The 72089-nt window shown below is 36.9% G+C and overlaps 3 protein-coding genes and 1 pseudogene across 4 annotated transcripts; 3 read left to right on the top strand and 1 right to left on the bottom strand.

Annotated features, from left to right (window-relative positions):
* The first annotated feature begins 2343 nt into the window (after positions 1–2343).
* Positions 2344–3087, top strand: STN1 (Nucleic acid-binding, OB-fold-like protein). Its single transcript, XM_086669700.1, has one exon. It carries the CDS (start codon positions 2387–2389, stop codon positions 2876–2878), a length of 492 nt encoding a protein of 163 aa, XP_086525826.1. The 5' UTR covers positions 2344–2386; the 3' UTR covers positions 2879–3087.
* Positions 3088–28373: 25286 nt separating this feature from the next.
* LOC147548945 (LOB domain-containing protein 2-like) lies at positions 28374–32665 on the bottom strand. 2 transcript variants are annotated; one of them, XM_086671706.1, is made up of 3 exons: positions 31995–32665; positions 30769–31446; positions 28374–28679 (listed from the first exon to the last, which is right to left on the bottom strand). In XM_086671706.1, the coding sequence occupies exons 2-3, from the start codon at positions 31415–31417 to the stop codon at positions 28621–28623; spliced, it is 708 nt and encodes a 235-aa protein (XP_086527832.1). In that variant the 5' UTR covers positions 31418–31446; positions 31995–32665; the 3' UTR covers positions 28374–28620. The 2 variants fall into 2 exon arrangements, with proteins under 2 accessions (XP_086527832.1, XP_086527830.1); XM_086671704.1 differs by lacking the exon at positions 31995–32665 and having other exon boundaries at positions 30769–31525.
* Positions 32666–41407: 8742 nt separating this feature from the next.
* LOC147548944 (uncharacterized) lies at positions 41408–44890 on the top strand (annotated as a pseudogene).
* Positions 44891–46859: 1969 nt separating this feature from the next.
* EMB2785 (elongation factor family protein) lies at positions 46860–61547 on the top strand. Its single transcript, XM_086664862.1, has 20 exons — positions 46860–47401; positions 48687–48761; positions 48915–49065; positions 51515–51583; positions 51687–51859; positions 52341–52478; positions 52618–52743; positions 54616–54714; positions 55434–55554; positions 55712–55775; positions 57491–57545; positions 57635–57759; positions 58313–58386; positions 59273–59322; positions 59923–60009; positions 60564–60614; positions 60700–60783; positions 60962–61012; positions 61137–61251; positions 61346–61547. The coding sequence occupies exons 1-19, from the start codon at positions 47048–47050 to the stop codon at positions 61218–61220; spliced, it is 2031 nt and encodes a 676-aa protein (XP_086520988.1). The 5' UTR covers positions 46860–47047; the 3' UTR covers positions 61221–61251; positions 61346–61547.
* Positions 61548–72089: the final 10542 nt, after the last annotated feature.

Raw genomic sequence — 72089 nt, 5'->3', positions numbered from 1 at the left:
CACAAAAATTCAGAAAACAGTAGCAAAAGAAGAAAAAAGAAAGATGATATATAAAAACTCTTAATTGTAACTTCTCAATCACTAAACAACCACTCTGTCTCTCTCTCTCTCTATTAATCTCTTTTTCCCTCTGTGAATCACTCAATTTCTCACTTTCTGTCCTCTATTAATCTCTCTTTTCTCTCACAAAAAGAAGAGATTACAAAAGTTAAAGCAATAAAAGATAATTCTCCACTCTGTTCTTAGCCGTCTGGAGATGATCCCCTCTCTGTTTTGTTCTCTGCTCTGTTATATAGAAAGGAAGAAAAGAAATTCGAAATCTTCCTTTTTTTTTCAAAAATCCTCCTGAAATCTCTCTCTGGTTTTGATTTAGGAAACAATCACAGTGCTCTTCTTTCCTTCTCGTTTTGTTTCCAAATCCAAAAGAGAGGAGGAGAATAGGCCCCCTAAATCAATCAATCTCTCTTCATATTCTCTGTTTTACCAGAGAAAGAGATATATAAAGTATTTCTCACAACTTCTAGCCGAGCTCCCTCTCTTTAGATTCAAATTTTCTAAAAATAACTCTCTCAAAATCCATCTCTATCCAACTCGATTTCTTTCTAAATTTGCTGATATTTTCTCTGTTGTTGGTTTAGAGAGGATAGAGATGAGATCAAGAGGAAAGAAAGAATCAGATTTCTTTTCTCTAAAACATTTGCACAATCTTTTTGAAAATCATTCCATAAGCTTTCTCAATCTTTCCATTTCTAAAAAGAAAGCAATTTTTTTCTTTCTCTCTCTATTACTACTGTAAAAATGGACATTTCCCTTTAAACGGAATTTTGATGGGAGAAGACGCGGGCAATTTACCAAACCTGGCGTTAGCTGTAAAGGAGGAGATTAGGTGCATCGCGGAGCATGTAAGGAAAAGGCTACAACGCACTTCAGTGGTGATGTTACGTACACAGAGAAACTCATCCGTTAGATCTGGTAACGTGCGAAGGGGACGCCGTGTTATCTTGCGACCCAGTACACGGGATCAAAGCCTGAAGAGGATACTGAAAATGTCCCGCTAATGCCCACAATTGTACCGAAAATCTCCCTTGAGCTGCTCGTTTTCTGCCATGTGTCCTTCTTTAACTTTGACTACAACTTTGACGTTGTCTATTTTCGCATCCAGACTCCGATTTGACCTCTGTTTTCGCCTACGGGTTCGTCTTGGGCTCCACTTCTCATCCGACCATAACATTAGCCAAAATTACCAGGCTACCCTTATCACTGAAACGCCTTCTGTGTGTCTTTCTCCCGTTTTTATCCGTTTTTCGCGTTCAATTTTGTAGAATGCACCTGGACGAGAGAAACAAACAAATCTTCAAAGTAACTGCTCTAAATGGACTAACTAGCCCAAGTTAAGAGATTCAGATGAGACATTTTCATGACTCATCAGCGGTGGTGGTAGTGTGAAGAAATGGTAGTGGTATTATGTTTGCGGCTTTACCATGGATGATCAATCTACTACAACAATGGAAGTCGAGAGGGATGTAAATTGGTATTTTCTTTATTATTAGTATTATCAGTTATTTTGTTGACCTTTAGGGTATTTTCTTTGAGTCTGTGTCTAGTTAATTTCTCTCCTTTCATGAGGCACTTTACATTCGAAGTTCTGAGAATTTACTCATGTAACTCTCTTGTAGCTTGCAGAAGAATAACAATTATCATCCATGTAACTTTGTGATTGTATCACTTATGAATGAAATATGGTTTCGCGTGGTTTCAAAAAAAATAATAATAATAATAGCAAACCACAAAGTTCACAACTCCAAGTAGTAGTGTCGCTCTTTCAACAAAAATAAAATAAAAAATAGTGTCACTAGGGCCGAACGGCCTAGCAGGGCTCCTATATACCACAAGACAAGCCCCCCTCCCCCCACCCCCACCGTATCTAGTTTGAATAACCCGACCAGTTGACACCACTAAAACAAAATTATGAAGCGACTGAAGGCGTCTGCAATAATTACTCCTCACACCCCACAGAGTTTATTGACTGAAGTCAATATCCCTTGACTCCAGAGAGTTATAGGCGCCCTCTCTCGGTCTGAGACACCCTAGGTTTCTTCAAGCTCGAAAACCCTAGGTCGAAAGCAAGCTCAGAAATACCTCAAAAGCCCTAGTCTGAGGTATCATACCCTAAGTCGACAAACTCGAAAGCCCTAGTCTGAGGTATCATACCCTAGGTCGACAACAAACTCGAAAGCCCAGGAGACCAAACCCTAGGGGGCGCGAATAGCAATTATTGAGGGCGCCTTGTTGGCAAGATCTCAATTTCGGAGTACACAGCGGATGGGCTACAACCCTGTACGCAAATACTTACGAAAGGGGTTTAGGGTTTCAGATTAATCTGAATATGGATCCGACAAAAATAGCTCATGTGAAACTCCTCGCTTTCGATTTTCTCTCTCTAAATCAGACACCTTCATCAGTTGATGTTCTTGTTCATAGAAAATCAAGAGCAATTAGCAGAGCAGAAACCCTAGGAGTGGTAGTGAGTAGAGAATACAAGCCCAATAAATTCTTGAGATTCGTAATAGATGATGGAACTGGTTGTATACCTTGTATTCTATGGCTTAATCAACTTACTTCTTCTTACTTTTCAAGGAGGAGAAACCCTAATGATGTTCAGTTATTGGCGGATATGGCTAACCATCACGCTTCTCTGATACAAATTGGGGTTCTTTCTAGAATTCGAGGTCGTGTGACAAGTTACAGAGGAAGTTTGCAGATTACAGTGTTGGATATTTTGATTGAGAGAGATCCAAATGCTGAGATTCTTCACTGGTTGGATTGTATTAACCTAGCTCGGAATTGGAGAAAGAGCAGGGCACTGAATTCAAATTAAAGATTTGGTTTGCTGGTTGAGAAGATTAAAGAGGAGAGGAAAAGGGCGGATGAAGATGGGTAAAATGTAATTTGGTAAAAGTTGTGATGTTAGTTATTTACCTATGATGCAATTTTAGGATTGTTCTCTAACACAAACTTGATTCCTAGGGTTTTCTACTTTTCTCGAATGACTTACAATTGTTTTCACAGTGAGTTTTTTTGTTCAAAGAATTGTTTTCCCCATTGGTTATACATTTGTTCCAAACTCCAGAAGTTAGAGGGAGGGCCGGCCCGAAGCGAGTTTTAAGAATGTGGAGTACACAAGTTTCAGATAAAAGAAAAAATTTATATATCCGAACTTTCTACATTTTCCTTATACATAATGTGAGGTAAAACCATGAAACTTGTGTTCATAACTTGAAGATTGAATTGTCAACACTTGGTAGCCCAAGTGGTTCCAAGGTGTTGACATAAACTCCAGAAATCCCTGGAGGTCTCAGGTTCGAATCCCAGAGATGGTGGAATCTTTGGTTATTTGATTTGGGATTATTAGGGTGTAAATAATGTAGTTGGGCTTTAGGCCATTGTCATGTTGGGCTTTAGGCCCGGTCTTGTTTCAGTTTGAGTGGGCAGTTATTGAGCGTATCACATCTTTGATGTATTAATGCCAAATGTAACGACATACGTAGATCGTAGTCGAATTCCAAAAAAAAAAACAAAAAAGAAAAAAAAACTTGAAGATTGAATTGAAAGAGTTACTTGGAAATTGATTCGGGGTTGGAAAAGCCTTGTCGGACCTTAGTCGATCTCCAGGTCAAGTAGCTAAGCGAGTTTAAAACTCGTCGACTAAGTAGCTTTTTCGGTTTCTTTTTCTATTTTAAAACCGAGAAAAAATATTAGAAAATGATTATCTGAGAAAAGAATCCAAAATTTTGTAGCCTTTTTATTTACTTACAGTGACAGTGTTGGTTGTGGTTTGATGGTGGTTGTGTGGTGGAGGTTTAGTAATGGTGGTGGTCGTGGTGATGATGGTGGTGGTCGTGGTGATGATGGTGGTGGCAGAGGAGGTATAATGGTAAATGTTTAGCAATTGTAGTGGTAGTGGAAAGTACCATGGTGGATGTTTAGTAGTGGTGGTGGTGGTAGAAGTGTAATTACAAAAAACTGTTTAATGGTGGTGGTTGTAGTCATGGACGGACCAATGTGAGGGCAGGAAGGGGTAATTGCCCCTGGTCATTTTTGTAAAATTTATCAACAAAGCTGGGTATTTTAGTTATTTTACTTTTCCAAGAAAGTCTGTTTTAGACAAATTAGAGAGGCATGATGGTTTTGAGAAACCCCACCCGAGACAAAGCTTTACTGAGTGTTTGGAGGGAGGAAGGGATTAAATCTTTTTTATTCATCTTATCTCCCTAAAATTCTTCAATATTTCAGTTTTCTTGCTCTGATTCATTCATTCATCTTTAGTTGAAATTGTATTAGACTCTTAGTTTCTTCTTTGTAGATTATTTTAGGGTTTAACTGTTTTGCTCTTGTAATTGTTATTGATTAGTTTAATCTTTGGAGGATTGAACTTATGTAAATTATCTGTAATGAAATTTCTAAATTGTTTTAGGGTTTCTCTCTAAATTGTTCAATGATGAAATTTGATAAAGAAAACTTATTGGAAAATGAAAATTCATAATTGTTTCTCTTAAAATTATTTTAGGATTTTGTGGCTTCTTTCCCTAAATGATTATATCTTGATCTTTCAATTAAAAAAACTAATGTAAAACCTAGATAGTTCATAGTATAATAGTAGAATTTGACTCAAGACTAGGTTTCGTTTAAATTAGTCTCTTAAAACCTTAAACCTAGATACGATATTACTGTTTAGGTCCAATTAATAATTTGATTCCTTATTCGACGAATACGTGACTATTGAACAGAAACGGCTAGAATGTGATTCAAAAGTTGAATTTCACATTCAAAATCATAAACCTAGATATTATATTTACTGTGTAGTCAAATAAACAACTTGATTTGTAAAATTGATATGATGAATGGGTGATTATTATTTAGTGAACTTAATTTGGTGGGTATCTTTTACTTTCTATCTAGTATCCACGCAAATGGGTTTAGCTTGATGAGTTGTTTCTACAGATGTGTCTAGTAAGTTTTTATTTTTAGACATTACATGCTCGTCAGTAGAAGCTTATGAAAAAATTTGTTAAGCTCAAGTTAAGGGTTCGCCTCCCATGTTTGAAATCCTGGTTCCGCCTCTGGTTGTAGTGTTGAAGTTTAGTAATAATGGTGATAGTGGAAGTATGGTAGAGATTAGTAATCGTGGTCGTAAATACAATTTTTAATATGAAGGAAAAAATGCTTATATTTGAAATGGAACTTCGGTTGTTTGGACTCCGTAACATGTTTTCTACCAATTGAGCTAAAGTAAACTACTATCTATTTTCGGTAATTTTTCTTATTAAGATAAAATAAATAAGGGCCCCTTAGTTACTTTTTCTTTAGTTTTCTGGCGGCCCTCTGGCCCTGGGGGGCGGTCCTGGTTAGAGGGTAGGGAATCCGTCCTTTATTATCTCGTGTTAAAAAGTATTATAAATAAAGATAACGATAAATTTTTCATGCTCCAGAGATAGTCTTTAGGACCCAAGAAATATCTTATGATGGCAGTTATAGAATTTATACAATTCCATCAATGTCATATTGAATGTAATGCCTCCCACACTTAATGTCAATTTTCTTTCTCGAAAGTTTCAACCAGTCGTTATTCTAAAAGGATTTTTTTAATGAAACGTTAAAGACGGAGCATTGTGATTGATCATTTTGTCCCGATGTAAATAGAAAGGCCCTTCTCAATTTTGAAGAACTAATTACAAAATCATAGATACTCCAGGATAGAAGGATTGTGGGGCAAAAATCATAAGTTGATGGGTCAAAAGTCCAAAGATAATTTGAAATAAGACTTATGTCCTACAGGAATATTTTACTTTCGTAATCCTCTTCCTATATCCTAATACGATCTCTAGATAAAAGTACCACACAGACCTCATTATCTTATTATCCCTCTTTCTCTAAAATGCTCAAACCACTCTCTTTTTCTCTTTAAACTAAGACTGTTTATCTGATCATCCCTATTTTCCAAACATTCGTACTGCAAAATCCTTTATCTTTCATCAACCCATCATCGTGATCTCTCTCTGTTGGGAAAAACGGGCACTTAGGCGCAGCGGAAACAAGAGTTTTTCCCTTTGTGTTAGTTACGAGGATAATATAGAAGAATATGTGGGAGCAATAAACAAAGAACTGAAAGTAAATAAGACAACGATTTTTAACGTGGAAAACCTCCTCAACGTGAGAAGTAAAAACCACGGGACTCGTAGTCCAACCAAATCAACTATAATAAGCAAAGTAGTTACAGACTACGTCCACCCGAGACTCAGACCCTTCCCAAAAGAATCAATCTCAAACACGAAGAAACACGGAGAAACCCTCACAAGAAAGAACAAAACAGTCCAGAAATCTGCAGCCCAAAACGACCCTAAATTCACTAGGATTCCGGCGACCAATCAACGATCCCTCCGTACAAATACTAGATCAATATGTCAAGAACAGTTCTGCCAAATTTCAGCTCAATCGGAGAAGAAATCACCGTCGGATTTTCCGAACAACGAAGACTGTGCGTGCTGAAAAAGTTCTGCCCCGCTCTTCTCGGTAACCTCCTTCTCTCCCTTCTTCTCTTGTGCGTTTCTAATTGTGTTCTCCCTTTGGTGCTCCTCACACACATCTAAATTAGGTTAAGGTAGTATTTATAGACTCCCCCTTAATCCTAATTCCACCGTCATAAGTAACCGACCCAAAGAAACTCGACTCAGGTCCGGGTTTGGTTTCCTAATCCAAACCCAACTAGGTTTCCCCACTAGGAGGAAAACCCAACAAACTCCCCCTCCGACTAGGTGGGAGAAACAGCCAGCCCTGTTGTCCCCTTGACAGCCCTGGAAACAGCCAGCTCCGCTTTTCCTCGACAGCCCTGAACAACTAGCCCCGCTATCCCTAACAATTTTTTCATCGTATACATCTTATTGTTTCTTGTCTTCCAAGCAAATAACTGCTCCAACTTCAACCACAACGAACGAGCATCAGTCTCATTGTCAATATGATGCAGCACATTGTCATCTATCCATTGTCTCATCAAACAACACGCTTGGCGATGTAGCAATGCCCACTGATCTTCAGTCGCCCGCTGATCTTCAGTCTTCTCATCAGGTTTCTTCTCATGAAACACCGGAGCGTGAAATTCCTTCACAAAGAGCAAGTCTTCCATCTTACTCTTCTATAGATGATAATTAGCACCATTCAAACTTATCATTCTACCCATATTTTCCATCACTAACACAAACAAACCAATAACCGAAGTTATCACAATCCAAAGAACTCTCTAACCTGGAGCTCTGATACCACTTGTTGGGAAAAACAGGCACTTAGGCGCAGCGGAAACAAGAGTTTTTCCCTTTGTGTTAGTTACGAGGATAATATAGAAGAATATGTGGGAGCAATAAACAAAGAACTGAAAGTAAATAAGACAACGATTTTTAACGTGGAAAACCTCCTCAACGTGAGAAGTAAAAACCACGGGACTCGTAGTCCAACCAAATCAACTATAATAAGCAAAGTAGTTACAGACTACGTCCACCCGAGACTCAGACCCTTCCCAAAAGAATCAATCTCAAACACGAAGAAACACGGAGAAACCCTCACAAGAAAGAACAAAACAGTCCAGAAATCTGCAGCCCAAAACGACCCTAAATTCACTAGGATTCCGGCGACCAATCAACGATCCCTCCGTACAAATACTAGATCAATATGTCAAGAACAGTTCTGCCAAATTTCAGCTCAATCGGAAAAGAAATCACCGTCGGATTTTCCGAACAACGAAGACTGCGCGTGCTGAAAAAGTTCTGCCCCGCTCTTCTCGGCAACCTCCTTCTCTCCCTTCTTCTCTTGTGCGTTTCTAATTGTGTTCTCCCTTTGGTGCTCCTCACACACATCTAAATTAGGTTAAGGTAGTATTTATAGACTCCCCCTTAATCCTAATTCCACCGTCATAAGTAACCGACCCATAGAAACTCGACTCAGGTCCGGGTTTGGTTTCCTAATCCAAACCCAACTAGGTTTCCCCACTAGGAGGAAAACCCAACACATTCTTCAAGAAGTTATTTCTCCAAAATCCATTTTCTCATCGATCGTTTTCCATAAAGAAAAACTAAGTTCACAAATTTTCTTTAACCATTTCTCTCTAGAATCTCGGTTTTTCTAGGAAAGGTAGCATATAAAGTAATTTATTATTGCAAAAAGAAGTTATATTCTTTTTTTCTAGTATTTTTTTATACTAAGACATATTTACGCTTTGTATTTTTCTAACTTAAAAAATCATTTACGTGTTTGTAATTCTTAATAAACAAGTTTGTTTAGCAGTCGACAACACCCTCGAGGTTTTTGTAGCGTTTCTTTGACTTTGCATAAAGTTTGACAACACTACAAACATTTTCAAGCTCTGAAAAATCAGTCATATTTTACAAACATAAATATATTGCTCACATAATGACTTTAGCGATAATAGAAGTGTACAGATTTTTCATAAAGTTTTATATTTCTATTATTTTACATTGACGTTTTCTTATCATTTTATGTCTATTTGTTACGTAATTGCATATATTACCCAATCATCAAATGGGTTTTTACCGAGGAAAATTCAACTGCCTCTTCCCTGAAATGGGAAATAACTATAAAAGAGTCATGGGGGCTATCTTGACCCATATGCACCAAGTATTAGAAGTAAGGATGTGTTTAAAGCATCACTAAATAGTTTCAGCATTTTATACCTAGCCTAGCATTTCGCTAACTGGCACTCAACATTTTAGTTATTTGTATGAATTATTGTTATCTACTTCATCTTTTATGTATTTCTTTTTGCATATTTTTAGTCTTCTTTTAATCTCTTGTGTATGTACAGAGGTACTTAAAGATATTCCAATAAGGGTTTGTACCTTAGGATCTAGGGTTATGTGGTTGTACGTTATAGTTTAGAGTTCGAAAAGTTTTGTCAACATCTTTTGGTGTTTCTAGCATTTCGGTTCAACCCTGTAACATTAACTTGATTTTTTCTGCCCTTCTTTATAGATGTACTAAAAGATATTTTCCTAAGGGTTTGTGGGTTACGGTTATGTATATGATTATATGTTATAATGGACCTTGGTGATTTAATGTAGATACTTGAAAATGTTGCTTGAATTCGAAATTGTTGGATGCATCTTTTGGTGTTTCCAACATTTTTGTCCAACCCTGTAGCAAAAAACTTGAATTTTCTTCTCACTATTGTATAAATGAAGGCATTTATAGTTATTCTACTCAAGGTTTTTGTAGGGTCTAAGATTTATGTATATTGTTTTAGGTTATAGTTTACCTTGGTGATTTTCGGTAAAAACTCAAGAAATGTCGCTAGAATTTAAAAGGTTATGTCGACATCGTGGCGATGTTTCTAGCATTTCTGTGATCTCTTATGACATTTTTCATTAGCTTTCAACATTTTAAACATACTTCACGACATCTATGCGGAAACTTTTGGTAATTAAATTTAAGAGATGCCCATTACAACATAATTAATCCATTACAACCACAAATCACTTAAATGTTTTTTTGCCATTTTTCCTCCCATTCATCCATGTAACCATCAAGTTAATCCATCCATCTCTTCTGCTCTTGTATTGTTTAATCTTCTGCTGACATTCTATGTGGAAGATGTCATGGTTAGATTCGACCACAAGTTCCTCACTGTGCAAAATCACATACAACCAACAATTATATGTAAATTTGTAAAATAGTTGAGCTCTCAAGCAAGTATTTGCAATTCATAGAATTATACAAAACAACAACCTAAAGTAATGAAAATGTAAAATTTTACAAAAATATGTACAATTCTACTATCATTAAACCCATTCTTGAGTAATGTATTTATGTTTGTAAAAATGTATCTTTTGGTTTATTTAGAGAAAATGTTGATATTGCACCTTTAAGAAGAAGGTTTAGCTTAATCAAAAAGTAAAAAATAAATAAAGAACGTCACTTACAAAGAGTTAAGATGAATCAAAGCCATTGGTGGAGAAGATAAGAAAATCCAAGGCATTGTTAACACCAAAAAACAAATTGTATAGACCAAAACCCGTTATCAAGAGCGCCCCTAAAATTCCACGATTAATGGGTCTACAAGCTAACAAAGCCCATAAAATAAATAACGAAGGGCCTGGACCACTCATCTTCTGACACCTAAAGTAATGAGAAAAAACGCACATATTGGGTAAGTAAGTCGACAAGGGAGAAGACCGTCAATAATAAAGCTCTTGCATGATGACAATTGCACAATCCTCTCGACCTCTCCCGCCAATATATCTGTTGAAAGCATTACCATTATTCAAGGCAACAACTGGCCATGGGATATCACTAAGATATTCGGTATAACGGCGTTATCGCTATCTAAGGTAATAACTTACAAAAGTACACTAAAATGACGAGGAAGAGATATACAATCCATCGAATTATCAGCTAACCAACTGACGTCTACTTTACTTTCTCAAGACAATTATATTTTCATTCTCATTCATACCAGAAAGCAGAACGACCTTACTTTGTCAAGGAGGAGGACCTTACTTTCTCTCTAATATTTATACCAAAAAGGATGACAACCTTACTTTATCAATGAAGACGACCTTATTTTCTCTCACATACTACATATGATCTATGCTGGAAAAATCAAAAATCGGGATTAGGCGGCCAACCGGGGCCTAGCGACCAGTCAGATTTCATCAGAACCAGTCGGATTTAATCAGATAATAAAATTATACATTATATTAAATATAAATAATATATAATATGCATAACATTCACTTTTAGTGCTAAAACATGTAACATTCATTTTTAGTGCTAAAAATAATAAATTGGAGAGGATATTTAAAAGGGTTATTTCCCTAATGGCCCCCAACTTTGTGACCAGCTTCCCGCCTAGCCCCTTACTTTACGAGAAATACCCATATGGCCCCCTTCCGTTATAACACCGTTACTCTCTCTCTTCCATTTCTTTTCTCTCTCCTCCAACATGTTTTCTCTCTCTGCCACCTCGTTAAAACCAGCCAACTCATCATCCTCCCCGGGAAGGTCGCCGGCCGACCAATTTTCTGGCCGGCGACCTTCAAACCTAAATTTTTTTTTTATTATTTCATCTCTCCTCTCTCTCTCTCTCTAAAAAAAAAAAAAAAATTTCACCTCCCTCTCTCTCTCTCTCTAAACTCCGGCGAAGGGGGTTACCCTTCGCCGGAGGACCTTAAAGGTCTGCCCGGGCAGACCTTGATCTGCTCGAGCAGATCTGGAAGGTCTGCTCGAGCAGATCTGGAAGGTCTGCTCGGGCAGACCTTCAAGGTCCTCTCGCCGGAGTTTAGAGAGAGAGAGAGAGAGGGAGGTGAAAAAAAAAAAAAATTTTTGAGAGAGAGAGGAGAGATGAAATAAAAAAATAAATTTTTTTTTTTAGGTTTGAAGGTCGCCGGCCGGAAAATTGGTCGGCCGGCGACCTTCCCGGAGAAGATGATGAGTTGGCTGGTTTTAACGAGGTGGCAGAGAGAGAAAACATGTTGGAGGAGAGAGAAAAGAAATGGAAGAGAGAGAGTAACGGTGTTATAACAGAAGGGGGCCATATGGGTATTTCTCGTAAAGTAGGGGGCCAGGCGGGAAGCTGGTCACAAAGTTGGGGGCCATTAGGGAAATAACCCTATTTAAAATTCAATCATAAATCATAATGTTTGTTGTGAAAAATAAAAGAGGGAAGAAGAAATATAATGGAAATATAGACCAAGTAATAGAGACAAGAAGAACTAGATTGTATTGTATGTTTGTAGAGAATTTTCTAGTTTAATACTTTGATAGCTTAATACATTGGTACTTTGATTGGTACATTGATAAATACTCTTCATTAGCAAGAAACCTCTTTATATAGGCATTTAGCTAGATGAGTTACATAACCAATAGTCACATAATAATGGTGTTTGAATACAAAGTAACATAGAGAACTTATGGTGGTGAGAATTACAAAGTGTGGTGGTCGTCCACCATAAATCAAATATTTATAACATTGCCCTCGGATATCCGCCACATCGGAAATTGTCTCATTAAAACCTTACTAGGAGAAGCCAATGGGACAAAACTGTAGTGAAAGAAAAAGAGTACAAATTCTTTCTATTTGCTCATCTTTGATGGGCACATAATCTACCTCATTAAAATTTTGTCAGGAAAAACCTGTGGGAAAAAATCTTAACGAAGGAAAAAGAGTACAGTATGAAAGTGTTGTATACCATGTCTTCATAAACTTGCTCCCTCTCATGAAGGTTGAGGGCATTGTTCCACTTTTTATCGTCAACTTCCTTTTGGTATATATACAGAAAAATAGAATAAGTAACATTTGACATTTGAAGTTCCATTCATATGATGTTTTAAAGTTTATGCATACTTTGGATTGAAGTTTGTTAAATCCTTCAGGGATTTCAGTTGAATTCACTTTCTTGTGATTCATATTTGTGTATCATATACATCGATAAGATAACTCTAATATCTTGTGAAACCGATGTACAAATCACATTTCAATGTGCGTTACAATTTTATGCACAATCCACCTTACACATATAATAGGTGTTAAACTCATCATTTAATGACTAGTTGTCTCGCCAAAACCTTGTCAGGAAAATCCAACGGGACAAAACCTGAACGAAGGAAAAAGATTACAACTTTTATAAAAATAAAAGAATTTTCATGTACTAGTTGCCTCATTAAAACCTCGACAATGAAAATCTTATGAGACAAAATCTTGACAGAGGAAAAGGAGTACGGCGCGATTGACATTTTATATCATATTTTATCTGATGAAATATAATCAGGAATTCTACCTTTTGCCGACATATATGAATGACGGTTGTTTTCTGAGACCACATTACAACTTACGTAATGTATTGTTTGTACTATGTTGGGTACTTCAGGACCTATATTTCCATGACAGATGATAACACACAATATGAGATATATGAAGCTTGAATCTTTTATTTCCTGACTATATTATTTTTAGACTTACGTTCTCGAATAATCTTTTCCGAGACTCTACTTTGAGGCTCGGATAAACTCTTCAGGAGTCACAATAAAATTTATCAGTACTTCATTATTTAACTCGAGGATTTTTAACTCATATTAAAATTTACAAATGGAACGTTAATCCCTTTATAGACTAAATGACTTTTCATTTCTTACATATATCTACTTTAGTACCTTCAGGGTAAATCTCGCTTGGTGCTTCAACTTCAAGTCTGAAGACTTAGTTACTTTGTGAGCAAAAGTCATATACAATGAATTATTTTGTCAAAATTTGTCCAATTACTTAGAGTAATTTAGGACCAATATGTTCTCAGTAGCTACTATTTTTAGAAATACATCGTCCAAAATGATTTATTTGATTTCTCAAATTTTCACAATGTGCATATATTTCAATGAGTTTTCTCATTCAGGTACCCGTTCCTCGTTAAGGGTCATTTTCTCTATTAAGACGTATCCTCTTTAGGGGATTTTATTTAGGAAAATGAATCAAATTATTTGAAAGCCTCTTGAGGACGATTTTTATATAAACTTGTTTCTTCAGTGTCTAAGAGTATATAAGGGTGAGCAGAAACCAAACCAATCGGCCGAACCAAACCAAGTCAAACTAGACCGATCGGTTTTTGGGCCGAACCGATCACTATTTGACTCGGTTCGGTCGAAAAATCAAACAACTTAAATAGATTTGGTTCGGCTTCGGCTTGGGTTTCTAGAAACCTCCCAAGTCGAACCGACTGAACCCTGAGGTATTTAACATACTAAAATATTATATATAGAAGTAGAGAGTAAGAAATTGTAAACTTTAGTAAGAAGTTCCGAACTATCTTTATTATCGTGAGTTAATAATAGTTTAATAAAGTTAAGAAGTGTTAAACCAAAAAGAAAAGAAATTAAAAGAACTCTAACCAAGAATAAGAAATTTATTTTTTATGCAATGAAATTGTGTTCAGTTAAACCGATTAACCGAACTCAACCGAGCCGAACCAAACCAGGCCGAACCATGTCGGTCGGCCGAATAATCGACTTGACTTCGGCCGACGATTTAGTGAAACAACCACTTATTGATTCGACTTCGGTTCAAGCTAAAACCGAAAAAAATCGACCGTTGCTCACCCCTAATAAGGCGCAGATTAGACCCGACCGAAGGATGCCTTAACGACCGACTAATAGTCGGGCCCATGATAGCAAATATCCGAGCTAGTGTAACATCCCAAGATTTTAAGTTAGATGCGGGACCATTCTGAATTTAGACTAAGTCAAAATGGGAGCTAAATCAACCAACCGCGTAAATTTGGGGGGCATTCTATAATCTTGCCAAATCCAGGGACTAAAGTTAAACTTCTCCTGTTTAGGGATGAAATTAGATGGGATTGAGTTGCTCGATAGTTTTAGTTTAGGGTTAGGGTTTAAACGAACTAAATAAAAAACAAAGAGTATTTTTTTGTAGAATTTCAAGTGGGAATGCTTATTTTGTCGATTTAAAGCTTGCACATGTGATTTAAGCTAGGTTTTATGGAAGTTTTGGGACTTGTGAATTAAGGAGGAAGTTAGAGGACAAGAAAAGGGAAATCAAAGTTTTCATGAAGTAATTTAAGATTGTCAGAAGGAAATCTGAAATGAGTTGGGGGCGAGATGTTCGAAGCAAAGCGGATGAGGACAGAGTCCTGAAATACTATGTAGGGCAGATCTCTTGTTTCTTTTATATTACCGTCTAGATTCATGTTAGGAGTAGGAGATATGCATGCATCACTATGTGTAGATGGATAGATGATTATATTGCATGATTAGTCACGTTGATTTTAATGAAGTTTATAACGTTGATTATGCCTATTTCGATAATGGTTTTACGATAAAGTTTGTATCGTTGATTGTATCGATGAACAGTTTTGATAATTTTTACTCGCAAATGACTTCCAGACTGTTAGCTTCGAACTGGTTTGTGATAATCGACGTTTTGGAGCATAAATATTTTGTATGATGTATGTTATTGGTGAAGTGGACTGAGACGAGTCATTAGGGTCTTGGCAGTTTTAGTGTTCCACTCCTTCGCCAGGATTCTCGTTTAGGTTGGACACTAGGGGCTCAAGGACTTGCTACCCTTGATCGCTCGACTGGACTGTAAACATGTTTTGTTCTTACCCTCGGGGCTTAGGGGATGTACACCTCGAACCGCCCGACTGGTTTGATGACCCCCTCTACACGTTATGATATGACTCTAGTGTCCAACCTAAATGAGATTTTAATGAAGTTTATAACGTTGGATAGATGATTATATTGCATGCATTACTATGTGTAGATGGATAGATGATTATATTGCATGATTAATCACGTTGATTTTAATGAAGTTTATAACGTTGATTATGCCTATTATGATAATGGTTTTACGATAAAGTTTGTATCGATGAATAGTTTGATAATTTTTGCTCGCAAATGACTTCCAGACTGTTAGCTTTGAACTGGTTTGTGATAATCGATGTTTTGAAGCATAGATATTTCGTATGATGTATGTTATTGGTGAAGTGGACTGAGACGAGTCATTAGGGTCTTGGCAGTTGTAGTGTTCCACTCCTTCGCCAGGATTCTCGTTTACGTTGGACACTAGGGGCTCAAGGACTTGCTACCCCTGACCGCTCGACTGGACTGTAAACATATTTTGTTCTTACCCTCGGGGCTTAGGGGATGTACACCTTAGACCGCCCGACTGGTTTGATGACCCCCTCTACACGTTATGATATGACTCTTGTTGTTCCACTTCTGTGTGTGATAAGATAAGTAATGTACTAAAAATTCCTATCTTAGTCGAGGGCAAGTTCAGTTCCGCTGAGACTATGGGCGTAGGATGTTCTTACAAGAAAAGAGTATTATTTATGTTTTTGACATAAGAAATACTTTTACAAAACCGGACGAAATAATTGCACGTTAGGGTATCGATGAGAATTGGCTTTTCGTCCAAACACAAATAATGGAGGGACGACCTGACATTTGAATTCGGTGAAGCTAAAACATATCTAGTTATTTAGGTGTACTTATTTATCATGAGGTTATCTTTTCAATGACTGTTGGGTCGCCTAGTTGGAGAATGGGTTACCTACCTAGGGGTAAGATACTTTCTCGGGCGAATGCTAGTACAATAGTTAGTACTGGTGTGGGATGGTACTAGCCAAAGTACTACAGAGTTCTCTAGGTAACTCTGTTGATTGAGAGCATACCATGAGTGGCCAGTTAAGTTTGTTATTGTATGCTGGTTTTAGGATTGTTATATATTAATGTTGGGTTTTACACCCTTATACTAATGTTAATGGCGGAAATAAGACATCTAATGTCTACATTAGTATTCCCAGGATCACATGCATATGCCCATAATAATACTAAGCAAAACTAGAAGATGAATACCTTATTCACTAGTTTTTTCCTCGAACCTTTCCAATTGCTTTTGAGAAGACCAAGAGCTTCAAACGTAGCTCCTCTACTTGGGACACGAGAAATCAACTTGATCTCCCACCTTGTTGTTAGCTAGCACACCAATGGCGGTTGGAAGAAGAACACCTTTCTTCTTTGACTAGGAAGATAGTAATGGGAATTAGCTCACTTTCTCCTCTCTACTTGATGTGGTAGAGTAAGAAAGCTTAGAGAGAAATTTCATACCTTATTCTCTTCCCTAAGAGTGTTTATATATAACCCTAATGAGATGCCACCTCCTTTTAGGTTTCCTAAAACACCCTTTAGAACAAGATTTTGGGAAATTGTCGAAAATAGCAACTAGTTGATATTTTCTCAATTCCCTAACGAGGTGACGTCCAACCCCAGCCAAAATTCAGATTTAATGTTCATAACATAAGGAAACGTCCCTCAAAAAATCAGCCCAATCCGTGCCCTAAAAGTGTCCGAATCGGTTTAGGCCCAAAACCCCGTATTTGGGCTTTTTGTACTATCTTTGTCTGATTTCTCTTTAGGCCTATGAGATATGTTTATGGGACATTCCCATTATTATATCTCACTCCCACTAGTCATATCCTAGATCAAGTTGACACTCTTATGTGTAACCTGTTGTAGGATGATGTGGCGTGAAAATGCCACATTTAGGTCACTTAACTTTGATGAGTTAGTTCTTTTCGAGTTTTATTTCTAATTATTTATGTGTTTTCATTGCTAGGTAGTTTATTTGGGGTTTGGTGTGTAATTCGGAATAAAGAGAGCGAATTATCACATTTTTATCTTATGCGGCAAAAGGGAAGAAAAGAGCACCATGGGTATTTTGGTCATTTTGGTCAAAATCAGAAGTCAAACAACAAGTGAAGTCAATGACGAGTCCGACGGTGAAAACGGAAGTCGATTCGGAGTTCGGACGGAGAAGTAGTGAATGAAATAAGCCGAGGTTCGGTCTTGAAACAAGGATTCTATGAAAGCACCCCCCTTGGTTCTAAATGTAGAGACAAGATGAAGGCACTCCCTTGCTTTAGAAAGAAGCCCAACCCAAGACCCCAAAAAGGAAGAGAATAGTAGAGATTCTATGGGCACCTTTTTGGTCCAGGTCAAAATGACCTAAGACTTAGTCAAGTTTGACTAAGTCTAGGGTTGTGAATACACAAGTTTTGGGAGGAAGAGAGAGAAAGTTAGGGTTTTCTTGGTTCTTCATCACCAAAAGCAAGGGTTGAAAGAGGATTTGGTAAAGAAAGAGAGAGCAAGAGAAGGAGGGGTGCCGGCCAAGTTGGCCGGCACCATAGCCGGCACGGGACTCGGCCGGACAGCAGCTTCGTCGGCAGCACGCAGCAGCAGCGCAAGGAGCATAGCAACAGCACGCAAAGGAAGCTGCTGCGGGAAGCTTCCTTAGGCGCTCTGCAGCTCGGTCGTCGGCTGCTGTGCACGAGCAGCGCAAGCAGCTTCACGGCCAGGCAGCTTAAGACAAGCATGCGCACAGCTCGGTTTAGCATAGGGTTGCTCGGTTTGGCACGGGACAACATCTATGGGCCAGATCTAAGCTTCCTTTGGCCGGAAACCTAACTTTCTTTGATCGGATTTTCGTGGTGTTCCGGCAACTTTCTTGATTCAAAACCTTAGGGCTTCTACTCCCCATGTCTTGATCTATCTTCCCATGTAGTTTGATTTGATTTTGGGTGAAAAATCTTTAGAGAGAGAAAGCTTGGTGAAGCTTTAATGGTGGATGTTCTTGAGATGGAGAAGATGATGATGGGTGCTATGGGGTAATCTGATTTTCACTCGGGGACACCCAAAGTTCACTATTAAAGGGAAATCCAGAAAATTGCTACGGGGAGATCGACTATACTTAGAGACTCATTTTTCTCGACGAACCTAGCCTCGAGCCACATCGAAAAAGGGGGATTTCTCATCATCTTCTTTTCATTTATTACTTATTCACCATGTTAGCTAAATCAAGTGTGTCGATTATATGAGATGAAATGTGATGAATTTGTGATTATGTTTAATATGATTCGATGTTTTGATTATGAATTGATGTTCATTTGATTCGATTATCATTTTGATCGTACTTTCATGTGTCTTGTCAAGCACTTCGCATAGTTAATAGACGAAACGAAGTATTCGATATCGATCGTAGTCTAAGTCATAATTTCATGTGTCTTGTCATGCACTTCACATAGTTAGGCGACTAGACAACACTTTCGTTGACTCGGGATTAACCGATTATGACGTTTGTTTGACTAAGTATGATCTCCGGATATACGTAGTGCTTATAGACATCACATTAGGAGTCGAACATCGATTATACTTTGAAACATTAGATCGGACTATACATAGTCGTAGATTTATCATTATGGATTCCCGGACTTCGACACCTCTCTCACTTATTTGTTGCCCGAATCGAGTCTTACCGTCTCCCGACTCTTGTTCCTCCGACTCTTCTCTCGAATCTCTCTCGCCCGTTTACTTTTATCATTTAATTAAATTAATTCTTCTCTTATTACTTATTCAATTTAAAACCCCCATTTATCTTTGTTTCTTTTCCTTTTTAGTCTAAGTTAGCAATTGATATCTAGACCGGAGGATAAGACCCTTCGATATCCAAACTACCTTCCTATCCTTGGATCGATCCCGGCTTTGCCGGATTACTACTTGATACCTCCGCTTGGGTGTGCAACCTTTTCGGGTGCATCAAGTTTTTGGCGCCGCTGCCGGGGATAGGTTTAGTAGTTTAGATATTGTTTACGTGTTTTGTTCATTAGTTTGGTGTTAGTTGCTTACTTGGACGTTTATTTTCTTTGTTTTTTTTTAGCTTCTTTTTAATTCTTGTTTTCTTTGAGGTACTCATCCAAGGAGCTTTAAAGGACGAAAGCAAACAAATTTGTGGATAAAAAGGTGGAGACAAGAAAAGGGAAGAGGATCCAATTGTGGTAACAAACGCCACCTCTAGTATCGTTCCCTAACCTTTACCTATTTGAGCGGCTTAAGTGCATTTGCATCTTGTCTATTATTGATAGTTGTAATCGACTTGAACACTTGTGATTGCTTGCATTTTTTTTAATTGTGCTTCAATGGATGTTTATGGGAATGATAGTTGAAATGATGGGTATGAGGTTCATCGACCGCTTAGAAGTCTCAGGGACTACCTTGAACCTAATATGGCTAGCATACCTTCATGCATCATATTTCCGAGTAATGTGTATAATGTAGACATAGACCCTGAGATTATTCCATTACTTCCTATATTTCGAGGCTTAGAGAATGAAGATCCATATTTTCATTTGAGAGAGTTCGATGAGATTTGCTTGATACTCCCAATCAATGGAGAACTTGAGGGAATCGCTAAGCTCAAATTATTTCCGTTTTCATTAAAAGAAAAGTCGAAGATATGGTTTCATTCTTTAAGGCCTAGGACTATAAGAAGTTGGGATGAGATGACTAGGGTGTTTTTGAAAAAGTTCTTTCCCGCTCATCGAACCACCACCTTAAGAAGAGAAATTATGAACTTTGAGCAAGACAAAGAGGAGACCTTCTTTAGGTGTTGGGAGAGATTTAAAGACCTCCTTCTCGCATGTCCACATCATAACTACGAAACATGGAGGGTCATCGGATTCTTTTACGATGGCTTGACCTCCAAAATGAAACAATTCGTGGAAGTGATGTGCAATGGGGAGTTTATGAGTAAAAGTCCTAATGAGGCTTGGGAGTATCTCGACCTTTTAGCGGAGAAGACCCAAGATTGGGACACACCCGTTAATAGTGACCGAGATATAGTCGAAGGAAACCATTACTCAAAAAGAGGCATATGTTTTTTAAAGGAAAATCGGGAAGTACATGATAAAGCTTTCAACGTGTCTCGGAAAGAATTTATAGATACGCATGATGGTGATTTGGTGATTGATAGTGTCTGTAGCATTTGTGCAGGTCGAGAACACCTAGCGGGTGAATGCCCTACTATTTCTCTTTGTCGAGATGTCTCACTAGGATGCACAAATGTCGTGGACACTCATATAAAGCCCATAGGTTCAAGGAGTGATGCCTTTACAAATGATTGTGAGAATCTTCAAGAGCCCTTAGTTGGTTTCACTTATGCGTCTCATCATGAGAGGAATCTTGAAGATGTTTCGAAATCATTTTATGAGGCAGAAACTCAGATTAGCCAAAACACTTTGCACACCCTTAAAGAGTTGGAGGAAAAATTGAAAGACATCGAGAAAGGGGTTTTACAACCCCAAACTCCAATAAATCCCAAGGGTATAGGTGAAGGTAATACACCTAATGCTAATGTTAAGTCCAATTGCAGTCTCAAAAGTGATGAAATGATTAGCTTGGATACTCCCATGACGGTAGACACGCCCGAGGATTGTGCAACTTTTGAGAATGGTAATGGGCATAACAAGGTTTTAAAATCGAAATCTGAGTTTGAACTGGTTGATAAACCTCATTTCGCTTTCCCTCAACAATTGTTCCATACCAATGATATGAATATGCTGGCATCGGTAGTTAAGAGAGACAATACTAGTAGTGCTCAGGAGAACCATAACGACATGACTAGTTTGTTACCTGAGACCTTTGTAGCTAGTAAAGATGGACTAGATGTGGATGCTCTCTTGAGCGGAGCTATAGATTTCTCTAAGGACACGTATGATATCGAGACGAGAATAATGTTTAAACGATTGGTTGAACCTTCACTTAAGGAAACTTCTGACTTAGTCCCGAGCCTTATGAACAAATCCTTAAGTTGTAGTTCGACATCTAAACCAATATCTCATACATATGTAGATCCCTTTAGTGAAATGCATGTCCTCCCTGTTATTATGTCAAACTTTGTTGCCTTGTCGTCATCCAAGTTTGGGGATTACCTCTTATTTTTTGCCGTCTCACGTATAAACCCATACCATTACATTGTTGTGAGACGGTTCTTACCAGTTAAAACTTTCGTATGGGTAAACCCCCAAATATTTCGTCTTTTGTTATATGATTGGTTGGTCTATTGAAATGGGTTTGATGTTTGTGGGTATCATCTCTGGAAACCCTCCACGAGACCTAACTCGTGCTCTTGTGAAAGCAAGAGAATCAATGACTAATTGCATGGTTCGATGCAATCGAGTGATCCTGCGTGAGTGGTCATTTTTATGTGGTCATGCTTATGCTTCATTCTTATGTTTTATATTGATGTGTTAGGAGTGTTTCTCACTTTGTATACTTTTGGGACGTGGTTCGTTCCAAGTTTGGGGATGGCAATGGGCTTATCATCAACGTGGAACTCGAATACACAAGTCTTGGTAGTATAAATTTTTATCTCCGTCGGCTATGGTAATATCCTTCCACTTTTCTCTTTAACTTATTGTACCTCTTATCTTTTAGTGAGTATATGCTTAGAACATTGAGGACAATGTAGTTTTAAGTTTGGGGATGGGGATACGACTTTTTGGTCGCATGACATCATGACCTTAGATTTCAAAAGACAAGAGAGTTCAACAAATTCGACCAAATTTGAAATTTTTTGCGTAGATTTGGTATGATTCTAATGATTTTCTTAAGTATGTTGATGCATGTGTGTCTTTCTCGATGAATCTTATGCATGCTATTAGTCTTTTCATGAATGTTGAGTCCTTTGGTGTTGGTGTTTTATCATGTGAGTATCATCTTAAGGAAGAAGGAACACTTCTAAGTGACCTAAAAAAGTCATTAGTGGAGACTTAAACCCATGTGAGATATCTGAGCCTTTTTATTGCCTTTGAGTGTACTCTTCCACGCTAACTCCAAGTAGAATGAAGAGCTACTCAACTTCGCAACTTTCAATAGAGCTTAGACGATCTCATGAGCTCAACATCCTTAGCCACTAGGAGTGACATCAGGATAGCGAATAAACCTTACTCTTGTAGTCCATGAAACCCGATAATGGTGTCAACTTTAGGGAAACGGATACTCCACCATCCATTCATCATACTACTCTCGAGAATGAAGACATGAAAAGTAAAGAAGAAAGGATGTGAAAGCTAAATGTGAAAGTAAAGGTGATTTGTTGAGAATACTAGTTGTATTTTTGTTTTGGTGTTTGGGTATGTGTGTAAGAAAGTGAAAAGTGAAAAAAGGAAAAAACGAAAAAAAGAAAAAAGTGAAAAGAAGAGAAAAGAAAAAAAAAAAAAAAAAAAAGGAAAAAAAAAAAAGAAAAAAGAAAGAAAGTGTCTATATGTGTTATTTTGTGTTTGTGTAAGTGTTGTGGAAAATAAAGTATTCAAGGCAAGAAGTTAAGTTTAAAGGTTGTTTGAGTGTTCTTTTATCGTTGAAGGCGTCGACATTCTCAGGATTTCATCATCTTCTATTCCATCACTTGTATCCGTTGACTTTTAAGAGACATTATTAGAGGGTAGAGTGGGTGAGAAGGGTGAGTGAGCTTCCCCATTCCGTTAGTGGTTATTTCCATTCTTAAGAGATCATTTCGTTTTAGAACTTGTTATCCTCATTTAATTTTGTATGTGTTGAGTTTCCGTTATTCCATGCTCACACATGAGAGTGAACCATTACAATTCGATTTGAGTGATTTCATGTTTAAGAGCGTATGACCGTGAGGCTAAAGTCGAGGCGAAATGTGCTATGATAGGAAACAAGGTTTTGTAACTTTAGCCTTCGATGATACTCATGATGATGAGACATTTGCACTTGAGTATGAAACTATTAGTGAGGAGACTCTTAGCATGCTTTTGTGTTTATTGGTTTGGTTCATATGTTTGACATACTTAAGTCTATCACTTGTTGATCATCACCTTATTTGCATCGATAGTTGAACCATTATGTCTCTTGGAAATCTAGAACTTTGTGGGTGTATTCACTGGAAACCCTCATGAGACAAAACTCGTCCTTTAGGGGTAACCTAAGGGTTTAAAGGCTTGTTGCATATGCTAAATGCAACCGGGAGTCCTCCGAAAGTGAGCTAGGTTTACTTTATTGTCTTGTATTGTTTGTTTGCTCGAGGACTAGCAAATTCTAAGTTTGGGGATGTAAAACTTGATGCACCCGAAAAGGTTGCACACCCAAGCGGAGGTATCAAGTAGTAATCCGGCAAAGCCGGGATCGATCCAAGGATAGGAAGGTAGTTTGGATATCGAAGGGTCTTATCCTCCGGTCTAGATATCAATTGCTAACTTAGACTAAAAAGGAAAAGAAACAAAGATAAATGGGGGTTTTAGATTGAATAAGTAATAAGAGAAGAATTAAACTAATTAAACGATAAAAGTAAACGGGCGAGAGAGATTCGAGAGAAGAGTCGGAGGAACAAGAGTCGGGAGACGGTAAGACTCGATTCGGGCAACAAATAAGTGAGAGAGGTGTCGAAGTCCGGGAATCCATAATGATAAATCTACGACTATGTATAGTCCGATCTAATGTTTCAAAGTATAATCGATGTTCGACTCCTAATGTGATGTCTATAAGCACTACGTATATCCGGAGATTATACTTAGTCAAACAAACGTCATAATCGGTTAATCCCGAGTCAACGAAAGTGTTGTCTAGTCGCCTAACTATGTGAAGTGCATGACAAGACACATGAAATTTTGACTTAGACTACGATCGATATCGAATACTTCGTTTCGTCTATTAACTATGCGAAGTGCTTGACAAGACACATGAAAATACGATCAAAACGATAATCGAATCAAATGAACATCAATTCATAATCAAAACATCGAATCATATTAAACATAATCACAAATTCATCACATTTCATCTCATATAATCGACACACTTGATTTAGCTAACATGGTGAATAAGTAATAATGGAAAAGAAGATGATGAGAAATCCCCCTTTTTCGATGTGGCTCGAGGCTAGGTTCGTCGAGAAAAATGAGTCTCTAAGTATAGTCGATCTCCCCGTAGCAATTTTCTGGATTTCCCTTTAATAGTGAACTTTGGGTGTCCCCGAGTGAAAATTAGATTACCCCATAGCACCCATCATCATCTTCTCCATCTCAAGAACATCCACCATTAAAGTTTCACCAAGCTTTCTCTCTCTAAAGATTTTTCACCCAAAATCAAATCAAACTACATGGGAAGATAGATCAAGACATGGGGAGTAGAAGCCCTAAGGTTTTGAATCAAGAAAGTTGCCGGAACACCACGAAAATCCGATCAAAGAAAGTTAGGTTTCCGGCCAAAATCAAGATTTCCGGCCAAAGGAAGCTTAGATCCGGCCCATAGATGCTGTCCCGTGCCAAACCGAGCAACCCTATGCTAAACCGAGCTGTGCGCATGCTTGTCCTAAGCTGCCTGGCCGTGAAGCTGCTTGCGCTGCTCGTGCACAGCAGCCGACGACCGAGCTGCAGAGCGCCCAAGGAAGCTTCCCGCAGCAGCTTCCTTCGCGTGCTGTTGCTATGCTCCTTGCGCTGCTGCTGCGTGCTGCCGACGAAGCTGCTGTCCGGCCGAGTCCCGTGCCGGCTATGGTGCCACATTGGTTGATTAACAGATGGATTGCAAAGGTTGTGGCGTAGTGCCACATTGGTGTTATTTCTTTCCACTTTGGTTTCGATTTAGATTCAAAGTTATACTTTTATGCACTCCAAACCTATATAATGTATATATATATATCAAATGTTTGTATAGGGATGTAAGGTTGTGTGCAGGATGAGTTAATCTAGTTCTGGTGGTTCGGCTTGGAACTCGAGTTGTTAGTTGAGTTATGTTTATTTTTATCTTTCGTTGTGTTTGTGTATGTGAATGTATGGTTTGCATGACTGGTTTTATAGGTACAACCGGTCCGATTAGTAGAGGAGACTATGCCGGATTTTAGTTTCGTCAGTGAATTGTCGGGGTGTGTTCGTGCTTATTTATGGGGTACGGGGCGTCACACTAGGCATCTAGGCGAAGGAATTGGTCGGGCGCTTTGCCCGAGCTAACCCCATGGTCGACCGGTCGAGAGTTCCATGGCTAGGGACTCCCATCGTCGACCACATCTGAGAATCTCTCTTTCAGAAGAAGTTCTGATATATCTAGTTCTCATTTATCCATTTAGGAATCCTTATTCGATTAGAATTCTGACTTTAGAAGTCTCTATGAAAGGAATTGATTAAATCATATAATGTGTGGAAAATTCCCATAATGTTTTGGTCTCTCTAGCTTCACTGGCAAAATCTAGAAAAGAAAATAAGTTCCCAACTATTTAGTCAAGTTAGAAAAGTTTTAAATCTTCATCATTAAGAAAGGATCAGGAATGGTCTTGATTCGGTTCTAGTTACCTAAAGAGAGAAAGATCAAGTCGATTGCTCAGGTGTCTAAAGAAGAGGAGCTGCAAATTTGGAGCTCTAGATCTGCGGGAAAAGGCGATTGATTTAGTCCCTGGGAAAAACAAATTAAGGTAATTCTTGACTTCTAGTTCATTATTAGTTCTGACATAAGATCCAAGTAACCTGGTGTTAGATATAGGATATCTGAGATTGTGCTTAAACATTAGGTGACACCATACCCATCAGTGGCGTCAGAGCATCTTATACGAGTTAATTTTTCCCAGTGTCAAACCAATTTTTGACAATCTATATTTGTTTAAGATAGATCTGAATGGAGTTTCAGATACAAATTTGATAAAATACCAGATTAGATTTGATAAGATCTTCAAAGTGAAATTCATAAATTCAAAATGGGGTTTAAGAAGAAATTACTTTTGATAAGAATTTATGCTTGAAAAGAGTTTCAAAAGTCCTAAAATCAGTTTTTCGAATATTGTGGAAAAGACTTTTCAAAATTTAAATTTGAAAACGGAAAAAAATATTGTGGACAACAAGTCTCAGCCTTTAGCTGAGACACGCAATCGGGCCTTGGCCAAGGAGTATCTCAAGCAATCTGAGAGTGTCTCGGATAAAAGGTCGAGACAAGACTCGGGCCTCGACCCGCCTTGAAGTTTTTTCTTCGTTCTCCAAACTTTGTCTCCTGCTTCACATCTATGTTTTCTGAACCTTTACCAGGGGCGATTTAAGGCCCAAAAGAGGAAATTTCAAAAACTTATTTTCAGAATCAATGATAGAAAACCAAAATTTGTCTTTCGTCAAATTTTTATGCAAATAGACTTAGGGTCCGTTTGGCATAGAGATGCCAACATATCTCCGGAAAAGCTACGCATCCATAAATTTGGGAAATGTAACGAACCACGGTTCCAGGTTTTTAGAGACAGATCTTAAGTTCCATATTTACTCTGATATTATAAATATCAAATTATGTGGTCATATGTTGATGTCTGCTGAGTGCAAAAACTAGTATGACCATAAAAATTTTTGAATTTGGTTTGGGCACAGAAGGGTGCCTTTGTATTTCTTTTTTTGAGCAGGAATGGGTGCCGCATACTAATTTTAATTTCCAAGTTATACGATTTGCTTATCGTTGATTTTTATAGTTAGAGTTTAGTGTCAAGTGTCCATTGAAGAGCTAAAGGTTGGAGATCCTTGTTTGAGTGGGAGAATTCATGGGAGGTTTAAGGATGGGATTCAGGCAAACATAAGCGAATCAAGAAGAACCACAAAGAAGATGAGATCTTTTTAATTTAGTGGTCACACTAGGATCCTATGGACTTGGTTTATTTTCTTGCACGCATGTACTTATTTACGTTTTATATCGGGAATGGTTATGTATGAGTTCACAAAAATGCATTTTGAGAAGAAAAAAAATAAAAGTCCCTAAAAGAATTTTGAGTAAAATGCCTACACATACTAAGGCACCTATGAAGCCTTGGATCATTGATGGTGGGTCTGCCTCCACATGGTGACATCTTTTATTTTTGGACAGTACAGGTGTACCTATGGCAGGGGTGTACAAGTCTAAATTATTCTACTCAACGAAATTATCAAAAGAGTTTTGGATCTCGAGACAAAAAGATGGATGACATAAGATGTGATTTATCGATCAAGAGTCATAGGATAAGTAAAGGAGTTTACTCATCCAGGACGCCGAGATTAAGGGGATGACACTAGTCCACTTAATCTTTGGGAAGTGGGATCTAGGAATCACTTTGTTCAAACAGGGACAATTTTTCATTGAATAATGTGGCAAGTGGTTTTGCATTGATAACAAATGTTATTACTTGCCAATAACTTTTTTCAGTTTTGTGTAGTTTTTAAATGGAAAAAGAAAGTATTTTCAACCTGTGTCCAATCTTTGAGAAGGATAAATTAAACAAAGACAACTTCCTTGATCGGGAGAGGTTTCTGAGAATTGTTCTTACATCCATCAACAAAGAAACATCCTACATACCTCATTTGCAGTGTTGACTGCCACCTCGACAATCTTTGAGAAGGATAAATTAAATAAAGACAACTTCCTTGATTGAGAGAGGTTTCTGAGAATTGTTCTTACATCCATCAACAAAGAAATATCCTACATACCTCATTTGCAGTGTTGACTGCCACCTCGACAGTCGAGGAACAAGACTAGGCGAAGGCAGATGTAGTAAGTATCAGTGACATGTCTTATATATGTTGGAACCTACTCTTCAAAGGAGATTTTGGAAAATGAAGCTTAAACATTCATTCAACGACTGAAGAACATGTCCCAGTAGACATCGTGTATGACAAAGTTCCAAGGCAATCCGGAAAGTTATGGGGAAATCTGAATCTAAAAAAGAGCTTCTGCTAATTCAAAAGGACGAAGGGTCCGAACAAGGAGGCAAAAAACAATTATCCAAAAGGAAAGGCAAGTGAATTGTCAAGTTCTAGCCTAAAGATGCTTCTCCCAATTGTTTATGTTTCTATTGCGATGGTATTGGTCATCGGGAAAGAAACTGCCTTGAATATCGGGAGGACAAAAGAAAAGGAATTATGAATTCTGACCAAGATATCTTCTATGCTATTGAGGTTAGTTTAGCAAAATACTGAAGATTCCTGCTCATGGGTATTTTACCTGATGTAGAACTCATATAATGAAATGATCTTTCATAAATAGTAAAGACAGATAGAGAAAAAAATGTTATTCAAGGTTAAGCTATATTGATCAGTATCCCACACCCACTATAGAATTGAACATTAGTATATTAGTATGTCAATGATCGTATATAAGCTTACACAAAGAACTTGGTGACTCGACTAATTCTCAGAGGTGGAGAGCTAACAATTTTTACTGCTTGAGCTGACTTAAATAATTGAAAATCAGCCGTAACTCCTTCAGTCATTCTTCATTAAGCCATGCTGCTTCTTCTGATTTCTCATTCACTCCATTAGGCTGGCCTACAATAACCCAAAAGAAAAGTTAGAAATTTACCATGAAATTTTATATGTTGTTTCAATTAGTTTTAACACAAAATAAAGTTTTACCAAAAAATAGAATGTTTACTTGTTTTTCCAGGTGTTTGGGACTCGCTCAGTCTAAATTTAACCTATTGATCGAAGTCACTGTCCACCCTTAAAATTATGCATGGCAAGAACCCAAATGGGTTCACATACTGACTAGGAGGGCATTTGATTTCCCTTCATCACTCATCCTTCACTAAACCCTTTCTCCTAGATGATACTCTTCAAAAGATCCTCAGTTCTTATTAGAAATTAGTTTCTGATAACAAATGAGAATCTTTTAAACCCTTTCTCTAGTCTATTTCTTCCATGAATAAACAATAGATGATACCTTTCATAAAAACGCGTAAAAACAGCGGATTTTGAAAAGATATTAGAAGAAAAATCAAAATAAAAATGGAGGTAGAAGAAGTCGGGGATTACTCTGGAAGCCTACAGACAATAGGTGAAAATGTTATGCCCCTATAGAATGGCAGGCCTACAGCAAAAAAAAAGGTGGGGTGCCAATAGAAGCACCCCAAATATTAAAGACTTGTAGCTTTAGTCTCACACCTGGACAGAGATATGAACTGGATGTCTTCGAAACCAATCCCATTCCCAAGTTGCTTGACTGACTCATAAGATATATACCAAAGCGAAAAGTGTTTTTGATTAAGCATCCCATGATGTGAAGAAGGCTATCACCTGTTGTTATTGTTGAAAGTGTTTGTGTAATACTTAATATAGACTTAGACCAATGTCATATGGCTCCCCATATACATAGATATATGACAAATTGGGATGTGTTTGTTTCTTTAAATAGGTCTCTTTATTAGTCTTTATTAGTTAGTAATTGCATAGAATTAGAAATTATTAGAGGAATATAATAAGTGGGGTGTACTAAGGTCTAAGGGAGGCCTAAAGAAGTAACAAGAATGTAAGGATGTCACAACTAACACAACTTCTCTCTCTAAACCCTCTAACCAACTTCCCCCTCACACTATAACAAGCTCTCTTGATACAAATAGAGAGATCAATACTATAATATTTCATGTTTTATCAAATAACAATTACTAAGTTCATGGTATCAGAGCTTGGCTTCTTTTCAATCAAATGCCATTTCTTTCTTCTTCTACACTAAGGTGTAAAAGTGGTGTAAAGAAGTAACTAGAGGGGTATTCAGCTTTACAAGAGAACAAGACATGAGCTATGAATCATTAGGCTGCAAATTGGTTTATGAAGTGTAGAAAAAGTCAGTCTGATAGGAGCATTGAAAGGTATAATGCTAGATGTAGCCAAAAGTTTCAAAATCCATAACCATTATGACAACTGTGACAATAGCAAAACTAAAAGCTCGGTGAATCGAACAACTTGATGTGTCAAATATTTTTCTTCGTGGATATTTTTTAAAAAAATGTTTATGTGGTAGAATCTCAACTAGGCATTTGGACTCTGATATGGCTGGATCTCCAGACACTAGGAGGTCTACCAGTAGTTGGTACTACCTTTTCTTTGTTCTACTTGGACTCTTTCTTGATATCTCTTTATCTATAGTAACTTGCAGACAATCCTGTGTTTCCGGCAATAATCAAACATATTGAGGCTAACTTCCATCTAGGATCTTATTATAGGATCTCAGTATGTCTAAGTCCTTGGATCAGTAATATGTTTCAACCTCTTCTTAATTGGCAGATTTATTTACTAAGGGACTTCCGAAAACAACATTTGAAGGATTAAAGAGAAAACCAATGCACTCAATATTGGTATTAGCTGAGGGGGAGTATAAGAGGAATATAATAGGTGAGGTGAAACCAGATGTTCAAATCCTCCTAAATGTACTATGGTGTAAGAGAGGTGTAAAGTAGTAACAAGAGTGTAAGGATGTAACAACTAATCCAATGACATAATCTATTATTCTCTTAGTTTCTCCCTCTAAACCCTCTAACTAACTTCATCTTTACAACTAGCTGCATAATATGACCTAAATTGAATTCAATGAAAGACTAAGATAAAAAAAAGAAAAATAGATAAAGGGTTTATAACATACCAGTGTGATAGTAGTAGGGTTCATGTTGCTCTGCCAAACTTGCTGATACACCACCAATTCCGACATTACCATCTCTATCTTGATATCTCTTTTCTTGTTTCCCAGTTTGTACTAAAGAACCATAACCAAACTGACCTAACCCCTCTGTACAATTTCCATTATTTAGCAAATAATCGCTATTATATTCAAATCCGGTACCACCACTAATTCCATTATTACCATTCAATCCAACCAACATCGAGTTTTTATTATTCATCGTACCCGCTTGCGTAGCCATTATTTGTTGTAATTGATATTTAAGAAATTTGTTTTCTTCCACAATTTTTCGAATCAGTCCAAAACATCCATAAACAGGATCTTTCTGTCTCCACCTAGCTTCCCATACCAACGAGACAATAGCTTCTTGACGTTCTTTAAACGTATTAATATTCTTTAGTAACTTTGAAATATTACTCACTCCATAAATTTTATGCACAGCTTGAAATTCATCGTTCTTGTTTGACGGAAAAAACGGAGATAGTATACAATTCGGAGAACACTTTTTCCGTTGATGCTTACAAGCTGCACATGCTTGACGACCACCGTCTGGCAGCGGCAATGGTGGTGCTTCCGGTTTGACCGGAGCCGGAACTACATCTTTTTTCTCCATCCAAGAAATATTCAAAGAACTTACCAACTCTAGAATGAAGAAGAATGGAAGAAAAATATAAGAAAGAAGAACTAAACCAAACCTTATAATCATGTATAAGTATACTTCTTGTTTTCAATGTAAAGAGAATGCATTCACTAAAATATATTCTGGAGTAGTCGTGCAAGAAAAAATTGTATACTTTTCACCACAGAAAGATAATTTTTATGAATAGGGCTACTTACAGTTGGATCACAAGAAGACTCTTAAGAATGAGAAACCCTTTAAACAATATTATATTATATATTTATATATAGAGATCCTTTATAACCGACATTAGGAAATATATATTGGTTTTCATGAAAATTTAGGATAAATCTTAGCCGTTAGTTTGTGGTTATCCATATTTAAAGGTGAAGATTTTTCTTGAACTCAAGAATTTGTTTTTGAGTTGAATTGAATTACTTAACTAAAAGATTTAGACTTTTAATAGACTAGGGTTTTGATCATTTAGTATATAGAAATTGTGAATTAGGGTTTCATGCATTAAACATTAAAAAAGAATGAGTAAAAGAAGTGAAGAAAAATAAAATTTAACCTTTTTCTCGTTATCGTCAGTAGCTCTAGCAGCTTTAGAACGATGTGATTTTGGGGTGGATTCACTTCCGTCTGACTGATCACCACCGCCGTGTCTCTTTGAAGATGAATCTTGAAGTATTCTTCATCTCCTTCAACAAATGGAAGTGAAATGAGTTCAGAAGGTAACGATTTAGGGTTAAATGTATTGAAAGATAGACGAGTATAGATTGAATTTGGATTTGGAAGTTGTTTTTTTTTTCTGGAGGGAAAAAAAGAGGGGTTAGGGTTTTGGACGGTTTTCGGTTATTCAAGATTTGAGAAGTTGTGGAGAATTGATTGAAAATCTATATATAGATTGAAAAAATGAGGTCTTTGTTTTCTTTTCTTTCTCTTTTTGGAAATTTACTGCGCGAGAGTCCTTACAATGGTATTGATACATTGAGGTTGAGGTTTTTCTTATTTGGTTCCGGGCAGAGCGATTATGACGGACTAGCGGCGCCACCTCACTCATTGGTGGAAACGGTTTCATCAGTTCGGCACGGTTTTGAACAGTTCTTTGCAGTTTCCTTTACGGTTACAGTATCTTCTATCTATTTTTTTTTTTTACTGTTTTTCTTGTTTGGTTGAGATTTAATCTCTTTTCATCCTTGTCCATCTTCTTCTTCTTGTTCTCTCCAATGGGGACTCCCCTCTTACAAAAGTTTGCAGGGCTCGCTAATGATGATACCATGATTCTCAAAAAAAAAAAAAAATTCTCAAAAAAATGATGATACCATGGAAATCACGGTTAACGGATCCATATCCTTCCGACAGATCCTGTGGTCAACAAAAATGGAGTTGTGAAATTTCTGAGTGAGAAACGTATGGACGTAGTCGAGCAATGGTTCGGATATCCAAAGTTATTCATGGTCCTAACAAATTTACCCTGGACGGAGATTAAAAACCATATTTTTCTTATTAGGTTCATTACAGCGACAGAACTTGAGATAGCCTTAGACAAATCGCCTTGGGTTATCATGGAGGATCTGATTCTCTTAGAGGCCTTGGACCCTTCCAAATCTTTGGCTGGTCATACTTTTGATAGAGCTTCTTTCCGGGTGTAAATGTGTGGCATTCCTTTTGGTGGCCAATACGTGGACAAACTGTTTTTTTTTATATGGACAACTATTTTCGGGCCCGTTGCGAGTCAGTTATGCTTGACTTAGTTGACTTTGATTTAATAAGGGGACAACTCCATAAAGCCTTAAATACTAACAGTTACTAACTTGTGGACCATTAACAAAATAATAGTTCAAAATTGAAAACCTAAGTTGTCTTCTTGTTCATCATCTTCTTCATCATCTTCTTCTTCCTTCTTCTTAGTCTTATTTTTATTCTTGTACTGCTACTAAAAAGTAAACTACAGTTTCTACCACTTCCTTTTATTTTTTATCAAACCCTAGATGAATGAAGAAGATAAAACTCATCAATCTCCACTTCCCTTATTTTTTAGTAAACGATAGTTTCTACCACTTCTCTTTGTTTTTTAGTGAACTATAGTTTCTACTACTTCCCTTTGTTTTAATCAAACCCTAGATGGGTTTTAATCCAACCCTACATTGATGAGGTAAAACTCTAACTTTTTTAATTTTAATTTGTATTTTCGTTTGGGTAGTTTGAAAGAATACAAAACGATTTCAAGGCATAAAATCGAGGTGAAGAAGAAATTCCCAGAATTTCGTGGGAAATCTACGAAAATATGTTATATTTTTGTGGCAAGTTTCCTTCTGTCTTGCCAAATTTTCGTAGGAAATCTACGAAATTGGCAAGTCAGTTTTTTTTTTTTTTTTTTTTTTTACAAAAAATCAGAAATTAATATCTCTCTTGTTTTGTAGATTTTCCACGAAGCACGAGCAACTCTACTTGTTTGTAAAAAAACTTTAGGGTTTTGAAATTTTTGATTTCTAGGTTTTAAAAGTTTAACGGGTTTTAGGGTTTTTAGATCTGATCTTTCTGGTTAGGAATATCCTTCAACAACCATTCGCTTTGTTTGATGTCATAATCTTCTCCAAAAAAAATCTCTCTCTAGAATTTTGGGTTGATGATGAAGATGAAGTAGTAGAAGAAGACCAAACTTACTTAGGGTTTATGAGAAAAGAGGGAGGTGTTAAAATAATACATCTAATTCTAAGAGGACTTGAGTAAAAATAATAGAGAGTTGTCCCCTTAGAAACTGGTGTCCATATAAAAATATTAATTATTTTGGTTGTCCACGTAAGATAGTTGTCCATATAAGAAAAACGGTTGTCCACATATTGGCCACCTTCCTTTTGGTCATCTCAATTGAATGACGATTAACAGACTTGCGGAACCATTGGGTGTTTACCGACCAACTACTCTTGAGGAAGCCACAAAATGGTCTATCTACGGTTGGATTCGTATCGACTTTAGCCTGCCTCTCCCCCTTCCTAAAAGGGTCAATCTTAAACTTTCTAAGACTAAACTTATTTAGGTAGAGTTGCGTTTTGAATGTCTCCCACGATTTTGTTTATCGTGTGGTAAAATTGGTCATTCTATCAGTTTTTGTCTTATTTTTCTTCAACTTAGTGATCTACTCAAACAAGAGTAGACAGAGGAACAAAGATCTCTTGTTATTAAGGCTATGGAACCAAAATATCCAAAGACGTTTGAAGTAACTTTTCATAATAGGGTTTAGGAAAGGATTTGGCTTTTTTTACAGGATTGGATTGCTCGATGAAGGATGGTACATTAGGAGAATCTCTGACGGGTTACCAACGTATAGACCTTGACATGGTTGCCAGTGCTTCTACTCTCTAGACCCATTTTGGAGATCTTCTTACTACTCTCAGTCAGATCAAGAGACCTTGGCCTCAGTCATTTGATTCAGTATTAGGAACTCAGTCACCCATGTTCTTTGATACCAGTGATTCACATTGAACTAACTCAGAGGACGTCACTCACAACCCTGTTCTTACCACAACTATGCATGGACTGACGATCGAGGAAGGAACACGTCGACCTAGCGCGACAAATGGAAAAGGATACGAACATTGAAAAGGTTACGGCTACCTCAAAGCCGATGGAAGAATGAGTGTCCTTTGTCGGGGATTAGGGAACAACCCGAAAAAAAAAATGCTCTATACTAGTTCCTTAGGGCTACTAGACCTACTATTTTATTTCTATCAAAAACTAAATTATCCTTTTTGTCTACTTTAGGTTTTCTAAAGTACTTTTGTTTTAATAATTACTATATGGTCCCCTCTATAGGTAGGGGGAGATGACTTGTATTAGGTTGGATTGATGATATTAATCTCTCTGTTAACTATGTCGATTTTAATCTAATTCATACTACTATCAGTGATTCTGTTTTATCTACTCCCTGGGCCTCTTTTGTGTTTACGGCCCCCCAGGGTACATGATCAGGAACCATTCTGGCATAACTTTCTTTCAATTTTATCTTTTGTTACTCTGACATGAACGCAATTGGAGCAGCTACGAAAAACGAGGGGGATCTACTTATACACCTTTCATGACCCAGTTTCAAAATTTCATCCAACAGGCAGGTCTTTTAGACCTAGGTTTTAATAGGCCCGCTTTCACTTCAACAAACAATAGAGCAAGTCATCTCCTTACTCAAGAAACATTATATAGATCTCTTTGCAATTTGGATTGGCTTATTTTATACCCTGAGACTGGTGTTTTTCACCTACCAAGATATTCCAATGATCACTCTCCTATTATGCTCAAACTTAAGGGAGTGGGTCAGATTATACAGACTATCCAGCGTTCCGAATCTTTTTGAATGAAACAAGCAGACTATAAAGACACATTTCAAAATGAATGAGACTCCACTTCAGGAAATTTTCATGATAGAGTTCACAAAGTAAAAAAAATTTAAAAACACGAAGCAAGATATCCTTCAATATGATGCAAGACCGATTAAAAATTCTTCGGAAAAGTCTATTAGATGTCCAATCGCTTAACACTACACTTGAGTTACTCCAAATGGAGAGCTCCCTTCAAGAATAGATTATGCATTTGGAAGGAATCGAGAGAACAAGATTAAAACAGATCGCCAGACTTAAGTGGGTAGAGAACAATGGGCGTAATACAAAAGTTTTCATGTGGTGGTGCCGACTAGACGTCACAAAAACAAAATTCAGCAACTTCAATTACAAATTGCCATTATTTCTTCCAATGAACAAGAAATTGCAAGGAATCTGGTCACTTACTTTCACAATCTATTTTCGGTTGAACTAGTGGAGCAGCCCCCTGGGGAGATTCTAGAAGCATATAAGGTGATATCGGAAGAAAATCTGAGCTACATTTCAGGAATTCCAACAACTTAGGAGATTAAAGGGGTAGTAATGGACATGGGTTCCTTAAAGAGCCCTGGTCCAGATGGTCTCCCTTGTATTTACTACCAGCACAATTGAGAGGTATTAGGAGCTGATATAATCAAATACATACAGGACGCTTTCCGAACAAGTTCTATCTCTCCATCTCTCAACTTTACTACCCTCGCTTTAATCCCTAAGGTCAAAAATCCGAGTATTGCCTCTGACTTTCGACCAATTTCACTTTGCAACTCCATATATAAATTTATCACAAAGATAGTGGCCAATAGACTTAAACCATTCTTAGAAGATAACGTTATGTGGACCCAAAATGCGTTTGTGCCCAATCGACAGATATTAGACAACATAGTAATAACACAATAAATTCTACACACTATGTCGGCCTCAAAAGCAAAAAGGAGGATTTGCCTTGAAAATGGACATGGTTAAGGCTTACGACAGGGTAAACTGGTCCTTTTTTTAATCGGTTCTTAGAGCCATTGGCCGACTATTGGACCTTATATGTATTACTACTCCAAATTTCAATATTCAAGTAAATGGTCACCTCTATGGCAATTTTATAGGTTCTAGGTGCCTTAGGCAAGGGTGTCCTCTATAACTCTACCTATTTATCTATCTTCTCAAGCTCTATCACTACTAATATCATACTATGAGTCTCTAAGTTTATTTGCAGGTTGCAGGATAAATAACAAATGACCTTCAATCTCTCACCTATCATTATCCGATGACTTAATATTTCTCGACAAAGCTACTATAGATAACCTCAATGCTATATCAGATATCATACACCTATATTCAAACTACTCAGGACAGACTATGAATTTCGAAAAAATCCTCGATCTTCTTCAGCTTGGGTGGTCCACATGACATCACAACAGAATACATATCAATTATTCATGCTCCTTTAATGGGGAATCAGGCAAAATACTTAGGGTCCTTATTATTAAAGCCGAGAAATAGAATTTAGGGCTATACATGGCTAGGGTTGGGAAAACGGTCCGGGAACCCGGGGTCCGGCCCGTTCGGCCCGGACCGTTTTGACCCGCAGTCCGAGTCCTACCCGAGCCAGGAATACCCGGCCCGATGCTCGGGCTTGGGCCGGGACTCGGACAGGGACTCAATTCCGAGTCCCGCCCCGATAAACCTGCCCGACACCCGAGCCCGATAGAGCCCGCCCGCTATCCGTCCGTGAGAACCCACCCGCTACCCGTCCGTGAGACCCTCCCGTCCCAAACCAGCGTAGTTTCTTAAGATCTAACGGCTGAAGTAAGGTAACATAAACCTCAGCCGTTAGATCTAAAGAAAATGACCCTTCCTCTCCTATAAAAGGACTCAAACAGCTAACCTAACCCTAAACCTAATGATGCCTCTTTGCTTTCTCTCTATCTCTGCCTCTCTCTGCATCTCTCTCTATCTCTGCCTCTCTCTCTCTAATAACCAGTAACCTTCAACCCTCCATTAAACTAAACACTAGTGCTTGCTTGACGACAATGGTTAGTAAGTTTTTTTTATATGAGATGGTTGTAAGTTATTTAATGATGATGATGATATGAATTTTTTATTTTTTAAGGATGTAATTTTGTTTTTTAAATATTTTGATAGTAGTGTTGTAATCTTTTGCTTCGCTGTAATCTTGTTTTATTTTTATGATTTATTTTTATGAAGATTTAGGATTTAATAAATCAGATATGTAATCAGGTAGGTGATAATCTAGGGTTTAATTTCTTTTTGAAGATTTGTTATTATGAAGATTTAAGGTTTAATCTATGGTTTAATAAATCAGATTTGTTTTTTTTGTTAAGATGTAAATCAGATTTGTTTATTTTTTGTTAAGATGTAAATCAGATTTGTTAATATGAAGATGGAGGGTTTAATATCTTTTTTGAATCTTTTGATAGTCTAATTTTCCTAAATTTGTAATTTAGGGTTTCACACTAATATATTCTAGGGTTTCATAAATAGTTCCTAAATTTGTCCTTTTATATGTTTGTTTTGTAAATTTTGTTGTGTAATTTAGGGTTTCACACTAATATATTCTAGGGTTTTATAAACATATATAAAATGGTATTTTAATTAATTATTTATTTTTTTATTACAAAATTGTGTTTTTTTAAAATATTTTTTAAGTCTCAAAAACCCGAGCCCGTTGGAACCCGCTCGGGCAGTCGGGCTCGGACGGGCTACGGGCACCAATATGGAGTGTTTGGTCCGGCCCGATCCGTCCGACTCCCTACTGCGGGCTCGGCTTATCCTAGCCCGAGTCCGGCTCATTCTTGCCCGAGCCCGCCCGATTCCCACCCCTATACATGGCTGATGGAAAAGTTCTCAGAGTCATTAGTTGGATGGAAGTAAAAGTTGATAAGTCAGGCAGGACGCACAGTACTCATAAAATCTGTCGTGGGGCCTTTTTGCACATATCCTTTCAGTTATCAAATGATACCCAAAACCACTATTCATAAATTAGAGAGAGAACACAGAAGCTTCTGGCGGGGTCATGGTTTAAAGAATGCATTTTATTCATTGGGACATCATTAGTAGTCCTAAGAAATATGGTGGATTAGAGATTCATAAACTAGATGCTACAAATGAATATCTTATTGCCAAAATGGCTTGGAGATTTCTAAGAAACAAACAGGCAGTTTGGGTCAAGTTACTAGAGGCAAAATATCTACAACATGAAGACTTCTGGGAAATTAACAATAACAAACCATCTTCCCCATTATGGAAATCATTATTACAAATAAGAAGAACAATGAAAGACAACACAATATGGTTAATTGGAGATGGATCAGGCACAAGATCACTCTAAGGCAATTGGCTCCCTGAAATGGAAGGCTTCAAACCAAGATTGATACAGGACTTACCTACCAATATAGTATGGGTGACGGATCTTATTAATAAACAAACAAATGAATGACATACACATTAATTGTCTACTTACTTTGAATATGAAACAATGAAACCATTACAACCATCACAAGTATCAGTATCTCACCTACTATGCACAGAGATCGGCTAATATGGACAAAAACTCAAAATGGTAGTTTCAATACAAAATCGTATTATTCCTCTATTATTCCATAACCTGTTCTAAATGATGCGATACATGACATACCTCGGACTAAACTATGGAAGAAGAACATGAACGAACCGAAAATTCAACTATTTATCTTGAAAATCGTTCATAATGGATTAGCAACTTTGGTTAATATAGGTCAGAGAGTCCAAACTATTGATCAAAACTGCCGGTTATGTGAAGAAGAAGAGATAGAATTAATCTATCTTCAATTTTGATACATGTGTAATCATCAATTTGATACATGTAGTAAGCATAGAGAACTAGTGCAACTAACTAATGACCAAGATCTGTTAGATCTAGATATAGATCCTATAAAAATATATAAGATCTACTTACTAAAGAAAACGAACCAGAGAATAAATGGTACAAGTATACTTATCTCCTTTGAGTGTTAGTGGATCTATAGGAATAGAGCTCACTTCAGGAATGATAAGGTGGATCTAAACAGAGTTTGGTGGAAAGTTAGACAAAATCTTCAAAAATTACCAACTCACGAACTTTTGTCTAACATGAATGCTTCCTTGCAGGCCACTCATTGGAATCCTCCTCAAGTGGGAACAATAAAAATCAATATCGATGGTTCATTTCGCCATAACGGAGCAGAAGTTGCAACGGTCGATGGTGGCTTCAATCGTAAGAACTTCCGCCACAATATCTATCACGAACCAAAGCTCTAGAACTAGGGTTTTAATTAGGAGGACAACTACTTTTATATTTGTTTGAACTAGAGAGTGACTGAAAAACCCTAATCTCGCTCATATCTGACGGTCAGGAAGATACTCCGTGGACATTACGAAATTGTCTGGACATACTACGTTTGAAGATTGAGAGTCGTTCGGTCAAAATGCTATATTTCTCACGAAGTGCATATTCGACCCCTCACGAATCGGCGGCTCACACTTGAACCTTTTTTTATTCTCAACTGATGTAATAGTACTTGTATTTGTGCACATTTGCTCCTTTTTGTGACGTGTACGATCTAGTTTTTTTATGTTTTTTTAAAAAAAATGGTATTGATATATCAAAGTGGGTGATTTGGGGAAATGAAGAAATTTTTCGGGGTAAAACGTTTCAGTGGAAACAAAAAAAATGTTTGCTCCAAACATTTATATTTTCAGCTTCTTCCTCTCTTGCTTCCACCATGAACTCCGGTGACCTCCATCATAAATTCAGACAACACTTTCACCATCTCCTACAACACTTCTTCTTTATTATCTCTCTCTCTTTCTCTTATTTCTCTCTTCTCCCTCTCTCCTCTCTCACTTTTCTCCCTCCCTTCTTTCTTTTTTCTCTCTCTTTATATCTCCAACGAAGGGGATGAGCCCCTTCGCCAGAACCTAGTTTTAAGACGAAATCGATCTGATTTCTAGACAAGACCAGATCTCATCTAGTTTCCAGACGAAAGCAGAAAAGTTTCATCTGGAAACCTGAAATCCTGCGAAGGGGTTCCTGCCCTTCACCGGAGTTAAAGAGAGGGAGAAGAGAGCGAGTAGAGAGAGAAAAAAATGGGAGAGTGAAGAGAGAGAGAGAGAGAGAGAGAGAGAGAGATAAGAGACAAGAAGTCGCCGACTGTCGCCGGATAACTCTTGTCGGTGACTTTAAGGGTCTGATTCGTTCATGTTTTTGGGTTTTCACCTTTTTTCCAAAACTATTCTTGTTTCCCCAAAATGTCTCTTTACCTCGAAGATGTGATATATATACTATAACCGTCTAATTCAAACTCTTACAAAAACATGCCTAAAGTCTACCTAAAAACTATAGCCTAAAGTCCAACTACATTTTATATACCTTAAGAACCCACGCTAAATAAACCATGAAATCCACCTCCTCTAGGAATCGAACCTAGTAACTCCAGGATGTCGTAGTTTATGTCAACATTGGTAGGTTATTCAACTGAATAAATAACTAGTCTATATAATAAAACATAAGGATTTTACGCTTATTGAGACAAACATCCTTTTTCTTAATAAAGGACTCGAGATAACATGTGCCCATATGGCACACGTCGTTTGCTCGAGTACCAATGCGCATGGAAAAATGGTAAGTTCACTTACTTTGTTAATTTGTCTAATAACATTACCTATGTGATAGTATTTTCACTTATTTCTGGAAAAAATTAATTGGACATCAGAAAATCTATTATAACTACTATAATAAAACAGGCTAGCCGTTTATTTGAGGTGTAAGTCTAGTCGTCTATTTTATTTGAGATTTTGATATAGATCACATTCGACGACTGGTATAAATCCCTCTTTATGTAAATCGACTCAAAAGAGAGAGGTATTAGTGTCAACAATTAGTTTTTTAATATACTACAATGGGTCAAAATACCCCTAAAATAACTACTTCCCGTATACCTTCTCTTCCTTTCTCTCTCGCGATTTCTCATACTCACTTCCACCTTTCATTCTCTAACCATTTTTCTCCACACAAATCTTCAGACATTCTCTATATATCTCTCTCAAAAGCATAAACTTTCTTCTCATTTTCTATATGGTTACTCATTCTCCTTCACCTGAAAATAATTGGCACATCCAGTTCAAATATTTCTTCTCCTTTTCAATATGGTTTGAATCGCAAGAATCTCTCTATTATCTACGCCAAGGCGTTGACGCGGCAGAAGCCTAGTAGACAAATATAAGAAGACCAAACGTATTGTTTAAACCTAAAAGAATAAAAGAAAGATTAAACAAAAAAAATCTAAAATATATACATATAGAGAGTGAAAGACTGTGAAAGAGAGAGAGAGAAGGACACTTATGTTTATACTTACATCTTCACGTGTTTCGTTTCTTTCTGTTGGTGGACTCAGTTGTTCAGGATTCAAAGTCATTCAATTAATATTTTATTACACCTAAAATATAAAATTTAGTAAATTCGATATAGGATATAGTAACAAATATTTCACTTATGATGTGCACCTATAATATCTGAACAATATAACATAGCAAAATGCAATCAGATATTTCTTTTGGTTTCTAGTCTTCAAACTTCTTTAATCAAGTCTGGTCGACCAAAATAACTATACGTAATACAGAAAAATTAGAAACCGGAAACAACCGAGAATCCTAAATACTAACACCCAATTAATTAAAATATGATTTTGATTTCCTCGTCAATAAACATACAAAATTTCCTCTTCACGTTGCTATTTTGATACTTACGTACCTATTTCAAACTCGGTTTGATTTCGCTTCATCTTTTCAGCATTAAAGCTTTCTTCGCCCATGAGAGTAAAAATAAATAAAGATTATAGAAATTCAACACGGAAAAGCAAATAAAACTTCAATGAGTAAAATCGAAGTAGATGAAATTACTCACCTATAGGAGAAAATCTGACTAACAACACCTATAGAAGATCGTATAAAGTTAAGGGGAAATAAAACAGGTAAATGTCCATGATATTAGAACACAAAGAACTGACCCAAAATATATCTATGCATGAGAATTAGAAAATGTCACCTTAAATGTATAATTTAATTTTTACAATCTAGATGTGTTTATTAATTTTTTAGGCAACATCTTTTATTCAACTGACTTTTTTTCAAACACACAAAAGTAGTATCAGAGTTTAGTCAGCCATAAATAAAATCCAACAAAAACAAAATCCAATGGATGATCAAAATAATGAAGTTTTTTACTTTCCAAATCTGTATTTTCAGAAAATATTATGAAATCCAGCCATATACTTCAGATAGCTTTTAACATTTTCCCCGACCAAAATATTTCACCATTAAACCTTACAAACATGAAAACATAGATTTTAAGCAGATTTCAACTAACCACTAAGAGCATCTCCAATGGAACACTCTAAGAAAAACTCGAAAATCTTAGTTGTCAAGTGTGAGTTAATTTTCTCTTCTCTAAGTATTAAGATGGAAAAACTCTAAAAAAAATTTGTCTCCAATGGAGATCTCTAAAACATTTCTACTTAGTAGACATGTCACTCTTGAATTCAATAGGAAAAAAATCGTAAAAAGGCAAAATTTTCTATTGGTTAAAATTTTAGAGTGACACCTAGAGAGTCTCTAGAAGACACTCTAATTTTAGAGTATCCATATTGAGAGTCTCCATATTAAATGCATCCACATCATCATGGAGTGTCAATTAAAGTGTCTCATTGGAGAAGTTTTTTAACAAAATCTCTAAAGATCCTAAGTGACCCTCTAAGTTTTAGAATTTGAGTGTCCCATTGGAGATGCTCCAACAAATAGGAAACAGAACAAACTTAATCAAATGCCTCAAAATAATAAAAAAAATTGTCACTTCACTTAGACATTTAACCGAACACCAAATTTAACTTCTTACCTTTTGGTTAATCGAATTTGTAAGAAAACTAAGCAAGAAAACAAACTTGGTTATTGTGCACAAGCTTACGTCGAGCAAATAAAACTATTACATGTTTTTACCTATTTGCAACACAAATTGAGTTGTTGACAAACCTATTACTAATCTATTAGAAAACAAACCGAGAAGAAGCATTTGATAGGGAGAACATCACAAGAAAAAAAACATAGAAAATCTATGAGAAGAATCATTATTGTAGTGATCAATTTACAGTACTTACGGGAACCCAACAACATTTTCTATGGAAATATCAACAATAACTTTCAGAAAGGGGTAAAAGTGAAGCACTTGTTATGATCAATTTATGCTTTCAGTTCATTTTAAGAGAGAGAGAGAGAGAGTTATTTGGTCCAAAAAACAAACATGATTAAATTATTTAAATGAAGAAGAATCAAGAATAAAAAACTTAGGTTGTGTTTGATTGCAATTTGGGAAAAGAAAAAAAATTGGGGAAATATTTACTCCGAGAATTATTTTCTCCAAGTAACATTTTCTTCGAGAATAATTCTTACTTTTTCTACCGTTTGGTTTGCTAAGCTAAAAATTCATGATTCAATCCTATCAATTCAACAAGAGAATGGATCAATGCACGTAGGAACTTCAACTTGGCCTTTTTCTCTGGTCCTTCTCAAATTTCTTGAGAAATGGTCATCAACCTACTCCACTTCTCCAACAACCACTAATCCGTATACCTATCTCTTCAATCTCTGGGAAGAAAACAATTGAATTATGCTTGTGGTTGTGGATCAACATGAGTGGTTAGTTCCTTATTATGTCGCCACTGAAGCAAACCTCAAAAGGAACAAATCTATTCCTAGTAAAACCCTAAAAAAATTCAACTTTATTGGAACAATTATAGTCAGAGAAGTTCATTAAACGCTCCTATGTTATTTTCTTATTACTGCTGATGTTCTTGTTTATGCTATGGAAGCTTTAGTTTTAGATAATGGATTTATTTTGCTTGGTTAGCAATTGAGATCACTGCTCACCTGAAGTTCATAAACTGTTTTGGAAATTGTGTGAGGAATTTTCTTTTGATTGAGAATGTTCCTCATGAAGATTTACATCCCGAGTTTGTTTAATTATGAGGAAGATGATGTTTTCGTAATGAGATTAGTGAAGAATTTGTAAGTATTGAAGAATATGTTCTGGTTGTTGATGATGGACATCATGGAAAGAATGTGAACAGAAAAAAAGATTTGTGTGTAGGATTTCCGTTGGGGTTTCAAAACCGAGGAGAAAAATTTACTCCTCTATTAGATGGGTAACAAATTCCCAGGTTTTAGGGAAATATTTGAAAGAAATACTCATGTGACTCCATTTTCTACTTTCCCGTAATTGTCAATCAAACACGTTGAAGGCCATAACTTTTGGGTAAATGTTTATCTTTTCTCTAGAAAAATGGCCTATCAAACACAACCTTAATGAAGTGGAGAAGAATAGGAAAAGAAACAAAAGAAGAATTGCTTACTCTAAATCAAAATATGAAGGTGAAAGGAAAAGAAATACCTCACTGCAATTAAAAAGACCATCAAAATCAAATCAAATTATCTAAGATCAACCAAGAAAGATCACCGGAATCAAATAACACAAATACCCTATTTTGTTTTCAAGTTCAGTTCAGTTTGTAATTCTTGATCGTACCAACTCCGAAATTTCAAGAATTCCAAAAATTAATATGGATATTCAAAATTTGCACTCACCAATTTGTTTTAGAAGCTTAGGTTTCTACTATTAGTAACTTGGGTATTTTTTCTTGTAGGGGACACCATTGAAAAACAAGTATGTTATTTTTTTAAGAATGACATGACGTTAGAGCAGAGGTTACATGGGTTACCCAATAATAAGTGAAGCATTCCTTCAAACACATCTTGAGCAAAATTCCACAAAAAATTATATACTGAAGAACAACTTGCTTTTAACCACAATTACTTATTGTAGTTACTGACTTTTACAGATTGATTTCAAGAGAGAGATTGATTTTGATGGAGATGTTGAATCAAATAGAGAGAAAGATAGAGAGATCTAGAGAGAGTGAAAGTAATTGCCAGTTAGGGGGAGAGGGACGAAATTGAAGTCGGATGAAGGAGAAATCAAGAGAAAAAAATAGGAGGTGTTGGGTACATGACTAAAATAGCCTACAATAGGGTACCTAATTACACAAACACTTAGACAGTATTGTGAATAAAGAAGTTTCATCTGTTAGATGCAAAATCTGCCCAAATAATGGACTCCCAGACTTATATCATGAACACCTAATTGAATTGTTTTATTATAATAGATAAGACAAGGACTATATCCTCAATGGGAAAGGGCTTCCAAATAATATACTTTATTAATAAATGATGTTTGTCCCAGTCAGCTTTTTTCCTTCTGTTATATAGAATATAAATATTGTCTAAAGATCCTCCATAATTTATAAAAAAGTCCTCATTAATCATGGTCGTCCGATCTCTTCTACGCTAGACATAAGATTTCATACTTATTTTTCCTCATATACTTACTATAAATGCACTTGAAGAATCTGAACCGTCTTAATATGAAGAATTTGGGCAAGGGGTACATATGGACAATCTTTCGCCCAACGATTAAGAAGACCACAAAAATACTCATTAATCCTTATTACTTTTAAAGGTACCTTTCCGTCCATATTTCACTTTATCTAGCCACAGGCATGCTAAAAAATTGACACCTCAAATACTTATTGAATTAAGTTTCACTGTGCTTAGAACAAAATGACATTTATTGCTTATGCATTTAAGGTTTTTGTAAGCAATTTGAACCCAAAAGATAATTGGCACAAAAGAAGTTGTTGTAGGTGCAAAGGAAAAACCACGTGCACCCATGAAATTCTCAAGTGATGTTCCCGAAAGAGGATTAATTGGAGCATCTCTCATGGAAGATCGCATCTGGCGGTGTTTATAACTTTTCTTAAGAGAAAAAGCCTTACTAATAAGACCGTTAATTAAATTTATTACTAAGTCGAAATTACCGAACATTGCAATTTTTCGCCGTCATACAAGATTTAAAAGCGCACAAGAATAAAAAGGTAAAAGGCGTTAGACGTCAATATCAATGTTATTGACGGAAAAATGGCATTGGGGGCCAAACTCTGTAGTTGGTCATAAATTGAAGTGAGAATTGGAATTAAACCAAATAAGTTGGACTGAACCGTCTTATTTCTGCTAGGTCTATTGAGTATTGAAGTTCTTCTTCTACTCAGATACTACTTCCAACTTCAACAACGGTTGGGAGACTGCTGCCGAAGTAGTCATTTCACCATTAGAAATGGCAGGTCCATTACTTCGAGCTCTCTATTCCACCTCTCGAAGATCTCTCTCTACTTCGTCTTCTTCTTCTCATTCTCTCTCTACCCATCCTCTCAAATCTTCTCTCCTTCATCGGATCCCAAATCTCTCTCGTCACTTCTCAGCAGCTACAGCTTCATCCTCCATTACTTCAAGTAGTAAAGCTTTGGACCCAAGTAGGATTCGTAATGTTGCTGTTATTGCCCATGTCGATCATGGTAAGACAACTCTCATGGACAGACTTCTTCGTCAGTGTGGTGCTGATATTCCTCATGAACGAGCTCTTGATTCTATTAGTCTTGAACGTGAACGTGGTATTACAATTGCTTCAAAGGTAATAGAACTTTCTCAAACCCTAGATTAATTCCCTTTTTCTCTTGTATGTAAAAAATTTGATATTTTTAGGTTTGTTTCTTGGTTACATGTGTATTGAAAACTTGATGTAATAAAAATTTCATTTCATTTGGGGTTTTAAAAGGATTTTAGAGTATGTTTTAAAAGTTTGGGATTTGTAAGATTCCTAATTTTGTTGAAACTGTGGATCCTACTTGTGGGTTCAACTTGTTAGAGACTTGGAGAACTTAATCCCTTCAAGCAATTTGTTTAGTAATTCCATTTAATGCTATACAAGCTTAGGTTTGGGACCAGACATGGTTTAATGTTGGGCATCTGATCATTGATTATTTGAAGATGCCAGAAATCAAATTATCCTGAACAGTGTCCACTTATTCTACAGATTGGAACAAATCCTTGTCGATCATGGATAACGTTTATTTGAGACTTTATGACACTCTTAACATACAATTTACAGGAGATTGAAGGAGCAGAAATTATATGAGTTTCAATGATGAAATGCCACATTTTAGAATAGGAAACACAATTTCTAACCCAATGTTCAGCCAAGATTTCGATTTGGCCACCCACAAGCTAGAAACTAAAAAATAGAAAAAAAAAGGTTTAATGGACATCTTTTAATGCCTAATTAACATATCTGCAGATGTTTCTTAGGACTACACACTCCTAGACTTTATCATTTCCCACGTAAGGATACATTTCTTCACTTTCCTAGTTTTGAGAATGACTCGATGATCATGACCTTTGAATGCACAATTAAAAAATTGAGATGATCTTTTCATAAAGTTTTGTCCTTTTTGCTGTTTTGGTTATGTTTTTTGTTAGTCGATATATCAATTAACCCCTGCTCCAGCGGTTAATGTCTAATATATGAAAATTGGTTGTGTGTCCTAAGTGAAATATTGTTGGTGCTTCCATTCTCACCATCAAGTTATCGAGGAAGATGCTGTCCTTTTTTTTTGAAACTTTGAATGAATATATTGGAAAACAAAACTATATATGTACGAGGGAATTGGTAAGGCCTTGGAATCTCTCACAATATCCAAGCCTCCCAATGAACAACTACAGCGACATGCTGTTCTTTTTCGTATATGTAACCCTTTCAAACCTATGATAAATGTTTCATCGGCACCTACTAAATACATAGCATCAGACGTTTTGTAGCTGAACAATTTGAGTACTAGTTTGGTTAACTTGCCATGTTAAGCGTAAGTTGAATTGTGTATCCAGTGCTCAACATTATGATGGTCTCTGTTTATCTGCAGGTAACTACCATTTCATGGAACGAAAATGAGCTAAACATGGTTGATACACCAGGACACGCAGATTTTGGTGGTGAAGTATGTCTTCCTCTTACTTTCAGTACTTTGAACATTCTCTTACCTGATATCATAATATATTAATTTGATCTAAGTATATTAATATATACACAAATACATGCTCAATTTATTGTATACCGGTAAGCCGTCTGAATGGTAATCATGGGACGATAGGTTGAAAGGGTTGTTGGCATGGTTGAAGGAGCAGTTTTAGTTGTAGATGCTGGTGAAGGTCCCCTCGCTCAGACAAAGTTTGTTCTTGCAAAGGCTCTTAAATATGGACTTAGGCCACTTCTCCTTCTGAACAAAGTAGACAGACCTTCAGGTAGTACATCTTTGCTATTTCATCTGTGGAATTCCTATTACCGTTACATTTTACTGTTTTTATGCTTTTTCACCCACTTCATTACAATAGTCTGATTGCATGGTGTGGTGACGGATTCTGTCAATTGAACTGCTTACGAAAGCAAATTAATTCACCCTTCTGTCTATTTCTATTGATCGTTTTTGGCATAACATCTGGTGAAATACTTTGGCCCTGATTTATTGGTTATTTTACTTTTTTTGACATTCTTCCTTTTCTCTTCTTTGAATATATTAAATCATACTTCGACTCACAGCTAATTCTTTTTTGAAAAATCTAATGAACATATAAGAAGGAAAACTTTACCTATGTTGAAAAAGGCGGCAACGGGGACTAGTCGGCGGACCCGGGACTAGGATTAGTCGTTAACAGTCGTATTTATACGTGACTAGTCGTATAATATAAATATATAATTTATTTTGTATATGTAATTATATATAGGCATAAATATAAACATTTGAGATCAAATTAAAGCAAATATCAATAAATTCAGATTTCAGACCATCCAAAGTATTTTAACATCATACTAGATTGAACTTTGAAGCACTATGCAATCAGTCAAAAAAGACTAAGAAATCAAACCCTAATAACTATAGACTAATTATAAACATGCTTTCAACATTAAAAGACTAAGAAATCAGTCAGAAAAGGACTTTATTGTTTCCAATCAGAAAAGGACTTTATTGTTTCCAATCAACCAAAAAAGGAACAAAATCAGTTCACTATGAGTATAAAATCACCAAAAATCAGACCCTAAACCCTAAAATCAGTTCATAATGAGTATAAAGCACTACAAATTTAACCCTGACAAGCCAAATCTACTTGTCAACAAGTTACACAACATTAATGAAGTATAAACAACTAAAACTTAACGTTAATTTGTGTTTCTATAAAAAAAAATCAACTTATGATTTCTAGAGAGAGAAAGAGTTGTTAGAAGAAAAATAGAGAAGATAGAGAGAGAAACGTACTAGAAATCAAGTTTGATAAAGATGGCTTCAAAATATACTTCAATCGTGTTTCATTGATGTTTAGAGAAGAGAAAATGAGTGAAGAAGGCCTAGATTAGCCTTTCTCGGTTTGGGAAATAGGGAACACACCCTAGTCAAGGGCCGGCCCAATTCTCTAGGGGGCCCAAAGCGAACTTGAAAATTAGTCCCCTCTATTTATATAATTATATCAACAAAAAATAGTTATATTTTTCTATATGTAATATTAGGTATAAAGAATCACACTGAATGTTAAAATCGAAGAAGGTAAAAAGACTTCGCAAAATTTAAGTTGTTTGATCCGTCAAGAAGCTAACCGACTGTGTATTTTTGCTTGAATATTTCACTGTCCAAATGATGTATAGGAATCTTAGCTAACTATTCACCAAGTTGTATCATAAAAATTATTTCGTAGTGATAGATACACCAAAATTTTCTATTTTAATAATAAATAACCTGGTCGAAGTACCTTTACACGAAAAGAAAAGCGATGTGTAGTATTTACAAAATTGATGTAAGCAGAAACATTTAAAATGTATGTAATGTATCGAATAATCCAAGACATTGTAAACAAATATTTGATTGATCTAATTATATAGAACTAAAAAATAATTATGAAACAAAAGTAATAGTTAAAAATATGAGGAGTACCAATTGGGACAACTTAAAGAGAGATACAAACAGGGAGAAAGATAGAGGGAAAGAGATAACTTTTTTTTCTTTTTAGGAAATGACGGGCCACCTTTTGTGTGCCATATGTTTGACGGGGCTGCCTTTTCATTAAAAATTCTTGGTGGTGTCTTCAAAGTAATGTGAAGTGGGGGCCCTTGGTAAGCTTGGGGCCCAAAGCAGCTGCTTTGGGCTTGGGCCGCCCCTGCCCTAGTCCCGACTCAACTCGACCCTAGTCGGGCCGAGTCGGGGCTTTATTCGAAATTTGTCTCGACTAGGGTTCAACCCTAGTCGAGTCGCCAAAGTGGCGACTGAGGATTAGTCCCCGACTGGCAGGGGAGTAGCCCCTGACGAGCAGGGGACTAGTACCCGACTTTTTCAACATAGAACTTTACTCACTGTTATTTCTTAACTGCTACTCTCCATGCTTTCACATTTGCGTAGTTCTCTTATTCATCCGATGAGAATATAACCTTGCTGTCATTCTTCCAACTATTGATATGTTGCACAGTTACCTGTAATCAGAAAACTTGTACTTGCAATTTGTACTTATATTATTGAAAGATGAACTAGTTTTGCATCGTCCAATAGTTTTGGAACTGTAGTATCTTTCAGATTGCTTAGTCTTACTTACCTCTGCTTTAACAACTGTATAGTTAATTCAACAATGCCAAGGAAAATTTTGCCAACTTCCCTTTCAGATTTCTGTACTTTCAATGTTTTTCTTTTGCTCATGAATTTGGGGTTTATAGTTTCTGAAGAGAGATGCGATGAAGTGGAGAGTCTTGTGTTTGATCTTTTTGCAAATCTTGGTGCTACAGGTATTGCAAATTTTGGTGCTATATAAATGTTTGAATAGATTATATGCTTCAATCCGTACAGTTAAGTTGATTTTAGATTGGTTTTATCCTTCCCAATTTACAGAGGAACAGCTAGATTTCCCTGTTCTTTATGCTTCTGCCAAGGAAGGATGGGCTTCTTCCACATTCACCAAAGAACCTCCTGCAGAATCGAAAAATATGTTACAATTGCTTGATGCCATTGTAAAACGTGTTCCTGCACCAAATGTCACCCTTGATGGACCTTTCAAGATGCTGGTTAGTACTGGAATCTTGCTAGAATTTGAATAGTGTTCCTTTCTCGCTACATCTGTAAATTACTTCTGTAGCACTTTCTAGTTTCTCCATGGTGTATAACTCTTTTTATCATAATGTACTTGCAACTATTCTGTGACTGTGTGACATTTAAAAGCTCCGCTGAATCGACGCAGATGTGTTTTTTTAATCTGGGATGTTTGTGTACGAGTTCACATACTTTTTTTTCCATGATTATTCCTAAAGATGGCTGATTTCTTGGTTGGCTAGCCGATAATATTTGTGTTTTATCTATATTTCACCAAAGGCTGATAGCATTAAAAATCCAATGATCAGGGGCTCTGTTTTTGTCTGTTTCTTGACTTCGGGAATTTACCACCGTCCTTCTGTTTTTTTACCTAGTCCAAGGGAATGATCACAGTAGGAATTATTGTTACATTGTTAATAATTTCTATTAGATGAGATGCTTGACAGTCCCTTGCAGGTATCCATGATGGAGCGAGACTTTTATCTTGGCCGGATATTGACCGGGCGCATCACCTCAGGAGCCATTCAGATTGGAGATAGAGTACATGGTCTCCGTATTACAGATTCTGGAGTTGAGAAGTTTGAAGAAGGAAAGGTTTGTGTTTATCACCTTAGTTAGCGGACAACTTTAATACTAGTTTTATCTGCTCTAGATCACTTCAATTATTGCAAGTTCTACTATTATTATTATTATTATTATTATCTCAATCATCCTAGAGAAACTGTTTCTGCAGGTTCTGAAAATTATGAAAAAGAAGGGAACAAGCATGGTTGTAGTTGATGGTGCTGGAGCTGGTGACATTGTATCTATGGCTGGGTTAACAACTCCTTCAATTGGTCACACTGTTGCAAGTGTGGAGGTTTGTGTATTTACATTGTTTCTCACTACCTTTTACTAATGTATTTTCTTAGTGACGTCATGTTAGACATTGTTATCCATGCTAGCCTAATTTGGTTGTGCTCAGGAGTTCCTCAAAACCATATTTGTAGTTGTAAGACCATTACAATAAAGTATTGTTCTTTCTAATGTTAATATTTTTCCTTATGCATAATGGATATTATTAAGCGAGTAGGACATTACAAAAAAAATGTGAGCTAGTGTACCAGCACCGCACACACCTAGGTTCATTTTCAATTTAATACCCCAAAGTACTGCTTAGATTTTTATTTTTATAAACTAGGCAATATTACTATTCTATGTTGTCTCGGGCGCGAGGCGAGGCGAGGCGACAGAACCATCGCCTTGCCTAAGCGAGCTTAGGCGAGCTTAGGCGAGCTGAGGCGTTTGTCTCAAACAAATAGTATATATATATTTAGTAATACATACATACCTAAATAGTATATATATATTTAGTAATACATACATACCTAAGTACCTAACATAAAAATAACAAAATAAACACTCAAATGCCAAAATTAAAGGTATAAAGCTTAACATCCAAGCATTCAAAAACAAACCATATAACTCACAAACTCACACAAACCATATAATTCACAAGTAACTACTAAGTACTAACTAGTAAATAACATTAGTTAAGAGTCTTAAGACTTAAGATTAAGAATAAGTAAAAATAAAATAAAATTAGTTGCTGAAAATTAAAAAAAACAGCAAAAAAAGAGATTTTAATAGTATTAATAAGTTAGTAACTACTAACTACTAAGTACTAACTAGTAAATAACATAGGTTAAGACTTAAGATTAAGAATAAGTAAAAAAAAAAAAAAAAAAAGATTAGTTGCTGAAAATTATAAAAAAAAACAGCCAAAAAAAGAGATTTTAATAGTATTAATAAGTTAGTAACTACTAACTAACTAGTAAATAACATAGGTTATGACTTAAGATTAAGAATAAGTAAACAAAAAAAAAAATTAGTTGCTGAAAATAGAAAAAAAACAGCAAAAAAATCGATTTTAAAAGTTTTTGAAAAAGAAACAAGAAGAGGGAGAAGATGAACAGGTTAGAACTTAGAATAACCGACTTACCTGATGATATTGATGAAGATTGAAGGAGAAGAAGATGAAGTTTCGGTTTCAAGAGCCGTTCATGGTGGTGGGCGTGAGGTTTAGAGAGAGAAACAGATTAGGGAATCTGTCTTTGATTTGGGCTAAAGCCCTAAAAAAAAAAAAAAAAAGCTGAGGGCACCACCCTAACGACTTGGCCCGCCTCACGCTTCCCCTGGGGCGCCTAAAGGCTCTCGCCTAAGCGGCTAAAGGCGCCACCAGGGGAAATCTGGGTTTCTCGCCTCAATTTTAAGCGCCTCTTCCATCAACCTGGCGCTTTTGGCGCTTAAGCTCGCCTAGGCGACGCCTTTTACAACATAGTTACTATTATTTCATGACTCCTTCATTGGATATAGGAAGTCATAGAGTTGTTTTGTTGCTTGTTTGACGTAATATATGGAGATAATATGCAAATCCCAGACGTCTAGTTGTCATTTGTTTCTTCATCTTGCTAATATTTCTTTTTTAAGTAGTTGCTGTCGTGAGTTACGATGAACTCGTGACTCGGCTCAGAGGTTCCTTATAACGGCAATATTCAGAAATTGGTTTTTTTCTTTGATAAATTCTAATGAACATATGAAAGGATATAAGATTACCGCATAATTACATAAAGTTACAAAGTTTTACATTAGATACTGCATAATCCAAATATTCAACTACGACGGATCTTATTGCTGGAAGTTTGTTTCCTATTTCTGAAATCACTTATCTGTTATGGATCACATTTGCCAGGTTATGACTGCTCTGCCTACAGTGGAATTAGATCCTCCAACCATTTCCATGACTTTTGGTGTCAATGACTCACCTTTGGCAGGTCGCGATGGGACCCATGTAAGAGTCCTTGATCATATCCTAGTTGTATATGACTTATATCTGTTCTTGATAATTAAATCTTGCGTCCTGTTCTTGCATTTCCCTGTCTCCATTGCTTTGCAAATATTCACATCTTAAGTTTCTTATATTAAGAAACATGACTTTAACTGCTGTAGACCACATATGTGCTAAAATTTTCTGTCATAAGTTGGTAACGTTTAAATGTCACTTGATAGTTCCGTGTAAGTTTCAGACACATCCAGAGAAAAGGAACATAAGACCAATAAAATTATAAAAGTGAAAATGCATTAGATGAATAAGTAAAACATAGAATAAGAGAACTAGCATCATCGTCCAAAAAAGTGACATTTACCAAGCACAGAACTAGCGTCATCGTCCGAAAAAGAATCCCGAGGGGTTTCTAACAAATACTTCTAGTTATTTCGTTCTCTATTTCTACTTGAGAGAATCCTGAGGAAAAGTAATTGCTTTTACAAAGCACAGAACTAGCATCATCGTCCGAAAAAGAGGAATAGCATCTTATTTTGTTAGAACTGCTTTAGAGTACCAATGAAGTAGAATTATGTCCTGCTCTGAGTGCAGAAAAACAGAGGAAAAAGACAATAATAGTGGTTATGTATTTTCGATGTTTATACAAAGTCGGAACTGTGCTAACCTTTTCTTATCTCATACTATAGCATTCTCATTGATCATTCACTAACTCAGTAAATTTACAGTTGACTGGAGGAAGAATTGGTGACCGTCTTATGGCTGAAGCAGAGACGAATCTTGCCATAAATGTGATTCCGGGATTGTCGGAGTCATTTGAAGTGCAAGGGAGGGGTGAACTTCAACTAGGTATGTTGTTCTTACATTCCTCTAGTCTTCGGCAGATTACCAGCACTTCCAGTTTTGTTAATTCAGCTTCATCTCTGATGGTAGAATAGCCCTTCTTTTTTTCAATTTAAGTTTAGATTCTTGTCTGATGAAACTAGTCGAACCCTTCCTGGCACAGGTATCTTAATCGAGAACATGAGGCGTGAAGGTTTTGAGCTTTCTGTTTCACCACCTAAAGTTATGTGAGTTCTTTAACACTGGACCACCAGTTTTCATTTGGCCCCATGCCCCCATCAATTGCATCTTTTTCTTGTGTGATGTAAATGTTGTACAAAGTAAGGCTGTAGTCAAAAGTATTATTGTTTTTGTCTGATACATAGCTGTTAAACTCGGACTCGGCTCGGGATAGGCCGAGCCGAGTCACTCAGCCGAGTCAGCTAAGTCTATGCATGTAATTCAAATTTAGTGCTAATACCTTCAATGTAAACTACGTAACTACGAATGATTAAAAGAATAATAAAATAAACTATAAATTAAAATAATTATATCATAACTTCATCAAATTCAAGACTTCAACTCTTGTTTTCCTCTTAAAATTTTCTCTCTGTAGAATCAATCTTTTCTCTTCTTTTCTTTTCAAGGAATTGTTTGAAGTATTTAGTTCTTTTAGCTTTCAAAGTTTCAAATTCTATTATATAGATTCTTAAATATCTTTTAGTATTTTGTTATTTCTAAATACATTGAATATCTACTATAACTAGTTATTTCTAGAATTTTTGATGAGTAAATTAGTAGCTCCAAAATTTAGATGTCTTTACATGTTTCAAGAATTCAAAACAGCAATTAAGTGTATGCATCAAGTCAGATTTTAATTCCACAATACTCTTAAAATTAAGAGTCAGACCTGAGTTTCCGAGTCACACGAGTCAAACCAAAACTAGGCCAAATCAGCCGAGTCAGTCGGAAAAAAAACCTAGACCCGGGAGCTCATCCGAGCTCGGCTTGGACTTCTCCAGAGTCCGAGCCGAGTCCCGAGTCACTCGGCTGACTCAACCGAGTTTAACTGCATAGGTCTGATATGCAAGCTCGTATAACTACTAAGTATTTGTGCAACTTCGCAAAATAAATATTTTCATACATTGACAACTGATGCTCTCTTTCTCTCAATAGTTCTTTTTGTTACATAACGTGAGCACAATTTCTAGTAATTTTTTTTTGTCTAAAATTAAGGAAAAGCATTATAACAAAAAATATACAAAAACTAGAAAAGGAGAATGTTGAAAGCAAGGTTTTACTTGTGAGCATTAATGCGTTAGTTTGGTTCTGATGTGGACTTTATGCAATTATAGCGAAGTACAGAATATGTGATGTTTCTTACATAAATTTGGGGTAAATTTGCTTCTTAAAATTGGTATGTGCCTGTTATACCTCAAGGTGCCGCCTCACTTTTTCAGAGCAGATCCCTTGAGGCGGAAAACCTTGTTTTCATTATATTCTACTATGTCAGCTACTGCTTGCTCTAAAATCTCAAAGAGTCAGGTTAGCCACATAATTAACATGGTTGATGTGAGAAAGATTGCGGTGTACAGACACCTCTAGTTCTAATAGAAGTGCAACTGAGCAGTTTTAATATTGTATTAGTTCTCTTTGATCATTTAGGCTACTTATAGGTCCAGAAGTTACATATAACGCAAACTCATCCCTGCCAGCACAGAGAGAACTACAAGCCACCAACTGTAGACTCTGGTGCAATGGGTTACAGACTTACTCCCATTAGGGTATACCACAGTATTGACACATGACTTTTGCATCTAAAGCGTGTGAACAATTTGCATACAGAGTCACATGCAACATTTCCCACGGCTGAACATCTATTTGCTCGTCTCTCTATTATAGTCCCACATAAGGTTTGGTTTACAATGTGAATAAATAAGTAAAACTTTCTCTATTGAATCAGGTATAAAACTGAGGGTTCTCAGAGGCTTGAGCCATTGGAAGAAGTGACAATTGAGGTAAGCGACATATGGGCAGTCAATGGGTCTATATTTCTTTCCCAAACTATGCGTTCAGATTCTTGACCAACTGGCACCACTGTATTCAGGTTAACGAAGAGCATGTTGGGCTTGTAATGGAAGCCTTATCGCATAGACGAGCTGAGGTTGTTGACATGGGTCCAGTTCCAGGTCACATGGGGAGGACTAGAATGTCTTTGACTTGTCCATCAAGGTTCACCAATTTCCTTTGTCTTAATTATATTATTTCCTTGTACGCAGCAGACTGGTATATTAATGGGACACTTTTTTACGCAATATATGCATGTCATGTTCTGTTTTTCTAATCATACTAGCATAGTGGCACATGCATATTTTGTACATTTGGCCATTGAACTTGTCCATCAAGGTTCACCAATTTCCTTTGTCTTAATTATATTATTTCCTTGTACGCAGCAGACTGGTAAATTAATGGGACACTTTTTTACGCAAAATATGCATGCCATGTTCTGTTTTTCTAATCATACTAGCATAGTGGCACATGCATATTTTGTACATTTGGCCATTGAACTTGTTTCAGTATCAAGTATGATTACTACCTAAGACGGGATCGATTTAATTTGGAGCCACATGTTCACTGTAATAACCAGAAATTTGACTTCCCTTGTAATAAAACACATTTGATTATTCTTAGTTTCTGGTGCTATGTTTGTACTCTGTAGTTGTTTATTATTCCAATATCCTTAACTTTAGAATTTGTGCTTTTCTTTGTTCCTTTACTGCTGCAGGGGCCTTGTTGGATATAGGAGCGTGTTTAGCAGTGATACACGTGGCACTGGCTTTATGCACCGAGCTTTTCTGGGTATGCTTGTTAAGTTAATATTTTCTTATTTTCTACTTTAAAGCGTGCCAATCTATTCATTGTATATATTGTATAAACTAGTTAGTGTTAAGTTATACTTCTGACGATCTTTGGTAAAGTTCAATAAGAAGTACACATGCAATTATTACATTCACCATATTTTGTGTATCTAATTTAATAGCATAACTAGATTGTCTTCCCTCATGAAAAGAATAGCATTCTCCCACTGAAACCAATGTTTCAGATCTGAAGATGTATTTGGGATTGGCGTATTTTACCAAAATATTTTTAGCGTTACAAATTTGCCTTTATTCCTCGTTAAATAGTTCCATTAGGGTCCTCACCAAGTTGACCAATTGGACTTAGTAAGCAGATGATAATAATCGCTACTATCAAATATATATGCCCAGACATATCCGCTGATATTATCTATTAGGCTTAAAATGGATGTTCTACATGGTCTTCTTTAAATCTTTTTCCTGATTATTCTCAGTATATTTGTTATATAGTTATCAGCTTACTGCCCCTTGGCTGATATGACCCATACGGCCCATATCTGATATTAAGTGCTTAGCCTGAAATGATTACTTTCCATCTTACTTCGTGAAATTCTTCACGCATTTAAAACATGGAATAATTGCTGTCACATTTAGAAGAGTTGGAGGTCTATGATCCTATGTGCAGTTTATACTAGTATCATCTCATCCAGGTTCTTAAGGACCGTCAGCTTCATCACTAAAATTCCTGAAATTTGTTGGCTATGCCTGACTAATTTTTAGAAGATTTTAATTCTTCTGTTTTAGGCTTTGAGCATGTAAGGTCGGGCTTTGTTATTGTAAATTTGTAATTCTGGTACAGTTTGCCAATTGATAATTTTTATTCGCAGCCTATGAGAAATATCGCGGTCCTCTCGGAAATGTTAGAAAAGGAGTTTTGGTATGCCACTTCCTTTTTCCTTTTTATGTTTCTAAATTTTTACCATACCAGCTTGACACAGCGGAAATCTCCCCGCATCGCAGCTGAAAAGTTCTTATATAATTGCAATTTTTCGATTTAGCAGAAGGCTTCTCTTTCATATATCACACTAATCAGACACATCACCCCATTAATCAATTAATAATTTGAAACAGATTCATTAATTTACTGAATCTCTACTTCTATTTCTTCCTGATTTTTTGATTGGATCAATTAATACCTCATTGCAAAATCTAGCAGCACAAGATAAGTTCCACTACCGCTATTCTAAATATAACTAGTCACGCCACCATCCACCACCGTCCACCACAACAACGAGCGACCCTTGTATAATTCCTGGGTTGCTTGTTCGTTTCAAAATGAAGTTTGGGATCAGAATTGGTCTGGTGATATCAAGCATTTAGGCATTTAGCACAAGAGCAAGACCAAGAAGCACGACAAAGTCCCACGTTAGAGTTTCTTGCAACCAAGTGATAAAATGCCTTGTAAACTTATTTCCTTAAATAGTAAAACATTGTTTGTCACCATTTCAATTCCGCTTGTTTATGCTTGCTTGTTCAGGTATCAATGGGACTTGGAACCATCACTGCTCATGCACTTATGAGTTTAGAAGCTCGTGGAACTCTCTTCGTATCCCCCGGCATGGATGTACGTCTCTTTTTATATCTTAACCTGTGATGTTTTATTATCTAGGATGTGTAGTAACCAATTGACAACGAAAGGACACGTCAAGAAAGACCACATAATTAAACACCCCCAAGTTTAGTCGTTGGCCTATTAGTTGTCTGCTCTTTTATCAATTTTGGTTTATTAATGAGTGAGATTCGATCAGACTTCGCTAAACAAGAATTGCTGTTCGATTATGTTGTTTGAGGCTCCAGGGGGGGTGATAAGCCTCTTAACTCGCTCGATCCGGCATGAACCTGGCCGGCAGCTTGGCTCATAGTCAAGGCACCCCAGATATATTTTCCTTTAGAATCCCTGCATGTTCATATCTTTTTACTGAAATATGCATGTTATTTACGTAATTACGTCCATACCGATATATTTAGACTTTAATTTTCACTCAGTAAAACATATGCAATTTTGATTGTCGCAAATAAGCTGTTCTCCTGATTGCTGGACTTTGATAAGCGGATTAATATAGAACCCCCCACCTTCCATGGACCATGATTGTCTGCTTACATTATTTATGTGTGCAGGCATATGATGGCATGATCGTTGGAGAACACTCACGAGACACTGATCTTGATGTAAGTTCACTCGATTTCTTTTATGGTATTAGTAATCTGTGAGAACGTTAATTTGACCAGCTGTGGAAACGATTACTGTGTGAAGGTCAATCCTGTGCGAGCAAAGGAACTAAATAATATTCGAGCTGCGGGAAAGGACGAGAATGTGAAGTTATCCCCACCTCGACTTGTATGTTTTCTTCAACCATGATATCCCCTCATTTTGATTAATCTCAAGTTCACTCTTAATTTTTTTCCCATTATCTCAATGAGATTATGTCTCATGCAAGTCGGGTAAAAATGTAACCGAATCACTTCCAACCTATTCAAAACGAAGCATATACTAACACATATCTATATTACTGCAGATGACCCTTGAAGAAGCAATAGGTTACGTTGCTTCCGATGAGCTTATTGAGGTTTGTCTCACAAACTTCTATTCTATTTTTTTTTTACTCTTCATTTTCTAAGATAGAGTAAAATAAAATAAAATAAAAAATTGAATATTTAAGCAAACATATTATTGGTATCGTGCTGGTGCAGGTAACACCTAAAGCAATTCGACTACGAAAGAGATACTTGGATGCTAACAAGAGAAAACAGATGAGGAATAGGATCAAAGATTAAGACTCCACCCCCCTTCAAACTTCCTACCATGGTTAGCATTTTCTTACCATGTTATCTTTCTGAAGTTATACGACACATCTTTTATTTTCTGTAACGGTATGTCGGTATCCTTATTCATTATGCAGCAAAATTTTGAGATATTTTTATTTCCTGTCAACACATAGAGAGAGAGGAACACATAATCGATGTAAGAATCAACAGTGATAAAGTTTACAGGAAAGGTGGAATACTAATAAGTATGAGAAATCATACTGGTTAGATTTATAATCATCTCTCACACAATTTCTACATAAGTTGTCATAAATTATGAAATGCAACTTTTGTTTATATCGAGTAGTATCTGTTCTTCTGACTTATATGTGATAATTTGTTGCAAATTGAAACTCACTTTTTTAGCTCTTATGAACTAATTGTTGAAAGTTGAAACCATAGTCTAGAAACAGGAATACTAATAAAAATGATGGATGTTATAACGACTGTTGTGCTAGGCTAGCCGTTCAATCACCTACGGTACTAGGATGGTAGGACCAATGGGTCGAAATGGGTTTCTGTCGTAGGTGTTGGTCGATCTACTCTACTTGTTATCTTACAGGGCTTAAGGGCGGCCAAGTCAAAACCCTTTCGTCCCTTCATTAGTTGGGTCATTTAGTATTTATGTGTGTATAACCCTTAAATAGTGGAGGTAGAGAGTAGTATAAAATGGTTGATTTTGTGGCAAGAGGTATTCATCAATTTTATGCTCATCCACTTGGCCAGACGCAGTATTCTGTTACCAGCAGCTTTTTGTATTGCTTGAACTACAGAAATTAACCCCCAAGACACCCAAGGAGAAAGAGTTTATGTGAGAAATTTTAGATGCATCTCTGATGGGAATGTAAGGCTGGCTATCTGAGATATTGTAGACACCCAAGGAAAACCAGTCTTCCGATTCCAGCTTTATCGACAGGGTATATGAATACAATTGTTGCAAAAGAATGAAGGTGGTATAGTAGTTGGTGGAGGGTCCAACCTAATGCATATTTGGCTTTCAGTAGTGGAGACTGGAGAGGAAGTTTACATTAGGTTATGTGATTTACAGCAGCTGGAAGACTGAAGATTTTGTATGGAAACACTAAGACGCACCCTGGTTTCTCCTTATATGTTATCACTTATCACTCAACTAAAATGAGTTTCATGAAAGGCAGAAGGGCTACGAATATGCATATTTATGGCCCATTTCGGATGCTGATGGTGTTTTGGTTTCCATTGAAATTTGGGGGGGCTAAAAGCACCCGCCCAAAGTGCTGTTGGCACCTGGATTGTACATGGATGTGCGGGTGCTTTTAGCTTCACCCTTGTAATTTTGCAAGTTTTGTTGTTCCTCCTTTGCAGATTAGCCCAAGCATTTCGATTCCTGTGGTGGAAAAAGTTAACGTAACCAATACGCATACTGTTCTCAACTCTATCCTCTACAACAACTTCCTCTCTGTTGTGTTTCTCTCTCTTAGCTTCCTCTCGCTATCTCACATTGCTCTCTTACCATAACTTGTGGCTTGTCGGAAGATCTTATCTTCCACCTCTAAGCTGGGAGAAGATATATAAGCAGATTTTATTCGCTTTATATCCTGAAAGCGTGAGTGTATCCCAAAACTCCAAGCTCCTGCGGCCCTGTCTCTCCACTATTTGAACCAAGAGCATGTAGCTCTCGGACTCTCCACTATTTGAACCTAGGGCCTATATGATATCTCAACTTTTTAGTTGATGCCTCCAAAATAAAAACTAATGTATCCCGAGCTTTAAGTATGGCTGCGGCTTTGGGCAATAAAGTAGAATCTCTCGAGCTTAGTCAATAAACATTAACTTGGGTGACATAGTCTTATTTAGTTCAAAAATTAACTTCATCAAACATTACCTCCTAATTTTTCATCTTCTCTCTCTCGTTCTCTTACTATCTCTCTGTTCTCTCTCTCGTTCTCTTACTCTCTCTTTCTCGTTCTCTTACTATCTCTCCCTCGTTCTCTTGCTCACTCTGTCTCTAACTTTCACAATTTTTCTCTCTTCTTCTCCTACTTCTCTATATCTCTCATTGTCTCTCTATTTCTCATAGTTTCTCTATCTCTCAATGTTTTTCCTCGATCTTTATCTCTCCCCCTTTCTCACACAGACACAGTTCAGGCGAACGAAACTATTCCCTTCGCCGGAATCAGACCTTGAGGAGGGCTTCTGGCGAAATCCTCATCGAGGGTTTCGTGGTGGATCAGTCACAACAAAATTTCATGGCTAATCTGCCTCGTAACACTTTGTGGTTGGCTGGCCACGAGATTTTTTTTGGCTAGCCAGCACAAAAAGTTTCGTGGGTGACAAGCCACGAAGCTCTCGAGGGGGGTTTCTCGTCCTCGAGGTCCTTCTTCTCAGACAAAGGGGGTTCCAGCAAAGGGGACTTCCCTTCACTTGCTAACTTAGACTAAAACAGAAAGGAACAAAACAAAGGGGGGGGGGGGGGGGGTTTAACCGAATAAGCAACAAAACAAGTAACACTAACTAGCTTATCAAATTAAAAAAGGCGAGAGAGATTCGAGAGAAGAATAAAGGAACAAGAGTAAGGAGACAAACAAGTGAGAGAGGTGTCAAAGTCTAGGATTCCATATTGATAAACCTACGACTACATGTCCTCTGATCTATTGTGCCGAAGTACAATCGATGTTCGACTCCTAAAGTAGAGTTTCTAAGCACTATGTATATCCGGAGATAATACGTAGTCAAACAAACGTCCTAATCGATTAAACCCGAGTCACCGAGAGTGTTGTCTAGTCGCCTAACAATGTGAAGTGCATGACAAGACACATGAAATTATGACTTAGACTACAATCGATATTGAATACTTCGCTTCATCTATTAACTATGTGAAGTGCATGACAAAACACATGGAAATATGATTGAAACGACAATCGAGATAAATGAACATCAATTCATAATCAAAACAATAAATCATATCGAACATAATCACAAATTCATCACAACTTCATCCCACAATCGACACACTAAAGTTAGCTAAACATGGTGAATGAATAATAAATGACAAGAAGGTAATGAGAGAATTCCCCTTTTTCGATGAGCCGCAAGGCTAAGATCGTCAGAAAATATGAGTATCTAGGTGCAGTCGATCTCCTCTTAGCAATATTTTGGATTCCCTTTAGAAGTACAAATTAGGTGTCCCCGAGCAAAAATCAGAGTTCCCCATAGCAATCATCATCATCTTCTTCATTTATCACCAAGCCTCCATTAAATCTTACTCAAGCTTTCTGTCTCTAGAAATTTTAACCCAAAAACCAAATCAAAGAACAAGGGTAATGAGCCAATGATGTGGGGAGTAAAAGCCCTTTGATTTCTGGCCAAGAAAGTGGTCGGAAACCATAGAAATCCCGGCCAGAACAAATGAGGTTCGGCCTAGGGTTAGCTCCGACCAAGGATGTGTTGTCCAGAGCCGTCCCATGCTTCCTTGAGGCTGTCCCAAGCTGAACCAAGCCTCCTCTATGTCGTCCCGAGCATGAGAGCTATCGTCCCGAGCATATAGCCTCCAACCCGAGTTGTTCTTCAAGGTTTCCCAACTTTTCTTTCTAGCAACCGTGTCGGCCAAAGCCTTTGCTGGCCTTATGTGTTGGCCGACCTAGCTTGGTCGGCTCTCTTTCCTCTCTTCCAGCTCTTTCCCTCTCTTTAAGTCTCTCACCAAGAACCTTAAACCCATGTCTCCTTCTCAAACTTCCTCTCTTCCAAACTTTCGGTAGATGATGCCCCAAAAAGACTTGATATATCAAACCTAAAACCCTTGACTTGACTTCCTTTATAGACCATTTTGAATTGGACCAAAAAGGGGTGTCCATAAATTCTCTCTTTGTCATTCTTCTTTGAGCTCTTGACTTTGGGTTTGGCCTTTGGATTTCATTTAAAACCCAAGGGGTGCCTTCATCATATGTTTCTACATTTAAAATCTCTTGAAGGGGCCGAAATGTGCATCGACTTCTTCCCGCGATAACTTGCTCGTTCGAACTTCGGTTCGACTTCCGTTCTCGCCGTCGGATTCACCATGAACTCCACTTGTCATTCGAACATTTATTTTGACCAAGATGACCAGAGTACCCCCCCCCCCAGTACATAATGACCAAAGTACCCTTGAGCTATCGATTTTGACCACATGAGATGAAAAGTGATAATTTGCTTTTTTTATTCCGACTTACGCGTCTAGCTCCATGTAATCCACCTAACAAAACTATAAATAAATTATTAGAAATAACACCCGAAACAGACTAATTAGTCTAAGTTAGGCGCTTCAAATGTGACATTTTTATGTCACATCAAGATATCCTAAGTATTTGAGGGAAAATGCTTGGTCAAGGAATTTTTTTAGTTTGGAAATGGAAAAATCTTCATTTAATTTCTAGTGGTAATTATATCGTCTACGTATACAAGTACGAACACTGAAATTGATTCTTTAGAATAAGAACAAAATGAATAATCAGAAAGCGATTGGACGAATCCTTTTGAGATAAGGACAGAGGAGAATTTGGAGAACCACTATCGAGATGCTTGTTTGAGGCCATAAATGGATTTATGTAGGCGACAAACGAAAGACTCCCCCTTTTTGGAATATCATAAAGGGGTTTTCATTTAAGCTTCTTCGTCAAGATCGTCATGTAAGAAGGGATTATTAACATCAAATTGATGTAATGGTTAGTCTTTGATGGCGATAATGGAGAGGAAGACACGAACTATTACTGATTTGGCAATGGGGGGAATGCACCATGATAATCAAGGCCCTCTATTTGTGTGTATCCTTTGGCTACTAATCGAGTCTTATATCGTTCGATGGATCCAGCGGAATTGAATTTAATCTTGTAAATCCACTTACAATCAATAGGTTTAACATTCAGAGGCTTGAATCTCCTTACCCATGGCAGCACGCCAGTGAGGAAATTTCGAAGCTTCGGTGAACGTGGAAGGCTTGGTTTTGGAAAGAACCGAGGAGAGAAAAACTCGATGAGGTTGAGAAAATGAAGCAACATAGAGATAGTCCGTTAAGGGATAGGCTACTTTTAATGATAAGTCCGAGAATGAGACAATGGCAATGGAACAATTATAATCATTAAGATGTGCCAGACGAGAGGTAGTTTTCTTCAGTCGATTCATGATGTTCTGAATGAGAGTGGAAGCTGACGGATTGGAGGTGTCTGCAAAATTGGGGATGCCCATAAAATTGCGAATTGCATCTCCCCCTGAGGTTTGGGGAGGAACGACGGAAGAATCTTGGGCCTTCGAGGTACTTGAAAGAGATATATTCTAAGCCTGAAGGTGTGACCTTCCTGATAGAAATATATCCTAAAGGTCTGAAGGTATAACCTTCCGAAGGAGTGTCCTTCGACCAAGATGGGAATGCATACGATTTGGCTTATAGGATATTGATGACTTTATTTGGAAGACCAATCAATCTGGTTCAATTAGGAGTCGTAATGCTTAGCTAAAAGCCTCTCACGATTGTCGGATCACTTCGGTTATCCGCGACTAACATAGATCGGATCCTATAACGGGTTACACATAAGAATGGTAATTTGAACAGTGAGAATAGATTGATGGGAACTAGTATAGAGATGGATATGATCCAATCTGATGATACTCAAAAGATAAAAAAGAATCGGATTCGAAAGAGAAGTCTGAAAAGGCAAAAAACACACTTTTTGGGTCGGGAAGAGAATCCCTTAAGGGGATTCCCCTGGCCAGCCATATAAGAGAAGTGGGCCGGCCAAAACAAGCCCATAAGGAGCTGTTCTGGCCGGCCACACTAAAGGGGAAACCCTAATTAGGGTTTATTCTAATAAGGGAATCTCAGAAGAATTAAACTCTTTTCGTGTTTATCTTTTATGAGGGACCTTTAAGGATTCATTATTTGAGTAGAACTCTACTAAGGTAATGCCTATATAAAGACCAGTTATGAGTTCAAAAAAGGTGTGGAAAATTCTTAGAAGCAAATCCCTCTCTTCACACAACTATTGGAGAGAGAAGATTTTAGAGAAAAGTTTTCATTATATCTATCAAGTTTGGAAGGAGTTCTTCATCTCAACCTTCAAGAAGGTCCTAGATGACTGAAAGGAGGGAGCTCAAGTTATACATTCGGTGTCTCAAGTAGAGGAGCTACACTTGAAGCTTTATATCTTCCGAATACTGGTCGGGATTTAATTCGTGGGAAAGCGAATCCAGGTATTCTTCTTTCTTCTAGTTCATTGATTAGTTCATGTATAGATCCTGGCCATTTTAGTGTTAATCATATGATGATTGAGATTCCGCTTACAACACTAGTAACATGATTAGGATATGTGTTCGATACATGTAATTCCCAACGTGGTATCAGAGCCGTTTGCATGAAACTATCTTTGGCTAACATGAACTAGATTAAAACTTGAGATTGATCTATAGAATTGTTTGAATAAAGTTTCGGGAAAAACTTTGATTATTTTGAATTAGATTTAAACATAATCAAACATGTGTTTGGAAGAGTTCAATACATAAAATCATTAGATTTTGATGTTTTTAAAAAGGGTTTTCAAAAACAATTTTGAAAAACAGATTTCAAAATCATGAAGTTTTGGTGTTAAATAATGGAAAAACTGTCCATGAAAAACAGTAGGAAGAAGAAGGAAGAAGACAGTCGGTTGGAGGTTTTTGGGAAAATCCAAAAACCTATAGGCCGGACCGGCCAGGACGCGTCCAGACCGGCCAGCTGGTCTCTGGACAACGTCCCGAGACCTAGAAACAGGGGACAGGAAGTCCCGGTCTGAGTATGACCGGGATTCCTAGTCGCAACAGGACTGGGAGTCCGAGGCGGACTAGGACGGTCCGAGACGTACACGTCTCGGACGTTGGGATTCCTTGTTGGTCTCGGTCTAGGACCGAGACCAGAGAGGCACGTCCAGACGCATCTAGATATGTCTAGAGTGACCAGACGCATCTTGGAGGCGTCTGGAAGCTTCCAGACGCACCTAGAATGCGACTGGAATGTCCAGACCCGTCTAGACGGGTCTGATACGTCTGAGATGGCCAAGTGTTATGCTAGGACGCGTCCAGCACGTCCCAACCGAGACAGTCTTGGCATCCGTCCCTATAAGCCCGGACCATTGACTTGCTTTGACCGAAACTAGTTAAAGGACTTTTGACCAAAGTTTGACTTGAGTCTTTTTGAGTTTGACTTGGGTCCATTGGCCTTGACTCGAGTGGGAGATTTTTTTACTTTTTCTTCTGAATCCAAAACATAATTTTTCCGACATTGACCCAAGCCATTCGAGAGCCATAAACGGAATTTTTCCAAGTTTTATTTTGGAAATCATTAAGGAAGAAACCAAGTGGGCCATTAGTCCGAATTTTACGAAAATTGACTTAGAAGCCCATTAGACATAGGAGTGTCAGAATATCCCACAATTAGCTATACGGAACATAGTAAAACCTAGAAACGAATTTAGGATACATACTTTATTTTGCGAATGTCATATTTTTGTATGTATATATGTGAATGTTTAGTGTAGTATTGCTTTTAGTTAAGTTAACGATTCTTGTTTCTCAGCACAAACGAGTATGTGCCCGAATAATACTTAGAGCATAGGGTCTAGAAAAGCCATTTATGAATCGAATGATGAGATCGGGAGTAATCAATGGTGGTTCAAGGTCGAAAATCCAAACTAACCATTAGGCGAACAAGAACTAAACTAAAAAATAAAGATTTTTTAGGAGGCTCTAGGGTTTTAAGACAAAACCTTACGAAAATTCACATAAAAACTTACGTATCCGTCACGAATAATTACGATAGAGTTCACAGTAACGCAAACTTGATAAAATACGTAATAATCCCAAAAAGAATTTTGAGTATAAGCCTACCCAGAATAAGACACCTATTGATCCCTTATTCATCGATGGTGGGTCTGCCTCCGCAGGGTGCCATCTTTTACCTCGAACAATACGGGTAGATCTATGAAGAGGTTTACGCATCTAAACTGGTTTTACTCAACGAGTCAGCAAAAGGGTTTTGAATTTCGAGGCAAAGGATTAGTTTTACACTTAAATGTGAAACTAATTAACCAAGAATCATAGGAGTATGATCAGTAAAGATGTTACTCACCCAGGACGACAGAGTTAAGGGCAGTGCCTTAGTACGCTTAACTACGAAGAATTGGGATCTTGGAATCGTATTATTAAAATAAGGGAAAAGATTCTTGAATAATATGGAAAAATGAGGATTTTGACAGGATAACAAGTTTCAAGTCACTTTGCATTCTTTACATGTAGTATAATTATGACATTCGACGATATCTTCAACCTCTACACGGTGATGGAAAAATTGAACGACACAAACTACGTTCAATGGGAAAGAAATTTGAGAAAGGTTCTCAGGAAAAGAGCAGAAGTATTAGACACACCAATCCCGATAATTACAGAAACCTCTTCTCAAGAGGAACGTGAGCAAGCTGACATTATCAAAAGAAAGATAATTTCATTGACATGAATGCTTATAGCATATTTCGACAACTAAGAGAAGTGTTTAGCACACAATGTCGAAGAGAAAGATATATGATATCCTGAACTATACTGAAAAAGCAACAAGAAAGAGGCAAACATGTCCGTCTTCATGTTTTAGAAATGATTGATCATTTCAAAGACTTGAAGTGGTTGGGAGCAACTATGGAAGTCGACTTTGCAGTTGACTTGATCTTACTTTCATTACATGATGGATTTAAAGAAGTAAGATGCAACTTTGAGAAAACGTTTGGCATGGTACCCCTCGAAAGACTGCTCTCAATTCTGGAAGTAGCCGAATGCAAAAGCGGAATACTTGAAAATACAGAAGAAATTCTTATTGTTCAAGAAGGTACCAATCCGGGAACGAAGGCGTTAGGGGAAGGATACACGCTAGGACAAGAAGGGGCAGGCGAGTCCCAAGACTCAAAACCATCCTTCCTAAGAACAGCTGCATACTCTGTGGTAGCAAGTCTCATATGTGGTTAAGAGATTGCCTACGCTACCTAGAAGAGCTGAACAACGGATCTGGAAGTTTTGGCTTAGGTAAAAATGTTAAAAGTTGATTCAATTAAATACATTTCCCTTAAAGGTATTGGATACCTAATGGTCATTTCATTATGAATGACAGGAGCAAGTGAGAGCTGAGTATTTAACTGATAGGAGACGAACCTGTCAAAGAGGAGAAGAAGCAATGCTTGCTGAAAAGGCTCAAAAAGGATTTTAGTCTCCTAATACGCATTACTTTTAGATTTTATTATTTTCTTTTTCTTTGAACATGTTCTCTAGAATTGGATTTATGAGAAATAAAGTATTTAGTTTTAATATTTTATGATGTTCTCAGAAAGGTGCCTATCAACTTACAAACATTAAGACATATTGATTCAATTAGTTATTCTAATTTAGTCAGACAACTAGGATGAACATGAGATTCGAAAGAATAAACATGGCTCAAACTATCTGGTCTGATAAGATCTCTTATGACAAAACAGAGGTCAATTAATCACTAATACTTATGTTAGACATAAGATTATGGTTAATGTGACTAGATCCAACTAAGTACTCGAATTTAGAAAAGTCTTAGAAACTTGAACTAAATCAAGTAGTGAACCAAAATGACTGAAGATCTTGGTGTGATCAATAGTCTTAGTCATAACAAGTCTTCCGAAACGAAAGTGTCTAATACAAGCTGCATACCCACTAAACCTAAAACTGCTATAGAAAATAAAAGATTTCAATACATGTATGGATTTTAGAAGAAATTCTAAAAGGTCTTCTATTTAAAGTCTAAGAACTTCAGACTTAGTTTCTTCTTCAAAAGAAGAAATATGGGGGTTTTCCCTCACAAACATCGAAACAAAATTGTTTGTTGCTCTCGATAGTGTCCTCTTTAAAGGAGTCATTCAAGAAGAGAAGTGGGAGAAATATTTCGAATCAAATTCAAACCGAGCAAACAAAAGAACACCTAATGGGAGTACGAAAAACTCGCCAAGTAACTTCTTAAAAGAATTAAGAAGGTTCTAGGATATTGTTCGAAAATCCAGTGAGTCTTCAGAAGACCCACAAAACTATAGCAGAACCAGACTCTGAAAATTGGCCAAGAGTCAAAAGGATCAAAAGTAAGAGTTGGTATCTAACATTCGTAAAGAACCTCAAGGGTTGATTTTCTGATAAATATAGTTAGACTCTTGTTAAGACAAGAGGATAAGTGGGAGTAAAACAAGTCAGTTTTACGTCATGTATGTAAGACATACTAGAATTGAGAAAAACTAAGGAACTAGCTCAATAGGACACCAGATGAGGGTAAATAAAATTAAATGGGCATCGAAATCTATACAGTTATAGATTAACAAATGATCAGACTCGTTTAAAAGCAATTTTGAAAAGGTCTAACTAGAAATACTCTTAGAGAAAGATTTTACCCATCTCTCATGTAACACTGCGTAGCAAGAAATCAAAATTTAGAAATTCTGATGAGCAAAAGCACACATGAGGGAAACACTGATGTCACGAGACATGAGATCGATTATAAACATGATTGGCATTTACCCGCACATCTAGAAATACACAAGTATTTGATGTCGTCGCCCATACACAACAGAGAATTCCTAAGATATTTAGAGCATCTAGGAGAAAGTCTCTGAAAGTAAATAGTTGAAGAAAGTCATAAAAGCAATCTTCCGAATATAAAGATAAGAATCTTTTAGGAAGGACAACCAAATGAAAAGGGTTTTTCACAGTGGGAGTCGTTGCAAACTCTATTAGTGAAAGAAAATACAATTAGGACTTAGGAAGTGTTAGTTTTAGTTTAAGAAAACTGACATTATCGTAAAAGCT

Source organism: Eschscholzia californica, unplaced genomic scaffold, assembly GCF_041429995.1.
Source record: "Eschscholzia californica isolate CP2 unplaced genomic scaffold, dmEscCali1.0.p SCAF_3, whole genome shotgun sequence".
NCBI classification, from domain to species: Eukaryota; Viridiplantae; Streptophyta; class Magnoliopsida; order Ranunculales; family Papaveraceae; genus Eschscholzia; species Eschscholzia californica.
The sequence above is the reverse complement of the archived record's forward strand: the minus strand, read 5'-3'. Positions and strand labels throughout refer to the sequence as shown.

Coding starts and splice junctions, on each gene's coding strand:
- EMB2785 (XM_086664862.1), top strand. CDS start 47,048: ATGGCAGGTCCATTACTTCGAGCTCTCTATTCCACCTCTCGAAGATCT. Junction 51,584..51,686: donor TGCAAATCTTGGTGCTACAG/GTATTGCAAATT, acceptor CCCAATTTACAG/AGGAACAGCTAGATTTCCCT. Junction 57,760..58,312: donor TCTTTGACTTGTCCATCAAG/GTTCACCAATTT, acceptor TTACTGCTGCAG/GGGCCTTGTTGGATATAGGA.
- STN1 (XM_086669700.1), top strand. CDS start 2,387: ATGGATCCGACAAAAATAGCTCATGTGAAACTCCTCGCTTTCGATTTT.
- LOC147548945 (XM_086671704.1), bottom strand. CDS start 31,510: ATGATTATAAGGTTTGGTTTAGTTCTTCTTTCTTATATTTTTCTTCCA. Junction 28,680..30,768: donor ACCCTACTACTATCACACTG/GTATGTTATAAA, acceptor GGGTTATTGTAG/GCCAGCCTAATGGAGTGAAT.